The sequence below is a fragment of the Hordeum vulgare genome, chromosome 1H (assembly GCF_904849725.1).
Source record: "Hordeum vulgare subsp. vulgare chromosome 1H, MorexV3_pseudomolecules_assembly, whole genome shotgun sequence".
Taxonomy (NCBI): domain Eukaryota; kingdom Viridiplantae; phylum Streptophyta; class Magnoliopsida; order Poales; family Poaceae; genus Hordeum; species Hordeum vulgare.
Window position 1 is genome coordinate 504,609,316 of NC_058518.1, and position 71,365 is coordinate 504,680,680.

General features: G+C 46.3%; 4 protein-coding genes and 1 pseudogene across 4 annotated transcripts; 2 read left to right on the plus strand and 3 right to left on the minus strand.

Moving 5' to 3' along the window:
- Positions 1-11,672: 11,672 nt before the first annotated feature.
- On the plus strand, positions 11,673-13,771 carry LOC123450941 (putative F-box/FBD/LRR-repeat protein At5g56810). Its single transcript, XM_045127963.1, has 3 exons — positions 11,673-12,696; positions 12,885-13,019; positions 13,133-13,771. The coding sequence occupies exons 1-3, from the start codon at positions 11,752-11,754 to the stop codon at positions 13,481-13,483; spliced, it is 1,431 nt and encodes a 476-aa protein (XP_044983898.1). The 5' UTR covers positions 11,673-11,751; the 3' UTR covers positions 13,484-13,771.
- Positions 13,772-16,239: 2,468 nt separating this feature from the next.
- Positions 16,240-24,847, minus strand: LOC123450951 (annotated as a pseudogene).
- Positions 24,848-28,227: 3,380 nt separating this feature from the next.
- LOC123420154 (disease resistance protein RGA5-like) lies at positions 28,228-39,133 on the minus strand. Its single transcript, XM_045107288.1, has 4 exons — positions 38,557-39,133; positions 38,063-38,464; positions 28,775-30,803; positions 28,228-28,656 (listed from the first exon to the last, which is right to left on the minus strand). The coding sequence occupies exons 1-3, from the start codon at positions 38,958-38,960 to the stop codon at positions 28,787-28,789; spliced, it is 2,823 nt and encodes a 940-aa protein (XP_044963223.1). The 5' UTR covers positions 38,961-39,133; the 3' UTR covers positions 28,228-28,656; positions 28,775-28,786.
- Positions 39,134-47,025: 7,892 nt separating this feature from the next.
- LOC123402481 (putative FBD-associated F-box protein At5g22720) lies at positions 47,026-49,056 on the plus strand. Its single transcript, XM_045096406.1, has 4 exons — positions 47,026-47,982; positions 48,073-48,207; positions 48,331-48,702; positions 48,806-49,056. The coding sequence occupies exons 1-3, from the start codon at positions 47,026-47,028 to the stop codon at positions 48,679-48,681; spliced, it is 1,443 nt and encodes a 480-aa protein (XP_044952341.1). The 3' UTR covers positions 48,682-48,702; positions 48,806-49,056.
- Positions 49,057-54,143: 5,087 nt separating this feature from the next.
- On the minus strand, positions 54,144-59,337 carry LOC123450963 (disease resistance protein Pik-2-like). The gene is made up of 3 exons (XM_045127978.1): positions 58,813-59,337; positions 58,321-58,722; positions 54,144-56,699 (listed from the first exon to the last, which is right to left on the minus strand). The coding sequence occupies exons 1-3, from the start codon at positions 59,214-59,216 to the stop codon at positions 54,701-54,703; spliced, it is 2,805 nt and encodes a 934-aa protein (XP_044983913.1). The 5' UTR covers positions 59,217-59,337; the 3' UTR covers positions 54,144-54,700.
- Positions 59,338-71,365: the final 12,028 nt, after the last annotated feature.

Genomic DNA, 71,365 nt, shown 5'->3' on the forward strand with positions numbered 1-71,365 from the left:
CAACGTAACTGGGTGACTATAAAGATGCTCTACCGGTATCTCCGAAGGTGTTCGTTGAGTTAGTATGGATCAAGACTGGGATTTGTCACTCCGTATGACGGAGAGGTATCTCGGGGCCCACTCGGTAATACAACATCACACACAAGCCTTGCAAGCAATGTGACTTAGTGTAAGTTGCGGGATCTTGTATTACGGAATGAGAAAAGAGACTTGCCGGTAAACGAGATTGAAATAGGTATGCGGATACTGACGATCGAATCTCAGGCAAGTAACATACCGAAGGACAAAGGGAATGACATATGGGATTATATGAATCCTTAGCACTGAGGTTCAAAGGATAAGATCTTCGTAGAATATGTAGGATCCAATATGGGCATCCAGGTCCCGCTATTGGATATTGACCGAGGAGTCTCTCGGGTCATGTCTACATAGTTCTCGAACCCGCAGGGTCTGCACACTTAAGGTTCGACGTTGTTTTATGCGTATTTGAGTTATATGGTTGGTTACCGAATGTTGTTCGGAGTCTCGAATGAGATCACGGACGTCACGAGGGTTTCCGGAATGGTCCGGAAACGAAGATTGATATATAGGATGACCTATTTGGTTACCGGAAGGTTTTCGTGCATTACCGGAAAAGTTTCGGGCTCATCGGTAGTGTACTGGGAGTGCCGGGAGGGGTGCCGGGGACCATCAGGAGGGGTGTCACGCCCCAAGGGGTCTCATGGGCTATGGGAAGAGATAAACCAGCCCCTAGTGGGCTGGAATAAGTTCCCACTAAGGCCCATAAGGTTTGAGAAGGAAAAAACACAAGGTGGAAAGAGTTTCCAAGTGGGAAGGTGGAATCCTACTCCAAGTAGGATTGGAGTAGGACTCCTCCACCTCCAATTTCGGCCAAACCTTTAGGTTTTGAGGCTGCCTCCTCCCCTCCCTCCCTCCTATATATAGTGGGGTTTTAGGGCTGATTTGAGACAACTTTTGCCACGACAGCCCGACCACATACCTCCACGGTTTTTCCTCTAGATCGCGTTTCTGCGGAGCTCGGGCGGAGCCCTGCTGAGATTAGATCACCAGCAACCTCCGGAGCGCCGTCACGCTGCCGGAGAACTCATCTACCTCTCCGTCTCTCTTGCTGGATCAAGAAGGCCGAGATCATCGTCGAGCTGTACGTGTGCTGAACGCGGAGGTGTCGTCCGTTCGACACTAGATCGGAGCGGATCGTGGGACGGATCGCGGGACGGTTCGTGGGATGGTTCGCGAGGCGGATCGAGGGACGTGAGGACGTTCCACTACATCAACCGCGTTTCTTAACGCTTATGCTGTGCGATCTACAAGGGTACGTAGATCTGAAATCCCCTCTCGTAGATGGACATCACCATGATAGGTCTTCGTGCGCGTAGGAAAATTTTGTTTCCCATGCGACGTTCCCCATCAGTGGCATCATGAGCTAGGTTCATGCGTAGATGTATTCTCGAGTAGAACACAAAAGTTTTTGTGGGCGGTGATGTGTGTTTTGCTGCCTTCCTTAGTCTTTTCTTGATTCCGCGGTATTGTTGGATCGAAGCGGCTCGGACCGACATTACTCGTACGCTTACGAGAGACTGGTTTCATCGCTACGAGTAACTCCGTTGCTCAAAGATGACCGGCGAGTGTCTGTTTCTCCAACTTTAGTTGAATCGGATTTGACCGAGGAGGTCCTTGGATGAGGTTAAATAGCAATTCATATATCTCCGTTGTGGTGTTTGCGTAAGTAAGATGCAATCCTACTAAATGCCCATGGTCACCACGTAAAACATGCAACAACAATTAGAGGACGTCTAACTTGTTTTTGCAGGGTATGCTTGTGATGTGAAATGGCCAACGATGTTGTGATATATTGGATGTATGAGATGATCATGTTGTAATAGGAAATATCGACTTGCACGTCGATGGTACGGCAACCGGCAGGAGCCATAGGGTTGTCTTTAAACTAACGTTTGTGCTTGCAGATGCGTTTACTATATTGCTAGGACGTAGCTTTAGTAGTAATAGCATGAGTAGCACGACAACCCCGATGGCGACACGTTGATGGAGATCATGATGATGGAGATCATGGTGTGACGCCGGTGACAAGAAGATCGTGCCGGTGCTTTGGTGATGAAGATCAAGAAGCACATGATGATGGCCATATCATGTCACTTATGAATTGCATGTGATGTTAATCCTTTATGCACCTTATCTTGCTTAGGACGACGGTAGCATTATGAGGTGATCTCTCACTAAAATTTCAAGACGAAATTGTGTTCTCCCCGACTGTGCACCGTTGCAACAGTTCTTCGTTTCGAGACACCACGTGATGATCGGGTGTGATAGACTCAACATTCACATACAACGGGTGCAGAACAGTTGCACACGCGGAACACTCGGGTTAAGCTTGACGAGCCTAGCATGTGCAGACATGGCCTCGGAACACATGAGACCGAAAGGTCGAGCATGAATCGTATAGTTGATATGATTAGCATAGAGATGCTTACCACTGAAACTATTCTCGACTCACGTGATGATCGGACTTGAGATAGTGGATTTGGATCATGTACCACTCAAATGACTAGAGAGATGTACTTTTTGAGTGGGAGTTCTTAAGTATTATGATTAATTGAACTAATTGTCATGAACATAGTCTAATGGTCTTTGCGAATTACGATGTAGCTTGCGCTATAGCTCTACTGTTTTTATATGTTCCTAGAGAAATTTTAGTTGAAAGTTGATAGTAGCAAACTTTGCACACTGAGTCTGTAAAACCGAGGATTGTCCTTGTTGCTGCGCAGAAGGCTTATGTCCTTAATGCACCACTCGGTGTGCTGCACCTCGAGCGTCGTCTGTAAATGTTGTGAACATCCGACATACACGTTTCTGATGACTACACGATAGTTCAGTGCAAAATACTTAATGGCTTAGAAGCAAGGCGCCGAAGACGTTTTGAAACGTCACGGAACATAAGAGATGTTCTAAAGAGATGAAATTGTGATTTCATGCTTGTGCCCTTGTTAAGAGGTATGAGACCTCCGACAAGACTCTTTGTCCACAAAGTAAAGGAGAAAATATCAATCGTTGAGCGTGTGCTCAGATTATTTGAGTACGACAATCGCTTGAATCAAGTGGGAGTTGATCTTCCAGATAAGATAGTGATGGTTCTCCAAAGTCACTGCCACCAAGCTGTGAGAGCTTCGTGATGAACTATAACATATCAAGGATAGATACAATGATCCTTGAGCGATTCACGATGTTTGACATTGCGAAAGTAGAAATCAAGAAGGAGCATCAATAGTTGATGGTTAGTAAAACCACTAAGTTTCGATAAAGGCAAGGGCTAGAAGGGATACTTCGTGAAACGGCAAAACAGTTGCTACACTAATGAAGAGACCCCAGATTAAACCCAAGCCCAGGACTAAGTGCTTCTGTTATGAGGGGAACGGTCACTGAGGCGGAGAAACTCTAGATACTGGGTAAGATAAGAAGGCTGGCAAAAGTCAAAAGAAGTATATTTGATATACATGATGTTGATGTGTACTTTACTAGTACTCCTAGTAGCACGAGGGTATTGGATACCGGTTCGGTTGCTAAGTGATTAGTAACACGAAATGAAAGCTACGGCATAAACGGAGACTAGCTAAAGGCGAGGTGACGATACGTGTTGGAAGTGTTTCCAAGGTTGATATGATCAAATGTCGCACACTCCCTCTACCATCGGGATTGGTCTTAAACCTAAATAATTGTTATTTGGTGCTTGCGTTAAGCATGAACATGATTGGATCGTGTTTATTGCAATACGATTATTCATTTAAAGAGAATAATGGTTACTCTATTTGCTTGAAAAATCACCTTCAATGGTTTATTGAATCTCGATCGTAGTGTTACACATGTTCATGATATTGGTGCCAAAAGATACGAGGTAATGATGATAGTACCACTTACTTGTGGCACTGCCGCTTGAGTCATGTTGGTATAAATTGCATGAAGAGGCTCCATGCTGATGGATCTTTATACTCACTTGATTTTGAATCACTAGTGACATGCAAATCATACCACATGAGCAAGGCCTTGTTTTCATTGAGATGAAACAAGACAGCAACTTGTTGGAAGTGATACATTATGATGTATGCAGTCCAATGGGTGCTGAGGCACGCAATGGATATCATTATGTTCTTACTTCAATGACGATTTGAGTAGATACAAGAGTATTTACTTAATGAATTACAAGTCTGAAATATTGAAAAGTTCAATTCTGTTTCGGAGTGAAGTTCGTCGTAACAAGAGGATAAACGGTCTACGATATGATCATAGAAATGAATATCTCAGTTACGAGTTTTGGTACGCAGTTAAGACAATGTGGAAATTATTTCGCAGTTAATGCCACCTGGAACATCATAGTGTGATGATGTGTCTGAACGTCATAGCCACGCACTATTTGGTATGGTGCATGCTATGATGTCTCTTATCGAATTACCACTATCGTTTATGGGTTATGCATTAGAGACAACCGCATTCACTTTAAATAGGGCACCGCGTATTTCCGTTGAGATGACACAGTATAGACTGAGGTTTAGAGAAATCTAAACTGTCGTTTCTTGAAAGTTTGGGGCTTCGACACTTATGTGAAAAAGTTTCAGTCTGATAAGTTCGAACCCAAAGCGGATAAATGCATCTTCATAGGATATCCAAAACAGTTGGGTACATCTCCTATCTCAGATCCGAAAGCAAAGTGTTTGTTTCTAGAAACGGATCCTTTCTCGAGGAAAGGTTTCTCTCGAAAGAATTGAGTGGGAGGGTGGTAGAACTTGATGAGGTTATTGAACCATCACTTCAACCAGTGTGTAGCAGGGCGCAGGAAGGTGTTCCTGTGGCGCCTACACCAATTGAAGTGAAAGCTGATGATGGTGATCATCGAGCATCGGATCAAGTTACTAACAAACCTCGTAGGTTGACAAGGTCGCGTACTACTGCAGAGTGGTACGGTAACCCTGTCTTGGAGGTCATGTTGTTGAGCAACAGTGAACCTACGAGTTATGAAGAAAGCAATGGTGGGCCCGGATTCCGACAAATGGCTGGAGGCCATGAAATCCGAGAGAGGATCCATGTATGAAAACAAAGTGTAGACTTTGGAAGAACTACTTGATGGTCATAGGACTATTGAGTAAAGATGGATCTTTAAAAGGAAGACAGACGATGATGGTGATAAGTCACTATTAAGAAAAGCTCGACTTGTCGCGAAGATGTTTCCGACAAGATCAAACAGTTGACTATGATGAGACTTTCTCACTCGTAGCGATGCTAAAAGTCTGTTAGAATTATGTTAGTAGTTGCTGCATTATTTATGAAATATTGCACATAAGATGTCAAAACATTGTTTCCTCGACGGTTTCCTTGAGCAAACATTGTATGTGATACAACCAGAAGGTTTTGTCGATCCTAAAGATACTAAAAAGTATGCAAGCTCCAGCGATCCTTCAATGGACTGGTGCAAGCATCTCGGAGTTGGAATATACACTTTGATGAGATGATCAAAGATTTTGGGTTTGTACAAGGTTTATGAGAAACTTGTATTTCCAAAGAAGTGAGTGGGAGCACTATAGAATTTCTGATAAGTATATGTGGTTGACATATTGTGGATCAGAAGTAATGTAGAATTTCTGTAAAGCATACAAGGTTGTTTGAAAGGAGTTTTTCAAAGGAATACCTGGATTGCGCTACTTGAACGTTGAGCATCAAAGATCTATGGAGATAGATCGAAAGCGCTTAATAGAAGTTTCAACAAGATGCATGCCTTGACAAGTTTTTGAAGGAGTTCAAAATAGATCAGCAAAGAAGGAGTTCTTGGTTGCGTTTTAAGGTGTGAATTTGAGTAAGACTCAAAACCCGACCACGGCAGAATAAAGAGAATAGACAAAGGTCGTCTTCTATGCCTTAGCCGTAGACTCTAAAGTATGCCATGCTGAGTACCGCACCTGATGTGTGCCTTGCAGCAAGTCTGTTAAGAGGTACACAGAGTGATCCAGGATTGAATCACTGATCAGCGGTCAAAGTTATCCTTAGTAACTAAATAGACTAAGGAATTTTTCTCGATTATGGAGGTGGTTAAAGAGTTCATCGTAAAGGGTTACGTCGATGCAAGCTTTGACACTAATCCGAATAACTATGAGTAGTGAAACGGATTCGTATAGTAGAGTAGATATTTGGAGCATTTCCGAATATCACATAGTAGCAGCATCTATAAGATGACATAAAGATTTGTAAAGAACGCACGGATCTGAAAGTTTCAGAACCGTTGACTAAAACCTCTCTCACGAGCAAGACGTGATCAGACCCCAGAACTATATGGGTGTTGGATTCGTTGAAATCACATGGTGACGTGAACTAGATTATTGACTCTAGTGCAAGTGGGAGACTGTTGGAAATATTCCCTAGAGGCAATAATAATTAGTTATTATTATATTTCTTTGTTCATGATAATCATTTATTATCCATGCTATAATTGTATTGTTTGGAAACACAATACTTGTGTGGATACATAGACAAAACACTGTCCCTAGTAAGCCTCTAGTTGACTAGCTCGTTGATCAAAGATGGTCAAGGTTTCCTGGCCATAGGCAAGTGTTGTTACTTGATAACGGGATCACATCATTAGGAGAATCATGTGATGGACTAGACCCAAACTAATAGACGTAGCATGTTGATCGTGTCATTTTGTTGCTACTGTTTTCTGCGTGTCAAGTATTTGTTCCTATGACCATGAGATCATATAACTCACTGACACCGGAGGAATGCTTTGTGTGTATCAAACGTCACAACGTAACTGGGTGACTATAAAGATGCTCTACCGGTATCTCCGAAGGTGTTCGTTGAGTTAGTATGGATCAAGACTGGGATTTGTCACTCCGTATGACGGAGAGGTATCTCGGGGCCCACTCGGTAATACAACATCACACACAAGCCTTGCAAGCAATGTGACTTAGTGTAAGTTGCGGGATCTTGTATTACGGAATGAGTAAAGAGACTTGCCGGTAAACGAGATTGAAATAGGTATGCGGATACTGACGATCGAATCTCAGGCAAGTAACATACCGAAGGACAAAGGGAATGACATATGGGATTATATGAATCCTTGGCACTGAGGTTCAAAGGATAAGATCTTCGTAGAATATGTAGGATCCAATATGGGCATCCAGGTCCCGCTATTGGATATTGACCGAGGAGTCTCTCGGGTCATGTCTACATAGTTCTCGAACCCGCAGGGTCTGCACACTTAAGGTTCGACGTTGTTTTATGCGTATTTGAGTTATATGGTTGGTTACCGAATGTTGTTCGGAGTCTCGAATGAGATCACAGACGTCACGAGGGTTTCCGGAATGGTCCGGAAACGAAGATTGATATATAGGATGACCTATTTGATTACCGGAAGGTTTTCGTGCATTACCGGAAAAGTTTCGGGCTCATCGGTAGTGTACTGGGAGTGCCGGGAGGGGTGCCGGGGACCATCAGGAGGGGTGTCACGCCCCAAGGGGTCTCATGGGCTATGGGAAGAGATAAACCAGCCCCTAGTAGGCTGGAATAAGTTCCCACTAAGGCCCATAAGGTTTGAGAAGGAAAAAACACAAGGTGGAAAGAGTTTCCAAGTGGGAAGGTGGAATCCTACTCCAAGTAGGATTGGAGTAGGACTCCTCCACCTCCAATTTCGGCCAAACCTTTAGGTTTTGAGGCTGCCTCCTCCCCTCCCTCCCTCCTATATATAGTGGGGTTTTAGGGCTGATTTGAGACAACTTTTGCCACGACAGCCCGACCACATACCTCCACGGTTTTTCCTCTAGATCGCGTTTCTGCGGAGCTCGGGCGGAGCCCTGCTGAGATTAGATCACCAGCAACCTCCGGAGCGCCGTCACGCTGCCGGAGAACTCATCTACCTCTCCGTCTCTCTTGCTGGATCAAGAAGGCCGAGATCATCGTCGAGCTGTACGTGTGCTGAACGCGGAGGTGTCGTCCGTTCGACACTAGATCGGAGCGGATCGTGGGACGGATCGTGGGACGGTTCGTGGGACGGTTCGCGGGGCGGATCGAGGGACGTGAGGACGTTCCACTACATCAACCGCGTTTCTTAACGCTTCTGCTGTGCGATCTACAAGGGTACGTAGATCTGAAATCCCCTCTCGTAGATGGACATCACCATGATAGGTCTTCGTGCGCGTAGGAAAATTTTGTTTATAAAGACGTTCCCCAACAATTATTTTATTTTTGTTACTTATAATCTTGTCTGTCAATAAAAAGTTCCAAGAATTGCCTTTAGAATGCTTGAATTGCATGTGTGAGGTGTGCTGTATAAGAGTTGAAACTTTTGTTGTAGTATTTGAATTATGAGATTTTACGGGAACGTGGAATGTTTATGAAATTTTTATAAAGTAATTTCATACAAATTCTTTAGCTTGTCCTAAATTTTAAGAATTTCTGGAGATACAAAATTAAACTGTTTAAATGAATTGCTACAAATTGTTCTCTTTGGATAGATTGTTGTCATAGTTTTGTTATCTAGTTATCCTAAATTTTCATGGCTTATATTGGTAGATATAAATTATGGAAATGATAGTATACAGTACCTAATTTTTAAAATTACCATGCAACTTGTCTTGGAAGTACATGAAGCTAGTGTAGATTTATTCTTATGTGTACTAACCTATCTCACGAGTTCTTTTCAAGTTTTGTGTGGATGAAGTTTTTGACACTTAGATGAAACCAGGATATGAGAGGATTGAACGGGATACAAAAGCTCAAGCTTGGGGATGCCCAAGGCTCCCCAAATAAACATTACAAGAAGTATCAAGCATCTAAGATTGGGGATGCCACACATCCCACCTCTCTTCCTCAACAATTATTACTTAGCCAATGTTAATCCTAAGTTTTCATTCGTTCACATGTACTATTCTTGGAACATATTTTGTGTTTATTATTCCCTTTTATTTTATGCACCATCTAATCCTTGTTTGATTTATAGAATGCTTCATGTGCTTTACTTAAATCTTTTTAGTATGGATTTATAGAATGCTTTGTGTGTTTTACTTATTTTTTTGAGCTTGGATATTGGTCTCTCTATATTCATTGATTAATGCTCTATGAACTTCACTTATATCTTGTTGAGAGTAGTTTGATAATCACTCTTGTGCTCCACTTATATCATAAGAGAAAATGTTGAATGAATTGAAGGACATAAAATGTGAAATTATATAAGCTTCATATGTGTGTCCCATGGGGAGTAGTGACTTCACATACTAAGAGTATAAGCAGTAAAATTTATTAGAGGTTAACAAAAATAACACTGGTCACTTGAACATTTCATGAAAGAATATTGAAGGAAGAGAGATTTCACATATAAATATACTATATTTGACATCTTCTATGATTGTGAGCCCCCACTAATTATTTTCAAACTTGATCAAGTAGTTATCGTTGGCCAAGGAAGACAACGTAATGGTTATGTTTGCTTATATTCACATAGAAGTTATATTGTCATGGATCCTCTAACATGTGGTGCTTGCTTTAGATCTTTTACTAGCCCAAAAATTTGCACTAAGTAGAGATACTACTTGTGCACCCTTAAACCCAGTTTCTTGTCATGAGAGTCCATCATACCTATCTATCGATTGAACAAGATCCTTCAAGTAAGTTGTCATCGGTGAAAAAAAACAATAAAAATTGCTCCTAAATATGTATGATCTTTTATTGGAAGGGAAAATAAGTTTTATATGAACTTGAGATGGTGAAGCAATAAAACAGACAGACTGCATAATAAAGTTTGCCATCACAAGGGGCAATATAAAGTGACGATCTTTTTCATTAAGAAATTGCACATCCAAAAATAAATAGTGCATGACAACCTCTCCTTCCCTCTGCGAAGGACCTATATTTTACTTTTATGCAAGAGTAAATAATGTTCATCCCTATTCCAATCTATTAATTCTTTAGTTGGCAAGCACCATGTGGTGGGGAAAGATCCATGCACATATATTCAGTTGGATATAGGTAATCATGATTCATTATTGTTGACATTATCTTTGAGATGAATAAGTTGGAGGAAAAACATTAAGCCCCTATCTTCCTATATGTTTGATTAAAACTTCTTGTTCTAAAAATATGTCTTGAGTGTCAGCAATCATGGAAAGACTAAATGATAGTTGAGTATGTGGAATTTGCTAAATCAAAGCTCTTACATAGACCCTTCCTAAAAAAGATGAATTATAGTTGTTTGGTGACTGGGAACATACTTTTCTAGTTTCCAAGAAATTTTATGGTCTGTAATTTAACATGTGAATAGCTTGTCATGTAATCATGAGAAGCTCTATGAGAAAAGAGTTGCTATTTTATGATGCTAGAAAAAGTGATTAGTAGTAACATTGATCAAACTTATATACTATGCTAGCATTCACACTTCATATTTTTTTTTTATCATTTACCTACTCAGGACGAGCAAGAATTGAACTTGGGGATGCTGATACATCTGCAACGTATTGATAATTTATGAAGTATTCATGTCAATATTCTACAACTTTTATATACTTTTGGCAACACTCTATATTACTTTTGCGAACATTTTTTAGAAATGGGCACATTTTTTTATTTCGTGAACATTTTTTAAATTCGAGAACATTTCAAATTTTTCAAGAAATATCGGATTCTGGTATATATTTTTGGATTTGTGAACATTTTTGGAATCCCCGGACATTTCTTGACAGTCATGAACAGTTTCTTATTTTGCAAACATTTTTTGAATTCGGGCCTTTTGCAAATTTTAGAATTAGTATTCTTTAATTTGTGAATATTCTTAAATTTGAACTTCTATTGTTTTCACTAACATTTGCTTGAATCCACAAAATTTATATAGTTCTCTACATTTCTTTGAAATCGTCAATATTTATTGAATTACAAAACAATTTTCAAAATCGCGATTTTTTGAATTCACGAACTTTTATTTTTTATTTTTTTGAACATATGACCATTTTTTGAATCCGTAAATATTTCTAATTACCATATTTTTTATGTTTCCAGATAAATTAGTCAACACAAACAAAATAAAAGAAACTGCCAAAAGGCAACCAAAGTAAATATTTCCCTAGTGCAATACATATGGTAGGGCTATATCTCAGTTTTTTTTAGCTTTGGGTTATATCTCAGTTGTTTGGAAATATAGGGCCTACACTATAGCATGCCTGGCTATATATTTGATGTTTACATCTTCACTATACGCATGGATTATTATTCAAATATGTGATGTTAATATTTTAAATACACATTTTAAACTTTTTTGTATAGATGGAAAATATTTTTCAAATACACGTTGCGAACATTTGTTTACATTGTATTTGGAAACGAATATTTATTGATAATACCACATACATTTTTCCGATGGTATACAATGTCTTTTATACTGGAAGAACATTTTTTTTGAAATTACTATATAAAAGAATAATCCTTTCTACATTGGTGTATAAACAATTTTTTCCTACAAACGCTGGCACAGGGTCAAAGGCTTTGGCTGGGCTGGGCTGGGCTGGGCTGGGTCTACCGCCCTCTCCTTCTCCGTCGCATGGAGAAGAATAAGAAAAAAACACGTTCCGCATATCTCATTGACTCGTTCTCCCCAGAAGAAAAAAAACACACGTTCCCAAATCCTGGAATCCCCCACACTCCCTTCAGCGACCACCAACAAACCCTCGTGCGCGCCAACCGCCGGCCATGGATGACGCGGCGTCGGCGGCGTCGGCGGCCACGACCGGAGAGCACGAGTCGGCGAGCTACCGATCCGAAGACCGGCAGGTGCCGCCGTGGATTCCCGGCCACCGGGAGCAACAGGGAGGCCTCGACGACTTCATCAGCCACCTCCCCGACGACGTCCTCGGCGCCGTCGTCTCCCTCCTCCCCACCAAGGACGGCGCGCGCACGCAGCTCCTCTCGCGCCGCTGGCGCCCCCTCTGGCTCTCGTCCGCGGCGCCGCTCAACCTGTTGATCGACCGCCGCTTCTGCGCCGCGGGCGACGCCCGCAAGCACATCGCTTTCGTCTCCAGGATCCTCGCCGACCATCCCGGCCCCGCCCGCCGGTTCTCGCTCCGCCAGGCCTTCCCGCCGGCCCAGACCGACCGCTGGCTCCGCGCCGGATCGCTCGCCCGCCTGCAGGATCTCGAAATCGACTACACCAAAGCGCACGGGAACGGACGCCACCTGCTGCCGCCGTCCGCGCTCTGCTTTGCGCCCACGCTCCGCGCCGCCAAATTCGGCAGCTGCGACTTCCCCGAGTTGACCGCGCCGCCCCTGAAATTTCCGCGCCTCAAGCAGCTCACCCTGTGCCGCGTCAGCATCTCGGAGGACTCCCTCCACGGCATGCTCTCTGGCTGCATTGCCTTGGAAAGCCTTTCGCTGGACCGAAACATCGGCATCGGTCGCCTCTGCATCAGCTCCCCGACGGTTAGGCGCTTCAGCTTCTCGCCTCATCGGGACAAACAAGGTATCGTCACTTGCCAAGAGCTGCTCGTCCAGGAAGTCCCATGCCTTGAGAGGTTAATACTGCATGATTCACACATTGGTCCGGCGACCATCCGGATAACGGGGGCACCTAAACTGGAGCTATTGGGCTTGTTGTCTCATGGTATATCTACACTAAAGCCTGGAACCACAGTTCTCCAGGTAGGCCAATCACACATTCAACATTCCCTCAGTCCTGAATTACTTGTCTTACATTTGTCTAGATACGGATGTATCTACGACACATTTTAGTGTTAGATACATTTGTATGACAAATCTAAGACAAGTATTTTGGGATGGAGGTAATACAAGCTATTATTCTTATCCACACTTGCTTTATTCTTCTCCAGAAAACGATTGATGTCAGCTTGAAAACCATAATGCGTAAAGTGAAGATTTTGGTTGTTGACTCTATTGGTCCGAATCTAGATGCAATTGTTGGCCTGCTCAAGTGCTTCCCTTACTTAGAGAAGCTGTACGTCATTGTGAGTATACATCTTTCTTGTCTTAAATATGAAAATCAACATTGGGTTAGACTGTTATGTGTTGCTAATTTGTCAGTGACTGCCTTTATATTATTTCATTCTTCTATCTGCAGTCGCACCCACAGGAGGATATGAATAATGTGCCCAAGTATGACCCACTGGATCCAATTGAATGCCTAGAACTCCATTTAAAAAAAGTGGTATTGAAGAATTACGATGGTAACCGGGGGCAAGTTATTCACTTTGCCCAGTTCTTTGTTCTGAATGCAAAAGTGCTTAAGGAAATGGAAATTGGAGTTGTCAACCGCTGCAACAGCAAATGGATGCGTTTTCAACGTAAACGGCTACAAGTGGAGAATAGAGCTTCTCGAGATGCACATATTGAACTAAAATGGGATACAAAGAAGAGCTTCAAATACCATGGTTTTTCTGAAGCTGATCCCTTTGACATGTCCTTATGTTGACACTTGATGTCACAGCCGGCTTCCCTTGCTTACCTGTCTATTGCTATCGTACTCTGGATCATACTAGGATTTAGGAGGTCGTGCTTGAGCTCAAGATTCAAGTCCAAACTTGCGATGTACAAGATGATAGAGGGTACTAGGATTCGTGTGTCCTGTTTAGTCACAGCTAGTTTTTCTCTCCTGATTGGTGTCATATTTTAAGCTGGTAGCACCTATAAGCTCCAGCTAATATATTTGTGTAATTACCTCTTGCCTTAATGAAATTCCAAATACACTTATATTATTTTACAGCCAGCTGGTTTCAAATTCGTCATCAGTCAGTTATCCTGTCTGCCCGGTCACCTAACCCTGCACTGGGAGCTGCGGTTCAAACGAACCGGATCTCCTCAGGTGGGTTAGGCTGGTACCTGGTAATTTTTTGTGGGGTCCCGTTTGTGTTTCCATGCCTTGAAGAGTTATGTTTTTTTTCCCTGAATTTTTCAAGCGAGTCTGCGCGGGTTTCATTTTTCTGTTTCTGAGTGTCTCGTTTTCCTGGAGATAGAAGTAGGGTGGACACAAGTGGCAACTCCTTCAGGATGTGCATGGAGAGGGCGATGTACCAACGATGCGTAAGCAGTTGTTGCCACTGGCGGACAGGGTACGTCTTCACTCTGGTTGTGCTCCCCCCCCCCCCCCCCCCCCCCTTTTTTTTATTTTTGCCCTTCTTCAGTTCTGTTTTTCCGTTCCGGCTAGTGTTTCATCTCTGTGCCATCCTTCAAGGTGTGTTTACATGCGTCACCGAGCATCTGATGAAGCGTTTTTTTTTGCCCTTCTTCAGTTCTGTTTTTTCCGTTCCGGCTAGTGTTTCATCTCTGTGCCATCCTTCAAGGTGTGTTTACATGCGTCACCGACCATCTGATGAAGCGTACGGTAATCAGATGCATGAGGCCTTGTTCAGTTAATCCTTTCCCTACGGGGATTGGAATGGATTTGCATGGAATTTGGCTAGTAGGGGATTTAATCCCCCTCAATCCACCTCAACCGGAAGCCCTGAGAGGGAGGGAGGGAGGTGGATTGGTGTTGGCTGTTGCAGTTGTGTTCTTAGTCCAGTGAGTCAACCAACATCCACACACGCAATGTAACAGGACTCTGTTTTGAACGATCCCCTTTTTTCTACAAATTAATCTTAAAATTACTGTGCCTAAATGTAGGGAGGGGAGGGGAGCACTATTATTTTTAGTTTCTCGGAGGTACTCATGGACAAAGGGGGACAGGACATGCATTGATTTGTATGCCATTTCTGTTTGTTTTTTCTGAGTTTTATCTGTTCAATATATGATCCTTTAGGAGTGTGGCTCAACCAATACTACTGTTGGTATTGTCGAGTGGAGACGACTCATTTTTTTTAGTCATCTCCCTGAATGCGGGCCATTTCTTAGTGGTAGATTGCAGCAGCTGTTAACCCAGAGTGAACAAATGATTTTTTTGCTTCTTGTGTTTGCAGGCTTCGCATCGTCAGGAGGACCTCTGGCATCGGTTTTGAAGTTTGTACTCCCTGCCGTCAGAGTTAAGAGTCCTGCGGTCAGTGCAAGATGTGGCAACTTCAGAGAAGCGGAATTTATAGGAGTCAGTCGGAGTCGTGCTGTGCCGATAGCTATGTGCCTACCTGAGGAGTTTGTTTCAACTGTGCCTGCCTGCCTGCTTGCTGTGTTCCACTGATGTGAGTATCCATTCATGCGTCTCTGAAGCTGTCAAGGCCATACCCCTGCATGCAGTTTCTATAGCAGATGTACGGCAAGTTTCTCTATTCAAGCAATAACGGCAACAGCAAGCGTAGTCACAGTTTCAGACTTGCTGCAGTCCAGTCACTTGTGTGACACTACCTTGGCCCTAAATATCCCCTGAACAAGCAAGCGGGGTCCAATACACACATGACAAATCTCACAGCTCCATAAACAGTGGCACAGAACTGGAAGATATCACAGGAGGTATATAGCTCAATTCAGTTTGTTTAAATCTTATGCAGACAGTGACAGGAGCTGTGGCACAATGATAGTTGAATAAAATTCAGAGATGATTCCGGCTGTGGATTATTAGACGGTTAAGTTTACAAAGAAAGCAGCCCAGAGATGTTATCATCAGCGGTGCCAATCAACGTCGTTGGTCGTCAATTATGTGTCCATACTCCCTGCCGTCATCATTAGAGTCCTACTGGAACGGAGATGGAGGGGAAGCAAGATGTGCCAGGTTCAGAGAAGCAGAATTTATAGCAATCAGCCGGAGCCGTGCTGTGCCAATGGTAGCTGTGTGCCTGCCTGCGGTGTTCTGGTGATTTGAAGTTTTCGTGTTGAGCTTGAGCATGCGGCCGTGAGGCAAAGCTTGCTAGTGATGGTGCACTGTCCTGAACTTCTCCAAAACCAAATGATACATAGCCCTGAACTTTTGCCAACCAGCACATATACTACACACGATACATAACATAACTGAGTTCTAGCCTGCGTAAATCACACGCAAACACTTACAGAGTTTTGCTATGAAGAGAGTTAAATAGGATTCAGGGCTGCTGCAGCAGCGACGAACTAAAAAGTACTCCCTCCGTTCCTAAATATAAGTCTTTTAAGATGTTTCACTAAAATGACTACATACGGATGTATATAGACATACTTTAGAGCATAGATTCATTCATATTGCTCCGTATTTAGCCCTCTAGTGAAATGTCTAAAAAGACTTATATTTAGGAACGGAGGGAGTATAAACACATCTCGACGGCAAATAGATTTAGGGAAGAAAATACTAGCTCGGACAGTATTACAGATAGAGCACCTTGATTACATCATCTATTCAACAAATTCGCTTCACCCGGTAAGAAAAAGATGGCTTCTGGGATTACCTCTCTAAGACTAGGAGTACATAGTGAATCAAATGCTGGTGGCCAGCCAGTTTAGTGGCAGACTCTCAGCGAGTGGCAGGAATGGATTGGGTGGCCGTGTAGCTGTCCAGATGCATGACTTGACTCAGCACAATGTATATAGAACATATTCTTATTGTTTCAGAATGACGGATGCTAGTTTTGGGTGGTCGGTCTCTCCGACACAGGCAAACCCCTTCTTCTTTGAACTAGATGTGCTTTTCATCTTTGAGATGTACTCTTCCCACTCCTTTTCATCCTTAAACATGTGATCTTCCAAGACTCTGATGACACGGATTTCATGGTCAGGGTTCAATTTGATTGCTTTCGCAACAGAACACTCAAGAGCCTTCACCCAGCCAGGAACTACGCTGATACAATTAATTACAACCTCAAGGTGTGCAACGACTGAAAGATGCTCGACACCGAAGTCTGCAAAAAAGTCTGACGCCACCCGCATGGGGCTCAAGTTAAGACGGAGCAGTCGGAGTGCTGGCACAGCACCTGGTGCGAATGTTAGCCGCACCTGGTGTGATGTTGGTTCCTCTTCCAAAACAAAATGGAAGTAAGACAAATGTTGAAACTCAAAAAACTTTAGCAGTCTGAATCCATCACTACCGATGGTCAGCTTTTCTTTGACGCCCCTTATTACGTGTAGCTGAAGATGGGCCAGAGAAGGCAGGCCCATGAGGACTTGGAGACCCTCGTTATCAAATTCCATGACCGCCATGTCCAGCTTCACGACATTCTTGAGGGAGGCCATTCCCCTGGGAACCATTCCAACGGCTTGCTGAATTTGAAGATCTTGGAGGCACGTGTATGTGCAGCATGGGTTACAGAACAGACGCTCGGCTATCTCTCCACCAGTACAAAGATAGCGAAGGTTGCATTTGCCCAACTCATTTACTTCCTCCGCAAATCTCACTGGGTCGTCAGTTTCCTGAAAGCTTAACTCCTCCAAGGCCTGCAGACTCCGGAACCCAGCTGCAGCCAATTGTGTGTCATTGCTGACAAATAGGCGCACCAATTTCCGCAACCGCGCCACGGTTGATGGCAGTCTTGGAAGTGAAGAGCAGTCTCTCAAATCCAGAGTCTCTAAGTGTTGCAGCTTTCCGATTTGAAGCTCCGTCATCCGAAAACTGTCAATTCTCAAATACCTCAGCTGGCATGAACTTCCAATGTGTTTTACATGCTTGTTTTCCAAAAAATAACGTCCTGCAAGATCCAGCACCCGCAAAGCATGGAAGTCCACGAGCTGGGGTATCTGATTATGCAGCCCAAACACAGTCAGTGAGCGAACATGTGTCTTGGTTTCTGTAATTGCACCAACTGCGCCTTTATCCTCTTTGCCACTAGATTGAATGGACAGACGACGTATATTATTTGGGAATGAATTGCATATACGCCCATTTAAAACAGTGGCAAAATTCTCTTCATCTGATAAGGATATGATAAGGTCAAGCACCATATCATGGACCCTACAATATTTCACCGAACTGTAATCATTACCATAAACTGGCTGAATCATATTTCTATTAACGAGTTCATTAAAACAGTTCTCTGCTACTTGATCCAAACTTCCCCATTGTGAAGCAATGAATCCTTCTGCTATCCATTTCCATTTCAGCAGTTTAGTATCGATCATGGAGTCCTCTGGATATATACACAAATATAATAAACAAGTCTTCAGGTGGTGTGGAAGATCCCAGTAACTAAGTAACAGTATATCTTTCATCCCTTTTAAGTTCCCATCACTATCAAACGAAGGACCAGTACCAATGGATTCTTGCAGTCTCTCCCATTCTTCCTTCTTATGCGTTTTATTGGCAAGCAAACTTGCAAATGTAATTATAGCTAGTGGAAGACCACCACATTTTTGTAAGATCTTAGTTGAAATTTCTTCCAGTTCAACAGGGCAGGGATCATCCATCCGGAATATTCTCTTAAAGAACAATCTTCGAGAATCAACATCATCTAGAGGTTCCATTTGATAGGGTTGACTGACGGAGTTGGAACAACACTGATTAGCTACACCGGTAATGCGTGTCGTAGCAATTATTCTGCTACCATTATTATTCTCAGGAAATGCTGCCTTGACCAATTTCCAGTCTTGTTCTTTCCATACATCATCGATAACAATGAAGTACCTGCACTCAAGATTGTGTATTGTTAAGCACGAACATTATTGAGATGACTTTTGCTAGAACTTGATTTGATATATGCAAATAGATACATAAATATTTCCTATTTAAATTTTGGTACTCCATCCGATCCATATTAATTGTCGCTGATTTAGTATTAACTTTGTACTAAATCAATGACAATTAATATGGATGGGAGGGAGGAACTTTCTTGCATCAATCAAACTAATAGAGGTACTAACTCATTGCTTCCCCAGTGTAAATGAAAACAAAAGTATATGAAGCACATCGAGGGATTATATAACTTGTTATTCATAGAAGAAAGAAATTAAGTTTACTTTACCCCCCGCTAGACTAGTGTTAGGCTTGAGTTTCAATCTGAAACCACAATACTACCACTAAAAACACAAACATCAACTATTGACAACCATAATGTTTCATGCGATGTCATGGCTACATGTCATCTATTTTTTTTGTGGGACCCGTATTTTCTCCACGTATCCTATGTTCTCTATCCTACGTGTACATGGAGCCCTGCAGCTTTGCTCACTCATGTGTTGTCGCACACAGTGCCGAATGTTGGAAGAAAATGAAGGGAAGGTTCAAAGTCAAATATGTATCTAAAAAGTAAAAAACCCTTGATTTTTTTTTGTCTAAATAAGGTCAACAAAATTTATAGTACAGTAGTAAATTTTCTTTTCCAATTTTTGAAGGGGGGCTCGAACCTGTCGAAGCCCCCCTACTAGATTCGCCACTGATCGCACACGCAGCTATCCAGACGAGAGAAAACTGCCTGATTTGAATCTGATGTTGACGTTAAGGTCTGAATTCTAATCGATTGGTTGCATCACCTTGAGGACATGTTTAGAATAAAAAACCTTTGTCCATAGAAAGGAGTGACGTTCATAAAACAGTTGTGGTTTGGGTCGGGGTAAAATGAAGTACTATTTCAGCAGTCGGGACTGTCTTTTCTGGTATAGTCTGAGATTAGAACCTAAACTGAGCCAATTTTAGGAGTTAAAACTTCTCTATGGAAGAAACAAATGGTAACGCATAAAAAAGAGAGGACCACAATGGCGTTGTGTTTTAACTATCAGCAATCAAGCTATTAGTACATACATTTTCGATTGAGAAAGAGTATGGTCCAAATAGGAAAGTAAATCAGACTGTTCGAGTATTGGTCAAGTCTGTAGGAATACTATGTCCCCCAGCCCCCCCCCCCCCCCCCTTTTCTTATCTATTTGCTCTATCAGTAGTTCATTACATGGAGGGTTGAACTGAAGTGAACTTTTGTATGTGTGCATGTTTATATGAAGCTAAGATGAGTGAGGGTTTGTCATCAACAGTTAGGGGGTCTATCCGATGGGAGACGGTACCGCGGGATATCTTCAACCAGTTTGGATGGCAGTCCAGTAATAGGATAGACTAGATCATGATTAGCGCGCGTTGCTGCGCCCGTCTATTTTGTCAATAGATTGATAGTAATTTTTACAAATATATAGACATGGAAGAACTAAATTCCTCTTTCCAATGAAAGAACTTTTGAACCATCGTGTAGGCAACCCAAATATTTAGCATTTTATGTAACTATCATCTTCTATAGTTTTCAGGTCATATTGTCCATTCTCTTAGTTCCATGTCTGATGTGAGTCCTTTAGTTGGGTCCATGACTGATATCATCATGTTCATGATGACTGGTAAGAATATTTTTTGTATTTCTGCACACACCAGTTTTCTAATCCAAATATGCAGATAGTTAGAGTTTTTTTTGTCATGGTATACAATTTCCCTAGAGAGAGAGAGAGAGATGGGGGGGAGGGAGGGAGGGAGAGAAGAGGGTTGATGTAGCAACTGTACATGATGCGTGTGCCTCCGCCAAACCTCGTAAGTTTGTTCCTGCTCCCATTCACTTCTCTTTGTTAATTTCTATACCAGTGGACGTGTCAATATGGTGGGAGTGGCTTTAGAAAGAATTTAAGTGAATAGAATCGATGCAGAGATGTAATGGGGTGCGTTGTCGTGTCCATTTGTTTTACCAACGGGGTGAAAGGAACATATGCAAATATATGGAGGCACAAAGTACTAAAGTTGCTAGATGTTTACCTTCCCAAATTAGAAAAAAACTTGTTTGAAACGAACTATTTTACTATACTAATACATGACATGGATGTGTTAGGCATGTAAACGGAAGTGTTGAAGACCCCATAAAGAAACATGAGTTTTGGAGGACAAGGTGGGAAATGCAGGCTAGCAAAGCCATTGATATTCTTCTTTCTACAACGACCTCATCAGCACCAAGATATGTAATCTAACCCATGCCGAAAATAGACCAATTACACAAAGAAGTAAATATTAAAATGATAATGAAAGTAGTAATTTGAAGTACAGATAAATGATCATGGCAATGCATCAACCTAAGAAAGTGGTAGTTTTACTGATTTCAAGTTGCAATTGTATTGTACCTACCCCATATGATCTTGGTGCCATATGATCTTGGTGGGGGAACTCCCTTCACTTTGGCTAACTAAATAATACTCCCTCCGTAAACTAATATAAGATCATTTAGATCAGTACTTTAGTAATCTAAACGCTCTTATATTAGTTTACACAGGAAGTATCACCTAATTTAATAAAGAATGGATGCCATGGCATGAGATGACATGCACTACACTTGGAGCTAGCTTAACGAAATAGAGGAGCCAATTATTTGTTTTTTCATATTCTGAAAGCGAGTCATCTCACATGTTTTTCAGAAAATCTATTACCATGTAACTAACCATGTTGAACTCCTCCACAGTTGGCTAATCATTAGGACAAACGATGGAATCAATTATATGATGTTAAGTGCGGAATGGACCACATCTACCAGAAAAAAGTGTCCCCTACCAAAAAATAGATAAAAAAGATGCAACTAAATACTCCATGTTTCGGTAATCAAATTATTATCACGCGGAAAATTGAATATATCCGAAAAGGTGATTATGCATACCATTATTTGCAGTAGAGGTACATGTCTGGGTGGCAATGAGTGGATCCTAGTTATGGAGAACGTCGACACGAGATGGCCTTGAGCCGGCGAAACATCAATCGCTACTGTCCTAGCCCAGCCCTACCTGCACTCCTCCCGCCTCTTCATCGACTCCACTGCAGACGATTTTGTCACTGCATTTGGTAATGGAGCCTAGCATGCACGGAGACAAAACATTTAAAGAAGAGCAACTCATTGATTTGGAGGCTGAAAAGGGAATGAACTGAAGTAAATAGTGTGTCCCTTCTTCAACTTGCCTATTCCTAGTGGAAGTAATAATCTTTTGTATTGATTTTGTATGATTTGATAACATTGATCTTAGACCAGCAGGAACCTTTTTTTAAAACCAATCAGAAGTTCAGAACCAAAAACTGATTATAAAACATATACTATTTATGAAAAGAATTGATGTTGATATGTGTAGTGAGGTCTTACCTCGCACTGGGTCAATGCTTCCTCATGCATCTTCACTCTCTAGGGATGCCTCCTGCATCTTCAGTCCTACAGGTTATTGCTCCGTACTGACAACAACAAAAACAAAGCATAAATGATACACGTATATTATGCAGCATAATATCTAAGCAATAGCCATACCAAATTATAAGGAAGATAATTCCTGAAAAAATATATTAGAACCACAACCTCCAAGAATTTTCCCAAGAAATGAACCAAATCTGGATAGAAATTGTGTACGTGCTAAAAAGAGGGATGCATGAGTCGTAATGTACGTGTGACTGTCTACCACAGAACTTCCTTGTATGTTCCAATTTGTCTCCGGACAACTTGAAATTTGATCAGCGATTGCAACACAGAGTGGCATTGAGGAAGGTCTCGCACTTGCACAACAGAATAGGTCCAGAGCAACAACGGTTGAGAGGCGAGGAATTACGTGTCGACTTGATGCCAGCGGCCGATGTCCGCGACATTCCTTTGTCAAGATCCAAAATGAAATCAATCGACGAGCACAAATAGCACAAATATCACGAGTACGAACAATTTTTGGTATGAGAGGACATATAATTGCTTCGTGTAAAAACCAATCATAGATGACTGAAAGGAAATACAGGGAACCGAACCTGACCATGATGCTCAAAGATGTGCTGCCGGTGTGAAGTTAGGGGAGGAAGAATATTAGACAGTCCCACTGAGCGATGGAAAGATTGGCACATTAACGCCATTAATCTGCGCTTAGAAATTGAAGTTTTAGTGCGAGCAGTTTCTAGCAGATGAAGGGGCGGCCATCATCACCCGCATCCCCCTTTCCACTTCGTAGGGTTGGACCGGCCGCTCGCGCGTCCGCTGGATCCCCTTGTCGGATGGGTCGGCTGATCGGCTCCCATCGCGCGCATCGGCTGAACCGTGTGGGGCTGGATCCACTCGCGAGATTCCTCGCACGCCTCGGCTCTCTTGCTTGCCTGGCTAGCGGTCGATCCCCTTGTGCGCCTCCTCTGCTCCGGTCCCCCGCATCATGTCGACCGCACTAGCCTTTTCTACAGTATTTTATTACGTTTTTTGAGGCAAGTTTTTTTTACGTACATCGAAACAGTTAAATGGGCTGCCTCAAAAGGCCCAGTTAACCAGAGGCCTTGGTTTTTTCTTCCACAGTAGCAGCCCCCTAGGACAGCTGGGCCAGGATGCTACAAGAATTTGGTCCAGGACGCTACAGTATGCTACATCAAATAGATCTGACGCCCAGGAGTGATTTTATCAACAAAACGGACGGCCATAAATCCAGATAGCGTGAGAGAGCTACGTTTAGGTGTAGTTTTACTGTCCTAAATGAGTAGACATCTAGGCCTATTTTGCCGGTTGTGGCACTTTTATATTTACCTTTCTTTCTGATTTATTTTGCCGGAGACTATGTTGAACCGTAATTTATTTGCCTTATTATTAATAAAGTGGCCGTATGCATCGTGCTGATGCAGAGGCCGGAGGTAATCCTCCTTTTCTAAAAAAAATCAACAGTTAGTGGGTAGGCTAGTTTGAGGTTATCAAAAAAGAGTTAGAGGTAATGCAAAACAATCTAGATGTTTTTTTTTTGCAAAAGAACAATCTAGATTTTCAATTAACTAAACGTACTCAATACGGCTAGAGATGACCATTTGATCTAGCCTGGTAACTTAAAATAATAATAATTGTTCATACCGTCCAAATATATGTATCAATTAATGCTAGGTGCTTGAATATAGAGGGGATAGTAAAACAAAACAAATCATCTATATACTCCGCACCTTTTTCCTGTCAAGATCTGTTTGGTTTCACGGATTAGTTGTTCCATTTCCCAACTCTGACATCCTTTGTATGCATCTTTATCGACCTGAGACAAGATATCTTTCAGGAGCTTCACCAGATCAAGTGTGCGCGACACTGACACACAAGCTTGGCACTGGAAATCCCCTCCTGATCCAATCTTGCGATAGACCTCCATGGCTAGGGTTGTCTTCCCCAACCCTCCTGATCCGACAATTGGCACTACTTTCAAGTCCTTACTCCCATCCATCAGCAAGGCAGTCAGGTGCTTCATTGGGCCGTCCATTGCCACCAAGCCCTTGACCTCCTCGTGGATCGCAGTTATCCGCGGGTCGATCTGCACCGGCTTCGTTGCACTGTAGTAGCTCTCATCAAGCTTGTACCTAGTATCATGTTTTTATATAATTAGAACATTATTAATCTCGATGTAGCATCGAGGGATAGATCATACAACCAAAAGAGTACCTGTCACGTCGCTCGCTTTCCTCCATGACGCGAGCTTTGAGCTCTTTGATCTGGGTCGCGATGTCATGGCGCGCCCACAGGGTCTTGAGCATTCGCGCCGTCCTCTTCATGAACTTTGGTCTGGGATCTCCGCTTCCAAGGCGGTCCATGAAGCGGTCGATGCAGTCTTCTATGTCAAAGCTAAGATCACGCACTCTGTCTCTCCATCCCTTCGCCAGGCCATCGAGTTTCTTCTCCATGTCCGCTAATCTCTCCAGCAAGACTCGCATGGCGCCGAGCTCGCGCTCAAGGAACTGGATCTCCTTGCGGACGCTCTTGAGGAGATTGTACTCGTCGCTGAGCAAGGCCGTGAGCTTGCCGAGGAGGGAGTTCATCGCCCCCGTCCCAACGCTCACCCCTGCCATATCCTTTGATGAATGAAGGTGGAGAAGTTGTTTGGAAGAGAAGAAGCTGCTGAACAAGTGCTGTGGATGGCCTTGTTTGGTGGAGAAGCAATGGCGCTGGGCACTAAGCTAAGGCTCAGATGCGACCTTGGGAGTTGGGAATGGGAGGAGAGAAAATTAGTCTCAGATGCGGCTTAGAGTAACGTGTCTGTGTCGGGTTTAATTAACATTTGGAGTACTAAAGCAATGCAAGAAAGCATGGGGCGGTGCATTAGTTTACTTCCACTGACAGTCCGGCACGCGCAGCTGTCAGGATCATTCGACTATTAATCACACGTAAGGTGTTACCGTTGGATCAAGAACTCATAAGTTTCGGCCAGCTCCGGTAAAAGAACAATCTGTTTGCGCGCGCTGCATAAAAGCCACTGGTTTGATTAAGTTAGTGGTCTGATTAATTTTTACTTTCTTATCTTTCATGTGAAAAGAAGGGTTGAGAGGTAGCGTGTTAAATCATTGGATAATTAAACACAGCTTCTAAGTTAGAAAAAAAAAGAACATCGTCTAATGTGTGCCTTGCATAAACACTCTGCCTGACAACAACAGGTGCTCTTATTAGCTCTTACACATTTATTTATTTTTTTCTAGGGAAAAGAGACTTTATTTCTTAAAGGATGAGAGTCTGGCATACACCGTAGCGCGAGGAGTACATTTACCATTAGCAGTAAGGGCATGAACAACCCTGTTTTGTGAACAACTTGCATGGGTGCCAACTATTTCCATCAAAATTCCAACAATGAATACTGAATATTTCGAATTTCCTGAATATCAGAAAAACTCGACAGAAGTCGTTTCCCACTCAACATAGAGTTTGTCGAGTGTAGTTTTCAGCTAAGGGTGTTCGGCATGAACCCTTGGCAAAGCCAACTTTATCGAGGATCATTCAATCGAGTACTCGTTTGCCGAGCACTAGATAGGGTACTGGGCAAAACAAAAAGCACTTGACGGACGAACGGAGACAACGGTTGCCACGTGGCTTCCACCTTTGTCGAGAACCTTGATCTGAAACTCAGCGAACTTGAAAGCCCAGGAGCGAGGCACATGACATCCATCGTTTGTCGAGTGTACTTCTGCATGACATCGGCAACAAACACCCTCTTTACCGAGTAGGTTGTTTGCTGAGTACGTCCAGTCGGTGATTCCATGTCGAGGCAAGTCCTAGCGGCCTAGGTTTGCCGAGATCCTTTCAGGTGTTTTCAGCAAAGTTCGGATTAGGGGTGCTGGTCACTAGAGCTGGACACAGCCGAGTCCGCAAGTTTCGTCATTGCGTTTGGTACAGCAGACTATAGAGTTTGTTTTGTTAACGGCACGCAATGCAATGATACCAACAGGAGGGTAGAGTACATCCCGTTGCTTGCCTGAACAGCTCACATGTTTATTAAGCTAGCCGACACTACATCCTCGACATGCTGTTCTACAATAATACATCGCCTATCGACATGACAGGAATATGCAACCACAGATCCGCATTGAATGTCTGAATTTTGACGGGCCAACTTGCCATAGGACCCATAGAGTTAATTGTAAAAGACTACCACAATTCAGGCCGTATTCATAAGTTGGTGTCATCTTTCAAATTTTTTGCAAATACGTACTAAGATACATGCCATATTTTATAGATTCTGTATTTCTACGTATAGATGCTTTTTCTGACGCATATGACCCACCGGTCAATCTTTTACAGGAAAAACCGGTTCGGACTGCTGCGATCCGGGAAAAACCGACTCTCTCTCTCCATCCGGACCCGACAAGCAAAAAGAAAACCCTTCTTCTGGAGGAAGGGTCCGGGCCGGTGATAACTCTCCCCGGGCGCGGCGTCGCCATCCATGGCGAGCTGCAGCGGCGGCGCGATGTACTGGAGGCGGACGCGCATCCATCCCGCGTAGGCGGCGGCGGCGAGCCCGTCGACGACGAGGAGGCCGTCCATGGCGAGCTGGCCTAGCATCTCCGGCATCTCAAGGTGCCAGCCCTGGAGGTAGGCGGCGACCTCGACGGCGAGCAGCAGCATGAAGAGCACGACGAAGAGACTGAGGCAGCCGTAGAAGCGCGCGCGCAGTGCCGTGCTCTCCACGGGCGCGGTGTCGCCGTTCGTCCGACCCGCCGCCACCCGCCTGCGCGCGGCGGCGGCGACGTCGAGCGCCCGTGAGGCGACCCGCCGTGCGGTGCGCCTTGAGGAGCAGCACCCAGGTGATCTGGTGCGCGTTCTTGCCGCGCCCGGCCTTGCCGGCGGCCAGCCCCGCCGGGACCCAGGCACCGCCTCCTGCTCCACCTCGGAGATGGACAAGTTGGGGTTCTCCATCTTGACCACCACGGGCGTGCCGCCGCCTCCGCCCCCGTCGCTGAGCCTCGCCTCCCTTCCCCAGAATGACGGCGCCATTGTCACCCGACTGACCTCGCCGGCCTCCGACAGAGCCAAGAAGTCTCTGGGTCAACGGAGAATGGCTCTTCCTTAGCTCCTCGGCGCCGCTTTACCCACTCATAGAGGACAGCAGCTGGACGCCCTTAATAGCCCCCTTGGAATGGAGGAGACACCCACCGACGGCGTGCTTGGGTCCAGGCCGCCGGGCACGGTGCGCATCGGCCTGGACATCGGCGGCGGGATCGGCACCTTCGCGGCGCGGATGCGCGAGCGCAACGTGACCGCGATGACCACGACGCTGGACCTGGACGCGCCCTTCAACCGGTTCGTGGCGTCCCGCGGGCTGGTGCCGCTGCACATCAGCCTCGTGCAGCGGCTCCCCTTCGCCGACGGCGTGCTGGACATCGTGCACTCCATCACTCCATGCACATGCTCACCCTAGGTGGAGGAGCAGGGAAGATGGTGAGGAGGCGGAGACGGAGGAGGAAGGGGCGGTGCTGGTGGTTGCGGTGGGGTAGAGGGAGTGGCCGGCGGGGTGTGGCGGTGGTGGCGATGAGGGGGAGGCGGGGTAGAGGAGCAGGGTGGGCTCGGTCTGGAGGAGAAGAAGTTTTTTTTTTTGCCTGTCCGATCCGGATGGAGAGAAAGTCGGTTTTTCCCGGATCGAAGCGGTCCGGGCCGGTTTTCCTTGTAAAAGACTGACCGGTGGGTCATATGTGTCAGAAATAGCATCGATACGTAGAAATACAGAATCTGCAAAATACGGCATGTATCTTGGTCCATATTTGCAAAAAAATAAAAGATGACACCAACTTATGAATACGGCCCGAATTATGGTAGTCTTTTGCAATTAACTCGACCCCATAAGGTTGGACATAAGAGGCATACAACCGTCTAATGAAGATCCAATGGTCAAATTTTTTGACTTACACCGGAAAAAAGAACAGTTAGACTTACAAATAGCCATGTTCAATTTTATTATGTCTCACCGTGCTGCGATCTACGTAGGAACCAACCTGACGGCTGAATATGCATGTCAAGATTTTTTTATTATTATTATTTTAATTTAAAAGAAGGACAACCCCCGGATGCCAAGATGCTTCGACTCGAGAGAGAAATCGAAATCGCTTCTGAAACTTTTGCCAACCAGCACGTATGCTACACACGACAACCCCAATTAAATGCAGAGAAATCGCTATACATAGCTCAGTTTGGCCTGCGTAAACCATACGCAAATAATAACAAAGTTTTACGCAAATAATAACAGAGTTTTGCTACGACGAGAGTTGAATAAAATTCAGGGTTGATACAAATCCCAAGCTTCCCCAGCAGCGAATTAAAAACACATCTACTAATGTTCGTTCTACTCATTAATCAAGAAATCCAACAAGACGGGCGAGGCTGGTGAATAGATTTAGGAAATAAATCATCTAGTCAAACAAATTCGCTTCCGGAATATCTGGTATCTCCATAGGAATAGATACTGAATCAAATGCTGGTGGCCGGCCAGTTGAGGTGCAGACTGGCAGTAAGTAGCAAGACGTACGGGATTGAACAACCTTGTACCCCTCTCCAGATGCATTACTTGACTTGGATCCACGGACCGCTGTTCAAGATGGATACAGGGTCAGCACAATGTATATGGAACATGTCCTTATCGTTTCAGAACGAAGAATGTGTGAAATATTATAGAGTAGAACTAGAACCCGGATCATATGAATTACCAGGTTAATCTCTCATTCTTCTTCTTCTTCCGGTCTCCTTTCTTCGTGCGAGCTTCCACAATGTGACTTGAGTTCTTCCAACTCCTTTCTTTTCTTTGAGACGGACTCTTCCCACTCCTTGTCAGACTTAAGCATGTAGTTTTCCAGGACTCTGCTGACATGGATTTTGCGGTTCGGGTGCAACTTGATTGCTTCTCCAACGGAAGACTCCAGAGCCTCCACCCTGCCAGGAGCTGCACTGTAACAATTAATTGCGACCTCGAGGTGTGCAAGGACTGAAAGATGCTCGACACCCAAGCCTGCAAAAAAGTCTGACGCCACCATCATGGGGTTCAACTCAAGACGGAACCGTCGGAGTGCTGGCACAGCACCTGGTGCGAATGTTAGCCACACCAGGCATGACGTTCGTTCCTCTTCCAAAAAAGAACGGAAGTAAGACAAATATTTGAAGTGGAAGAACTTTAGCAGTTTGAATACATCACTACCGATGGTCAGCTTTTCTTTGATGTTCCTTGTTACCCATAGCTGAAGATGGGCCAGAGAAGGCATGCCCATGAGGACTTGGAGACCCTCCTTATCAAATTCCATGACCGCCATGTCCAGCTTCACGACATTCTTGAGGGAGGCCATTCCCCTGGGAACCATTCCAACGGCTGGCTGAATTTTAAGAACTTGGAGGCACGTGTATGTGCAGCATGGGTTATTACAGAACACACGCTTGGCCATATTTCCATCAATATGAAGACAACGAAGGTTGTGTTTCCCCAACTCATTTACTTCCTCCGCAAATCTTACAGGGTCGTCGGTTTCCCAGAAGCGTAACACCTCCAAGGCCTGCAGACTCCGGAACCCAGCTGCAGCCAATTGTGTGTCATCGCTGACAAATAGGCGCACCAATTTCCGCAACTGCATGACGGTTGATGGCAGTCTTGGAAGTGAAGAGCAGCCTGTCAAATCCAGAGTCTCTAAGTGCTGCAGCTTTCCGATTTCACCAGGTAGCTCCGTAATATGAAAACTGTCAATTCTCAAATATCTCAGCTGACGTGAACTTCCTATGTGCTTTACATGCTTGTTTTCCAACCAATCACATCCTGCAAGATCCAACACCCGCAGAGCATGGAAGCCCACGAGACAGGGTATCTGATTATTATAATGCAGCCCAAACACAGTCAGTGAGCGAACATGTATCTTGGTTTCTGTAATTGCACCAACTGCCCCTTTATTCTCTTTGCCACTAGATTGCATGGACAGACGACGTATCTTATTTGGGAATGAATTGCATACACGCCCATTTAAAACAGTGGCAAAATTCTCTTCATCGGATAAAGATATGACAAGGTCAAGCACCATATCATGAACCCTACAATATTTCACCGAACTGTCATGATTACCATAAACTGGCTGAATCATATTTCTATTAACGAGTTCATTAAAACAGTTCTCTGCTACTTGATCCAAACTTCCCCATTGTGTAGCAATGAATCCTTCTGCTATCCATTTCCATTTCAGCAGTTTAATCTTGATCATGGAGTCCTCTGGATATATACACAAGTATAATAAACAAGTCTTCAGGTGGTGTGGAAGATCCCAGTAACTAAGTAACAATATATCTTTCATCCCTTTTAAGTTCCCATCACTATCAAACGAAGGACCAGTACCAATGGATTCTTGCAGTCTCTCCCATTCTTCCTTCTTATGCGTTTTATTGGCAAGCAAACTTGCAAATGTAATTATAGCTAGTGGAAGACCACCACATTTTTGTAAGATCTTAGTTGAAATTTCTTCCAGTTCAACAGGGCAGGGATCATCCATCCGGAATATTCTCTTAAAGAACAATCTTCGAGAATCAACATCATCTAGAGGTTCCATTTGATAGGGTTGACTGACGGAGTTGGAACAACACTGATTAGCTACACCGGTAATGCGTGTCGTAGCAATTATTCTGCTACCATTATTATTCTCAGGAAATGCTGCCTTGACCAATTTCCAGTCTTGTTCTTTCCATACATCATCGATAACAATGAAGTACCTGCACTCAAGATTGTGTATTGTTAAGCACGAACATTATTGAGATGACTTTTGCTAGAACTTGATTTGATATATGCAAATAGATACATAAATACTTCCTATTTACATTTTGGTACTCCATCCGATCCATATTAATTTCCTATTTAAGCTAGTGTGAGGCTTGAGTTTCAATCTTCAACCCCAATACTACCACTAAAAACACAAACATCAACTATTGACAATCATAATGTTTCATGTGATGTCATGGCTACATGTCATCTTTTTTTTTTGTGGGACCCATATTTTGTCCATGTATCCTTTATTTTCTATTGTCCTATGTGTACACGGAGCCCTGCCGCCTTGCCCACTCATGTATTGTCGCACACGCAGCTATCCAGACAAGAGAAAATTGCCCTGATTTGAATCTGATGTATCCCCCAGCCACCCCCCCCCCCCCCCTTATTTATTTGCTCTATCATTAGTTCATTACATGGAGGGTTGAACTGAAGTGAACTTTTTTTATGTTTGCATGTTTATATGAAGCTAAGATGAGTGAGGGTTTGTCATCAACATTTAGTGGGTATGCTAGTTTGAGGTTATAGAAAAAAGAGTGTGACGTAATTAATGCGAAAAAATCCAGATTTTTATTTTACAAAAAAAATATATATCTAGCACCCTCCCGCCTCCCCTACCCACCCTGGCCCCCACCCTCCCCGGAGTCATGGCCCCCGTCGACGCCGGCTGCGGCACGAGCCGCCACCACCGCGAGAAACGCTGGAGAGACTCGGATAGCTCCTCCTCGGACTCGCGCTCCTACTGCGACGTGGTGCGCACTACTCCGCCTCCGCCGCCGGCACGCCAGCCTCTGGCCGCCCCCGCGCCGCCCCCGCGCGCCCCTGCGTCGACCCGCCTGGGGCCCCGCTCGGAGGTCCACCGCATGGCTGATGCGGCCGTGGACGCGGCAGATGCCGGCGGTGCCTGGGAGCTGCCGAGGAACAAGCGACGCCGCCGCTCCCGCCGCGCAGACGCCCCCGCGCCGCGCCTCCGTCGCAGCCCCACGCCGGAGGAGTCAGCCGGCCTCTGCTTCCGCTGCGTCGACCCCAACCACACCGTCCGCAACTGCACGAACCAGGTCCGGTGCCGGCGCTGCCTCCTCAACGGCCACGAGTCAAGGGAATGCACGCCGGAGCGTCGGGCTAGGGACCGCGCTCTGCTGCCGGCGACCACTCCGCCCAGCAGCGCTAAACCCCGCCGCGGCCCAGCCAGCCCCTGCGCGCCACGACGCTCGCCGTCAGCCCTGTGGTGCCGCCACGTGTCTTCGTCCCGCGCTCCATCGAGATCGAGGAGGCGGAGGCTGTGCTGCAGCGCGGGATGGTGGCCACCATCACTGGGTCCAGACCGCCAGTTACAGCCGACGAGGTCGCGGACACACTCTTCGCCAACCTCGAGCTGCACCCCGGCGACTTCTCGGTCCACATCCACCACCCGGAAGACTTCCTCATCATCTGCACCTCCCAGGCCATCAAGGACCGTATCTACGGCGACCACCACATCGAAGGCCCCTCCTTCACGCTGTCCCTCCGCCCCTGGAGCAAGCTCGCCCACTCCAGCTGCGAAAGCCTGGACCACCGCGTGGAGCTCGAGCTCCGTGGCATTCCTGCGCACGCCTGGAACCTGGACACCGTCGAGCGCCTCCTTGGCGACTCCTGCTGGGTCGAGCGCCTCCACCCAGGGACGCGTTCTAGGACGGACCTCGCCACCTTCCGGCTCTCCGGGCGCGCCCGTGACCCGGCATCCATCTGCCGCCATGCCATCCTCGAGATCGTGGAGATCATCCCATCACGCGTCCCCTCCCAGGCGCCCGTGGTGCGCACCCTCACGTACCGGATCTCCATTCGGGTGGTCCAGGCGGAGCTGGATAGGCCGGCGCCTCCGCCGGAGGACCATGCTGGCGGCCGCGGTGGCGCCGGTGGGGCGCCCCCTCCTCGGCGCACCGATGGTCGCGGCCCGGATCATCGCTGTGGGCGCAAGCGTCGCCGCCGAAACGCGTGGCCACGCCCGCTGGCCGGGCCGGTGACGCGACCCTCGACGCCCTGACCTGGTCGGCCGCAGGGGGCTCGCGTCGCGCCGACGGGGTCACCATGGAGGCTGACTGGCGCACCGCCGATTCCCGCACTCGTGCGGCACCGCCACCACCCCCAACGGGTGCCGCCACCAACGCGAGGGTGATGTCACCGTGGCCTGGCCAGGCCGGGGCCCGCCGTCCTCGTCGTCGAGCCAAAAGAGGAAAGTGGGTCTGGCAAAAAAAGGCCCGACAACTTGATCCTGCAGAAGCTGACCCCCCCACGGTCCAAGCTGCGACCGAACCGCCTTTGGCCGGGACAGCTGGCGCCTCCCAGTCCACAAGCCGCCCACCTCGCCAGATTCGGGGCCCTCAACTCCTGTGCACCATTTGTCGCCTTCCACGCACGAGCAGGAGCTGTCCTGCGGCTCGCCAGGAACGCCCGACTCGCGGACCCGCTCGCCACCAGATCCCACGATTGGCAGCTGCGACATGGTCCCGGATTCGCAACCAGACAACGGGGGGCCCCTGGCTCGCAGCCTCTGCCGCCTACGGTCCCCGAAGACGATACTTTGTCGGGGCAAAGTGCCACTTTGGCGGCGTCACCCACTGCCCCCGAGGGCGATCCCATGTCGGGGCCTTGCGACGCTTTGGCAGCGTCACCCCCTAGCGCAACCCACCGTCCCGTGGACCCGCCTGCCAGCGCTACTGTCCAGCCAGCCCGCGACCCTGCCTCCGCGGATTCAAATCGCACCGTCAATGGGCTGGGCCCCGAGGTGAGCCCACCACAAATGCCCTTAGCGCCGCCCAGCCCCCTCGGGCTGGGCCGAGGCGGCATCTCGGTTGGGCTGGGCTGTGACGCCACCGTCGAGCCTTGCTCTGGGCTGAGGATGTCCAGCCCCCTCCCTGCGGAAACGGCCCGCCCCACCCCTGACCATTTTGCCTCGCCACCGATCACGATGAGGAGGTCGCGCCGGAGACCGGAGTCACACCCAGCTCCCTGGGCGCTGGGAGACTTCCTCACGGCGGCCACCGGCCAGCTTCGGGCCGCCCTGCCTACACCCGGGAAACGCCCGCGTCGCCAGTCCCTCAACTTCGCGCCGCGACGCGGCCGTTCTGCGACGACGAAGAGTGCGGCCTCGACACCCGCCACCGCGGAGCGGCGTGCTCGCGTGCAGGTCCTGCGCACCCTGGGGATCGTCGGTGCCGACCAGGCTATCACGGCCGAAGCTATGAAGTCTTACGACAGTGTGTTCGCGACTGAAATCTCGGCTGATGTGATCGCTGCCATTGCCAAGCTGGTTGACCGCGAGCTGCCGGCGAACCTGGCCGCGAGTCCCCGCATGCCTGTGCCTGCTGGCTGTCTCGTGGAGGTTTAGCCTGCCGTTGTTTCCCATCGTCGAACCTGTTATTTATGGCTTACAACCTAAAGTTCGTGATCTGGAATGTCCGTGGCCTCAACGCGCGCGCGACGCCTAGCGATCCGCTCGCTTATCGCTACGTCCGACGCGTCGGTCGTCTGCCTACACGAGACCAAGATGGAACTTATTTGTTCCTCGATCGTCCTAGAGGTGCTCGGGCCCGAGTTCGACGGCTACTTATATCTGCCCGCGGAAGGTACACGAGGAGGAATCCTCCTAGCGTGGAAGAGCCGGGTCGTGATCATCTCCGACCCAATGCTCACCACCAACATCCTTACCGCCAGGGTCGCTGCACCTGAGAGTACTCCGTGGTGGATCTCCGTGGTCTATGGCCCCCAGGATGACAACGACAAGATCGCATTCCTCCATGAGATCCGGGAAGTACGTCATGACTGCCCGGGCCCGTGGATGATCTGCGGTGACTTCAACCTGATCCTGCACGACGAGGACAAAAATAACGGGCTCTTAGATAGGCAGATGATGGGCCGCTTCCGGCGCTGCGTCAATGACCTCGCGCTGAAAGATGTACCTCCACGGCCGCCGCTACACGTGGTCTAACGCTCAATCCCCGCCCACACTGGTTCACCTCGACCGCGTGCTCTGCGCGTCGGACTGGGAGGATGTCGTCGGCATAGGCCATCTGCACTGCCTCGCATCTGTGGTTTCCGACCACAGCCCCCTCTTGCTGGAGTGCTCCCCCACGCCTCTCGTCCACCGTCATTTCCGTTTCGAGGAGTTCTGGTTGCGCCTTGACGGATTCCAGGAGACAGTTGCGCATGCTTGGGCGTCAGTGGATGATGCCGACCCTTTCCGGCGCCTTCTGCTACGCATGCAGGCCACCGCGAAGTCGCTCACCAGCTGGTCTGCGAGGTCAGTGGGTAGCGTCAGGCACAAGCTCGCGCTATGCAGGGTGCTCATTCTCAGCTTCGACAAGGCCCAAGAGGAGCGTACACTATCGCCACATGAAGTGTGGCTGCACAAAGACCTGAAGCTGGCCTACCTGGGCTTCGCCTTGCTGGAGCGGACCATCGCACGGCAACGGGCGCGCATCGTCTCGCTGCGAGATGGGGACGCCAACACTGCATTCTTTCACCAGCAACGCTCCTACCGCCGCCAGAAGAACACGATCTTCAGCCTTGCCACTGCAGACCGGCCTCTCACCGAGCAGAGCGAGATGGTCGAGGCCGCATTCATGCACTTTGACGCCCTCATCGGCACCGCCCCCGCCCGCGAGTGCACGCTCAACCTAGAGCACCTGATCGACCCTGCCGATGATCTCCAAGACCTCGACGCTCCATTCACGGAGGAGGAGATCTGGGACACGATCAAGCGCTTGCCCGCGCGCAAAGCGCCGGGGCCGGACGGCTTCACCGCGGAATTTCTCCGCGCCTGCTAGGGCTCCATCAAGCACGACATCATCGCCGTCTTCCATCAGCTCTTCCAGCTACGGAGCAGAGGATTCCACCGCCTCAACCAGGCAATACTCGCGCTCTTGCCAAAGTGCCCGGACGCCCAGGCCATCGGTGACTATAGACCCATCAGCCTCATCCACCTGGTCGCCAAGATATTCGCCAAAACGTTGTCCCTTCGCTTGGCGCCGAAGCTGGATAGGTTGGTCAGCAGGAACCAGAACGCCTTCATCGCAGGTCGCTCCCTACACGACAACTTTGTCCTCGTCCGGCAGTCGACGCGTCTCCTACACCGATTACGCGCGCCCCGGGTCTTGCTCAAACTCGACCTCGCGCGCGCCTTCGACACCGTCTCGTGGCCCTCCTGTTCGAGGTCCTCCGTCAGTACGGCTTTGGAGACAGATTCCTCGACTGGCTAGCCCTCTTGCTGTCGTTCGCATGCACGCGAGTGCTGATCAACGGCGAGCCAGGCCCCCCTATTTGGCATCGCCAGGGGCTGCGGCAGGGTGACCCTCTGTCGCCTCAACTGTTCGTCCTCGTCGTGGACACGCTGGGATGCCTCGTCAAACGGGCCGTGTCGCTGGGCATCTTGGAGCAGCTGCACCCGCACCGCCCCGTCCCGGAGATCTCGCTCTACGCTGACGACATGGTGCTCTTCTGCCACCCCTCCCGGAGTGACATTGCTGCGATCAAGGCGATCCTGGAGCTGTTCGGTCGAGCCTCGGGACTGCGCGTCAACTACAACAAAAGCTCTGCCACCATGCTCAACTGCGATCCGGGAGATACAGACCTGAGCACGGAGCTCCTTGGGTGCAAGATCACGGTCCTACCGCTCACATACCTCGGGATCCCCCTCACCATCCGGCGACCCTCTAGCGCCCAACTGCAGCCACTGGTCGATAAGGTGGGTGGCATGCTCCCCGGCTGGAAATCTCGGCTCATGAACAAATCGGGCCGCCTCGCCCTTGTCAAGTCAGTACTCTGCGCCATCCACATCCACCAACTCCTCGTCTTCGCCCCACCGAAGAAAACCACCAAGCTCATTGAAAAAAATGAGAGAGGATTCCTATGGGAGGGCCGCGCCGCCGCAAACGGTGGCAGCTGCCACGTCAACTGGCGACGCATCTGCCGGCCGCTTTCCCTCGGCAGCCTCGGCGTCCAGGACAAGGAGCGCGCGGGGCTCGCCCTCCGGCTGTGGTGGCTCTGGTTCAGCCGAACCGACGAGGACCGGGCTTGGCGCGGCCTCGATCTCCAATTCTCCAAGGATGAGCAGGCCCTGTTCTTCGCCTCCACCACACTGGCCATGGGGGATGGAAGAACGGGGAGGTTCTGGGAGGACCGTTGGATCGGTGGCCGCTCCGTCAGCGAGATCGCGCCAAAGCTATACGCTTGCATCCCCAAGCAACGGCGCAAGGAGCGCACCATTGCAGAAGGCCTCCTCAACCACACTTGGGCAAGAGACATCCACGGCCACCTAGGCATCCATGAAATAGGCCAATACTTGCTGCTGTGGCGTGAAACCGAAAGCTTTGCTCTCACTGAGGGACCGGACCAGCTAATCTGGAAGTGGACTCCGAATGGCTCCTACTCTGCGCACAGTGCGTACCTCGCCACCTTCCACGGCTCCACTAGCTGCGATGCATGGAAGCTGACCTGGAAGAGCTGGGCGCCGCCTCGCGTCAAGTTCTTCCAATGGCTTGCCAATCTAGACAGGTGTTGGACTGCGGACCGTCTGCACCGTCGCGGCCTTCAACACCATCCACGCTGCTGCGTCCTTTGCGACCAAGAGCATGAAACGATGCGCCACTTGCTAGTCACCTGCCCCTTCTCGCGGCAGGTGTGGCATGACACGCTCTCCTGGCTACGTTTGACATGCCGGCCACCAGACCAAGAGGCCTCCCTAAATGACTGGTGGATGCAAATCAAGTTAGACACGCCTAAAGCTATGCGCAAGGGCCTCGCCACGGCAACCCTCCTCACAGCATGGATGCTTTGGAAGCACCGCAACTCCTGTGTGTTTGACGGTGAACGGCCCTCCAGTGCCATGCTTTCGGCAAAGATCAGAGAGGAAGCCTCCCTTTGGGTTCGGGCTGGGGCCACTGGTCTTGGGACGATTATGCCGCTAACCTGGAATGTTCACTAGTCTTGTGTAGTCCTTTTTTCCTTTTCCTCTTTCTTTTGAGCCCCTGTAGCCTCCTTCTCAAAGGCGTGTACTGTCCATATTCTCTCCCTTTTCAATGAAAAGAAACGCAAACATTTGCGTTTTCCCGAAAAAAAATGCTAGGTGCTTGTATACAGACCAGGGGTAGTAAAACATAACAAATCATCTATAAACTTATATACAGAAGAGGGATAGCAAAACAAAACAAATCATCTATAAACTCCGCACCTCTTTCCTGTCAAGATCTGTTTGATTTCACGGATTAGCTGTTCCTTTTCCCAACTTTGACACTTTTCGTAGACATCTTTATCGATCTGAGACAAGATATCTTTCAGGAGCTTCACCAGATCAAGTGTGCGCGACACTGACACACAAGCTTGGCACTGGAAGTCCCCTCCTGATCCAATCTTGCGATAAACCTCCATGGCCAGGGTTGTCTTCCCCAACCCTCCTGATCCGACAATCGACACCACTTTCAAGTCCTTACTCTCATCCATCAGCAAGGCAGTGACGTGCTTCATTGGGCCTTCCATTGCCACCAAGCCCTTGACCTCCTCATGGATCGCAATTATCCGCGGGTCGATCTGCACCGGCTTTGTTGCACTGTAGTAACTCTCATCAAGCGTGTACCTAGTAATAATTTTTTTACAATTAGAACTTTATTAATCTCGATGTAGCATCGAGAAATAGATCATACAACCACAAGAGTAGGAAGCTTGTACCTGTCACGCCGCTCGCTTTCCTCCATGACGCGAGCCTTGAGCTCCTTGATCTGGGTCGCGATGTCATGGCGCACCCACAGAGTCTTGAGCCGTCGCGCCGTCCTCTTCATGAACTTGGGTTTGGCATCTCCGCTTCCAAGACGGTCCATGAAGCGGTCGATGCAGTCTTCTATGTCGTAGCTAAGATCGCGCACTCTGTCTCTCCAGCCCTTGGCCATGATGTCGAGTCTCTCCTCCATGTCAGCTAATCTCTCCAGCAAGACACGCATGCCGCTGAGCTCGCGCTCAAGGAACTGGATCTCCTTGCGGACCCTCTTGAGGAGATTGTACTCGTCGCTGAGCAAGGCCGTGAGCTTGCCGAGGAGGGAGTTCATCGCCCCGGTCCCAACGCTCACCCCTGCCATATCCTTTGATGAATGAATGAAGGTGGAGAAGTTGTTTGGAAGAGAAGAAGGTGCTGAACAAGTGCTATGGATGGCCTTGTTTGGTGGAGAAGCAATGGCGCTGGGCACTAAGCTAAGGCTCAGATGCGACCTTGGGAGTTGGGAATGGGAGGAGAGAAAATTAGTCTCAGATGCGGCTTGGAGTAACGTGCCTGTGTCGGGTTTAATTAACATTGGGAGTATTAAAGCACTGCAAGAAAGCATGGGGCGGTGCCAAGGACAAAATTAGCGCGCTAAAACGTCACTATAGCGCGCTAATAGCGTATTTTAAAACTAAATGCTACGCTATGCGTATTTCAATCGCTATGGCGCTATTCACGCTAAATACGGTAATTTCGCGCTATAGCGCATATCGACGCTATTTTTTCGACGCGGCGTTATTTTTTTCAGACGAATTTTTCATCAGCCCACTATTCTTTTGGGCTTTCCGATCCAGTAACCCTAACCAGCGGCGACCAAACCTATAGCGACGACCATACCTAGCGAGCAAACCCTAAATCCTTAACCAAACCTACCGAGCGACGACGGCAACGACGGCCACCGATGCTTCTCCCGTCTCCTCCAGCCACGGCCGACCGCCTCTTGCCGCCTCTTCCGCCCGCAGCCTCCTCTCCTCTTGCCGCCTCTGCTGAAATCTGTTATTTGTGTTGCTATATGCTGAAATCTGAACAATGTTTTGTGACACGTTATTTTGCAAAATAGCGCGCTATTAGCACGCTATTTCGTTCATAGCGTTTTTTTGAAGGCTGCGCTATTTCAAATAGCGCGCTATTTTTTCCTTGATTGGGCGGTGCATTAGTTTACTTCCACTGAGTCCAGCACGCGTAGCTGTCAGGATCATTCGACTATTAATCACACGTACGCTGTTAGAGCATCTCCAACAGCCATGTATGTTCAATTGTTGGTACTACCTCCGTCACAGTTTATAAGGCACGCACGTGTACCTAGGTCGTTCATTTGACTTATATAAAATCTATTGTTTAATATAAAAATTATATCATTAAAAAATAGAACATCTAAAGTTTTTAATGATATATTTTTTGTAATATATGCTTATCATTAAGTTGGTCAAATTGACGAACTAGATACACGTGCCGGGCTTATAAACTGAGATGGAGGGAGTATAAGTGTTCACATCAACAACCAACAGCACATCATACAAGCTCTTCAATGGAGTGTACGTTAATCGTATTTAAAAATAACTAAGCGGGTCCACTAAATATTGAAGAAATAACCATGCCTCGGAGCTTGTGCGTGAACCGTTGCTTCAAGTTCATACGATTTCATTCTCTCTCTTTTTTTATTATGCGCCATGTCATCAAGATCATCTATGTGGCAATTTTTACCAATGATGATCATATGACCATTGGAGATACCCTTACCATTGGATCAGGAACTCATAAACTTCGGCCAGCTCCGTTAAAAAAAACAATCTGTTTTCGCGTGCTGCAGCTAACAATATGTTTTTTTTCCTACATAAAAGATAAAAGTACATAATAATAGATCTAAAGCCACTGGTGTGATTAAGTTAGTGGTCTGATTAATTCTTACTTTCTTATCTTTCATGTATAAAGAAGAGTTTCATTATCGGTGCTTGACTATAGCTGAATGAAAGTATGTGGAAAAAAGACTAGAGAAACGGTTAGCTAGCTGGAAGGCCAAATTGTTGTCATATGGGGGCCGATTAACATTGATCAATTCGGTACTCACCAATATGGTTTTATATATGTTATCTTCCTTCCATCTAGCTAAAGGCGTTCTTCAACGTCTCGATTACTTTAGATCCCGATTTTTCTGACAGAGTGGTAACGAGCCAAAGAAGTATAGACTGGCTAGATGGAATGTATTATGTCGACCTAAGAGCCAAAGAGGGCTTGGAATCCAAGACCTTGAGATAAAAAATATGTCCCTTCTCAGTAAATGGGTGTACAAACTACTCACTGAGGATGGCGTATGGGAGGAAATCATCCGTAATAAATATGTGGGATCCAAAGCTATTTCCGGGTCTACTTGGAAACTTGACGATTCACATTTTTGGAGTGGGGTTATGAAGACCAAAGAGTTCTTCTTTCAATTTGGAAACTTCTCGGTCAAAAATGGCTCCCAGGTCAGATTTTGGGAAGATATCTGGAGCAACCCCCTAAGTGTGCAATACCCCAATTTATACAGGATTGTCACACACAAGTTTGTCATGGTCAAACAAGCTTTGTGCCAAGCAAATCCTGCTATCTCTTTTCGTAGGACTTTACTTGGACCTCGACTGGCAGCATGGGCTAAACTAGTCACTCGTTTGGAGACTGTTCAACTGTCAGACTGACAACAGAAAATTATGGAAGCTTAGAATCCCTCTGGAAAGTTTTCAGTTAATCCATGTATGATGCACTGGCTCATAACAAGGTACCGACTGACAACAGAAAATTATGGAAGCTTAGAATCCCTCTAAAAGTAAAGATATTTCTCTGGTTTTTTATTGAAGGGGTCATCTTAACTAGGGATAATTTGGCACCGCGCAACTGGCAAGGATGCAAAAAATATGTCTTCTGTCATCATGACGAGTCTATCAAACATTTATTTTTTGAATGTAAGTTTGGTAGATCTACGTGGGCCATTGTCCAAATAGCTTCAAATCTATACCCACCACGTAGTGCACGGAACATATTTGGCAACTAGTTGACGGGTATTCACAAAAAAATATCTGTTCACATTCTTGTGGGGGCGGCTGCCTTAGTTTGGACAATATGGCTTACAAAGAATGGCATAGTCTTTAACAAAAAAAATGTGTTCCATCTACTGTGCAGGTTATTCATATATGTTCGCGATGGCTCCATACTTGGTCTATCCTGCAGAAGCCGAAAGACAGTGACCTTTTATGATGATGTCTACATGGCTGGAGCATACATTCACGGAGATTTTCTACACCCATGGATGACGGTGTGACCTTCGGATAGGATCGGCTACATCCTAGGTTGATAGACCATATTTTTAGTTACCTTTTGTGTTTGTACTTTTTACTTCTTTGTGGACTGTGTTGGCTGCGTGCATCCTGTTATGCAGAGGTCGGATTTTCTAACGATGCGATTGTATCAACTCGATATTCAAATCAACGAAATGCCTTTTATCAAAAAAATGTGAAAAGAAGGGTTGAGTGGTAGCGTGTTAAAATCATTGGGTAAACACAGCTTCTAAGTTAGAAAAAAAAAAGAACGTCGTCTAATGTGTGCCTTGCATAAACACTCTGCCTGACAACAACAGGTGCTCTTATTAGCTCTTACACATTTTTTTTTTCTAGGGGGAAGAGACTTTATTTCTTAAAGGAGGAGAGTGTCATACACCGTAGCGCGAGGAGTACATTTACCATTAGCAGCAAGGGCATGAGCAACCCTGTTTTGTGAACAACTTGCATGGGCATCAAATATTTCCATCAAACTTCCAACAATGACTATTGAAAATTTCGAATTTCCTGAATATCAGAAAAACTCGACAGAAGTCGTTTCCCACTCAACATAGAGTTTGTCGAGTGTAGTTCTCAGCTAAGGGTGTTCGGCATGAACCCTTGGCAAAGCTAACTTTATCGAGGGTCATTCAATCGATTACTCAGCAAAATGTTTGCCGAGCACTAGATAGGGTACTCGGCAAAACAAAAGGCACTGGTCGGACCGAACGGAGACATCGGCCGCCATGTGGCTTCCACCTTTGCCGAGAACCTTGATCTGGAACTCAGCGAACTTGGAAGCCCAGGAGCGAGGCACATGGCATCCGCCGTTTGTCGAGTGTAGTTCTGTAGGACATCGGCAACAAACACCCTCTTTACCGAGTAGGTTGTTTGCCGAGTACGCCCACTCGGTGATTCCGTGCCGAGGCAAGTCCTAGCAGCCTAGGCTTGCCGAGATCCTTTCAGGTGTTTTCAGCAAAGTTCGGATTAGGCTACTAGTCACTAGAGCTGGACACAGCTGGGTCCGCAAGTTTCTTCATGGCGTTTGGCTAGAGTTTGTTTTGTTAACGGCACGCAATGCAATGATACCAACAGGAGGGTAGAGTACAGCCATTGCTTGCCTGAACAGATCACATGTTTATTAAGCTAGCCAACACTAAATCCTTTAGATGTTGTCCTACAATAATACATCGCCTATATTTTGGTCGACATGACAGGAATATGCGACCACATATCGGCATTGAATGTGATTGAATGTCAGAATTTTGATGGACCAACTTACCATAGGACCCCATAAGGTTGCAGATAAGAGGCATACAACCGTCTAATGAAGATCGAATGGCCAAAAAATCGACTTACACCGGAAAAAAGATAGTTAAACTTACAAATAGTGAAGCACTCGCCTCCGCACCGCTGGTCGCCCTCACCGTCGGTCGCCGCCCTCACCTATGTCGCCTTCGTGCGTTTCTAACCTCCATGAATGCAGCAGCATGCGCTCATGGTTGCAACCCTTGTAAAAAACAATACGGTTACAACAAAACAGAACGACGGATGTAGCAAATTTGTATAATGGTTGCAACATTTTTTCATCATGGTTGCAACTAGCCCATGTCAACGGTTATAGCAAAAAAACAATATGGTTGCAACAAATCAAAATTACGGATGTAGCAAATTTGTATAATGGTTGTAGCATTTTCCCATCATGGTTGCAGCTCGCCATGCCAACGCTTGTAGCAAAGAACAAAACGGTTTACAACAAAACAAAATTACGGATGTAGCAAATTTTTATAATGGTTGTAGCATTTTTTCATCATGGTTGCAGCTCGCCATGCCAACGCTTGTAGTAAAATTTCCGTCAACGCTTGAAGCTTTTTTTTCATGTCGGTTGATGCTTTTTTCATGTCGTTTGAAGCTTTTTGCACACAGCTTGTAAACAACAAGGCCGGAGAGATTGACAACCTCTCTGAACTCGTTGGGAGCAAAGTTATTTGTTGTGTGTGCAGGTCCACGTCTTCTGCTAGCGCCATAGCTGCGGACACCTACTTGTTGATCCTTGGAGTCCTCCTGGTTCGATAAACCTTACAGTCCCCGTGTAAGGGAAATCTGCTTCTGGCTACATCTCCACCTTCCACTTGGGGTAACCAACGAGGGGCGAGAAGTATACCCATCAACTCGTCATCAAGCAAATTTCTGGGGTCGTTGCCGGGGACTCCAATCTTCAAGATAGGGGAGCTGCTCGCTATCTTTTACCATTGTTTTTTAGTCTTGTTAGTTTGCTTTCTAGTTTTTGCTTTAGAGTCTTATACCAAAAACCACAAAAAAATCAGTTGATTTGCTTTTAGTTGTCCTTTCTGCTTAGTCCAACATGGTAGGGTTTGATGCTTTGAGGGAATCTGAGGTCCTAGATTTCCATCAAAGGAATGGAGAAAATATGAAGAAGGCTTGGGATAGAATTTCTGAAGCACATAAAAGAATTATGCCTTGGATGCCTATCAAAATTGTGCTTATAAATTTTTATCATGGTCTTTTTATATGGTGTAAACACTCTCTTGATATTATATTTGCTTAGAACTTTTCTCTAAGGCTATGACTAACAGAGTTGCCCCTATTGGCCATAGGCTGATCTCCTCTAACCAAACAACGTTTATTAAGGGGAGGTATATTTTAGAGAGTGTGGTTATGGATCATGAGGTCATCCACGAGGGTAAGAAATCTGGATCACATGGCTTAGTTTTAAAACTTGATTATGAGAAAGCTTATGATAGGGTGAGCTAGGAATTTCTGTATGAAATGCTTCATTCGAGAGGCTTTGTGGCTAGATGGATTTCTTGGATTAAAAGTATTTTGATGAATAGAACTTTTAGTGTGAAAATTAACGATTCGATTGGTCCTCATTTTGTTGGGGGTAAAGGGCTTAAACAGGGGGCCCATCCTCACCTATCCTCTTTAACTTGGTTGCTGATGTCTTTTCCAAAATGCTTCAGAAAGGTACTAATCAGGGTTTGATTGCGGGGCTTTTGCCTCATATCATTCCGGGAGGGTGGTGAGTTTGCAGTATGCAGATGATACTATTCTATTTTTGGAGAATTCTGTAGATAAATCTAGCCACTTCAAATGGCCATTGGCCTGTTTTGAAAACCTATCTGGTCTGAAAATCAACTTCCACAAGAGTTATCTTATGACCATTAATGTGAAGAGGGTCTGGCTATGGAGTTTGCTCGGATTTTCTGTTGTAAACTGGGTGCCTTCCCTATTAAATACCTAGGTGTACCTCTTCATTATGATAATCTTAGACGCGAAGATATTCAGCCAATTATAGATAGAATCATTAAGAATATTTTTGGCTGGATGGGGAGGTTCTTAACCTATAAAGGTAAAATTGTTCTACTTTGTGCCTGCATTGTTAGCATTCTGGCTTACCTCATGTCTATGATTAGGTTTCCTAAGTGGGCTATTAATGCTATCAATTCCCAAATGGCTCATTCGGGGGGGGGGGGGGGATTTGGATGACAAACACAAATATCACTTGGCCAGGTGGGGGCAAATCTTAGAAAGAAAGAATTTGGAGGGTTACAGCTTCCTAACGTCAAGGAGTTTAATATGGCTTTGTTGGCCTCATGGGGGAAACGATTCATGGACGAGTCGGCTAGAGATTGGAAAAAAATGTCAGTCATAAATACAATGTTAATTCTTCAAATATTCTTTGGTGTGGTGGTGGGAATGCATGGCTCAACCTTTTGGAAGAGCATCACCTCGACTCTATCTGGAGCAGAAGTATTTTATAAGTGGAAGATGGGGAATGGGGAATAGATTACTTTTTGGCATGATGTGTGGGCTCGAGAATGTTCCTTTAAGATACAATTTTGGAAATTAATCAAAATCTGTAATCAGACAGATTGTACAGTGGATCAAGTTTGGGATGGGATGGTCCTCAGACTGACATTCCAAAGATGTCTGGATTAGGGAAGGTTAACACTTTGGGATCAACTTGTTGAGGTGGTGAAACAAACCCCTCTCTCAAGAGAACCTGATTCTCCTGTCTAAAAACTGGAGTCGAATGGCATTTACTCGGTTAAGTCTTTCTATAAGCAAATTAATTTTGGGGGTGTGGTATCTACCATTAGTGATAGTCTTTGGAAGGTGGTCTGTCCACAAAAAATACATATTTTTGATGGTTGTGTGTATATAATAAAGTTTTAACTAGAGATAACGTTGAAAAACGTAGACCGATGGAAGATCCTACTTGTATCTTTTGTAGCTGTAAAGAATCAATGCAACACCTGTTCTTTGACTGTTGGGTTGCTAAACAACCTTGGGGATTTATCACTGAGGTGTTTAACAAGCCAGAAATTTCAAGCTTTGATGATGTTATTTTGTTGTGGGGTAGTCCTAAGACTAATGTTGTACTAAACATGATGATTGTTGCCTCCTTGTGGAGCATTTGGAAACTGAGGAATGAATTTTGCTTTCAGGGCCGATCTTGGAGAAGTGTAAAATGCATTCTTGCCAAGCTGGACGTTTACCTGAATCAATGGAAAATACTATTCACTGATGCTGAGGCAGTTCTTCTGCGAGACTATATCAGGCTGCAAAACAAGAGGCGTGGAGAGTTGCTTCAGATCGCGTGGAGATGATGCTGGGAGACCATCGGGGAGCCGAGTAGTCATCTCTCGTTTTTCCTTCTTTGGTCTGTAATAAAAGCATTATAAGGCTCCTTATGTGTCGGTGCTCCATAGTTTCTTACCAGTTTGTGGTTTGTTTGTTTTTAACCTTTCAAGTGCTGGCCTTTTGAAAGGCTATGATTTGTTTAGTTCTTCTTTAGTGGCTTTTAAGGGTATGTAAGACAATGTTGCTTCATTTTAACAAAATGGGGCAGGGAGAAAACTCCTTTCATTCAAAGAAAAAATTCTGAACTACACAAACCAAAAAAGAAAAAACAAGTATGGGCCAACACCACAGTGGCTGGGCCATGGTGAAAATGGCTCGTCCATTGCGAATGAGAGGAATGGGCTGGGCCTTCCCTTTTATGCCCTCCGTCTCCCTCGACGTTCGCAATCCCCCACACTGCCCTACCGCTGCTGCCTGTTGCAAGCCATGGCGGCGGCGGCGGCGGCGGCGGCGGCGACCCCTGGAACGCACGCGGCCGGGAGACGCCTATCCGCCCGAGTCGCCGGCCGACGAGCGCTGCGGGGGAGTAGCGTCTGCCGGGAGCAGCAGAGGAACCTCGACGATCTCATCAGCCGCCTTCCCGACGACCTCCTCGGCGCCGTCATCTCCCTCCTCCCCACCAAGGACGGCGCGCGCACGCAGATCCTCTCACGCCGGTGGCGTCCTCTGTGGCGCTCGTCCGCGGCGCCGCTCAATCTATCGACCGACCACCGGCTCTGCGCGGACATCCGCGAGCTCGTCGCCTTCGTCCGCAAGATCCTCTCCGACCATCCGGGCCCCACCCGCCGACTATCGCTCCGCCACCTCTGCCCTCTAGTCCGCTTTGGCGTAATCGAGGGCTGGCTCCGCTCCGAATCGCTCGCCAACCTGCAGGAGCTCGAGTTCGCGTACGCCTGGAGCGCATGCGCATGCTACCCGCTGCCGCCGTCCGCTCTCCCCTTCGCGCCGACGCTCCGCGTGGCCAAATTCGGAAGTTGTCGATTCCCTGAATTCACCGCAGAAACGCCGTCCCCAAAATTTCCGCACCTCAAGCAGCTCACCATGCGCCTCGTCAGGATCTCGGAGGACTCTCTCCACAGCATGCTCTCTAGCTGCACTGTCTTGGAAAGCCTTTCTCTCGACCGAAATAGCGGCATTGCTCGCCTCTGCATCAACTCCCCGACGCTTAGGTGCTTCAGCTTCTCTGCTCCCTGGGACAAACAAGATATAATCACTTGCCAAGAGCTGCTCATCCAGGACGTCCCCTGCCTTGAGAGATTACTACTGCATGATTCACGCAATGGTCCGGCGACCATCAGGATAATCAGGGCACCTAAAATGGAGATTTTGGGGTTATTGTCTCAGGGCACACCTACATTCCACCCTGGAACCACACTTCTTCAGGTAGCATTATTAAGGCTAATCGTGCATTTCACATTTCTGTAGGGAGTATATGCTATCATTCTTATTTGCTCTTGTTTTGTTTTTCTCCAGAAAATGATTCATGTCAGCCTGACAACCAAAATGCATAAAATGAAGATTTTGGTTCTTGACACTATTGGTCCTAATCTGGATGCAGTTGTTGATCTCCTCAATTGCTTCCCTTACCTGGAGAAGTTGTATGTTATTGTGAGTATGCATACTTCTTGTATTAAACATGAAATCAACTTTGGATTATACTTACGACCTCTTTATATTATTGCTTATTCGGCTTGTGAGTGCTTTTATATTATTTCGTTTTTCTATCTGCAGTTGCACCCACATGAGGATATGTATTATGTGCGGAAGTATGTCCCACTGGATCCAGTTGAATGCCTAGAACTCCGTCTCAAAAAAGTGGTATTGAGGAATTACGATGGTAACCAGAGGCCAGTTATTAACTTTGCAAAGTTCTTTGTTTTGAATGCAAAAGTGCTTAAGGAAATGGAAATTGGAGTTGTCAACTCCTGCAATAACAAATGGATGTGTTTTCAACGCAAACGGCTGCGAGTGGAGCATAGAGCTTCTCGAGATGCACAAATTGAACTAAAAAGGGATACAAAAAAGAGCTTCAAATGCCATGGTTTTTCTAAGGCTGATCCCTTTGACATGTCCTCGTATTGAAACTTGCTACAGTTGTGTTAGGTAGGCTTTCCAGAGATTGTGTCGCTGGCTTCCCTTGCTTGTTACTTACAGTATAATGTTATCTCACTGTTGTGACCTCTACAAAATGATCTACATTATGCAGCAATGGAGTGCTTTGTTACCCAATCTGAAGCATACCAGGATTCATGAGATTGTGCATAAGCCCAAGATTCAAGTCCAAACTTGTGATGTACAAGATGCTAGAGTGTTACTAGGATTTCTGTGTCCTGTTTACTTGCTGCTGGATTCTCTCTTGTTTGGTGTCATTGGAAGCTGGTAGCACCTACAAGCTCCAGCTAATATATTTGTGTGATTACCACTTGCTTTAATGAAATTCCAAACACGCTTTTATTATTTTTTAGCCAGCTGATTTTGAATTCGTCATCAGTCAGTTATCCTGGACCGCCCAGTCATGTAACCAAGCACGGGGGGCTGCGGTTCAGACGAACCGGATCTCCTCGGGTGGGTTGGGTGGGTACCTGCAGGTCATTTTTTGCATGGTCCCGTTTGTTTATCCATCCCTGGAACAGTTGTGTTGTTTTTTGCTTGAATTTTTCAAAACTGTCTGCGCCGCGTTTCATTTTTGTCTGTTTCAGAGTGTCTCACTTTCCTGGAGATAGAAGCAGGGTCGAGAGACCAGTGGTGACTCCTCCAGGATGTGCACGGAGAGGGCGATGTTCCGAGGATGCGAAAGCAGAGGTTGCAACTGGCGGACATCGTATGTCTTCACTCTTCACTCTTTGGTTGTGCTCCCTCGTTTTTCATTTAATTTTTGCCTTCTTCAGTTCTGTTTTTCCGTTGCCATCCTTCAAGGTGTGTTTACATGAGGCATTGAGCATGTGAAGAAGTGTATGGGAACCAGATGCATGAGAGGGGGGAGGGAGGTGGATTGGTGTTGGGTGTTTCAGTTGTGTTCTTAGCCAGTGAAAAACACACCTTGAAGAGTGATGTTGCACTACACTTGCACTACACCGTATTAACTAACTAATTAATTAATTGGTGGAGAAATTAGTGGGCACGTAACGGTGGGTGACTGGTTGTCCTTCCACCCGCACCAACACTTGCAAGCTTTTCTTGCCCAACGTTTCAACGGAAGAAGGATATGACTGACCAACGCGCAACAGCTAGCGCAGAGGGTGGCCATTCTTGTGGTGAGACAAGTGCATTAAGAAATCTCCCTGTATATATGCTCCCCACAAACAAGTAAAGTGTCGTATACACTGTAAGATGGAAGCGTTCCTACTCCCTCGAGAGGGAGCCGCGTGTGTTTATATTGTTTGCGGCAAAACCCTTGCCGTGGCTTACAAGAAAGAGGAGACTGATCCTGGTAGGATTCGGTTGTTTAGAGAGAACATGATAGCTACGAGAGGGAGAGAGAAGTCGGTTGAGATTACCAACATATCTCTAAGTTTAACAATTTGGCTTATGACTGGCATTGATCTGTCAAGCAATTCACTTTCTGGTGAGATCCCCGCAGAAGTACTTAGTCTTCAAGAAATCCGGTTCCTCAACTTGTCTAGAAACAACTTATCCGGTGGTATCCCAAACAACATTGACACCATATATGGAGTCCCTTGATTTCTCCTGGAATAAGCTCTCAGGTCCCATTCCATCAAGCATAGCAAACTTGATGTACTTGATGTCACTTAATTTCTTCAACAACCTTCTTTCAGGAAAGATACCTGATGGTAATCAGCTTCAAACGCTCAATGACCCGTCGATTTATGGCAACAACCAGGGAATCTGTGGCGGCCCTCTGAGCATTGCATGTAACATTGGTCCGAGTGGTACACCAACACTATATGGGGTAAAGGAAAATCATCACCAAGAACTTGATGCCGTCTGGCTATACTACTCGGTGGTCACGGGGATTGTCTTTGGTTTCTGGCTATGGTTTGGAATGTTAGGAAGTATTAGTATTAGTCTAGAAGTCCTTATTAGTCTATGTTTACTTTCCTTGCACCTCAAGTCATGTGTAATATATATATATGCCTCTTGGGCCTTCAATACAGATAAGTTACTTTCCTAACATGGTATTAGAGCTTAGGTTATTTTTTTCGGGCGCCGCAACTCGCCCTCCCGATCCAATCTTCGATTGCGCCGCTTTCTCTCGCTGGCCGCTTTCTCTATTGCGCCTCATCAAAAGACTCACGGCCGCGAACCTCTCCGATCTCCATCCACGCCGTCCTAGCGCTCCTGGCCGCTGGCGCCGGTGGGAAGGCCCTGGAAGAGATCCTCCGCATCCTAGGCGTGCGGTCCAGCCTCGAGCTACAGGACTCCGGCCTTCCGTGACGCCGTCACCCTCCAGATCTCCCGCGGCCCCTGCCACTGCGTCTCCAGCCGCCGCCGCTCCCGTCCTCCCCTGCGTCTCCAGCCGCCGCCGCTCCCGTCCTCCCCTGCGTCTCCAGCCGCCGCCGCCCACAGCCGCCGCCAGATCAGATCTCGATCCCGTCTGCGGATCGATCTCATGCTCTGCTATTGGATGCTGGCGCCCCGTCACTTCCCTCTCCAAATCTCCAGGATCCGTTGTCCATGGGGTGCCTGCCCGTCGGTCTGCTGCGTTCACCCGTCAGCCAAGTCTCCTGCAAGCCGGTCCCTGCTGTCAGCCTCCAGATCGAGCCACGACAGCTTTTCCAGCAACCGCAGCCTCTCATATCGGTCTGCACGGACATCTTGCCACATCGAAGCTCACCTCAGGCCGTTGCCTGTAAGTCCCCTCGTGGGATCCAGCCGCCGCCCATGCAAGCTACTTGCTTGGTAGTTTCTGATGGGCTACTTCCTTGGTAGTTTCTGGTGGTCCGCGTGCCTGCTGCTGTGTTGGTACAAGCTCTACATGGATTTGTTACGCATGGCTGCATGTTGTTCCATGTGCAGCTTTCCTTCTGTTATCGTGTGTTGCATGCTTGTTGGCGCTTTTCTATAAGCTACTAGCGCTGCTCACATGCTGATGCTTGCTATCGCTTCTAGTTTCGTATATGCTTTTCAGGGGGGTTTTTCGCTACGTCCACCAAATCCGTTGCTATTTTGTGTTTTCTCACGTCGTGCGAGTCCACCATACCTTAGTCCGTCAACCTTTCTCCGGTCCTGATCCTTTCTATACAACTTTTGTGGCTTATTTGTCCTTGTTGTTTTCTGTAGGATTTTCTGGACTTCTTTTGCATTGTCGATCTACGTCCATCGTGCCTTATCCGTCGAGCTTCTTTTGTCGTCGGTTGTCGTGGACTATGATTTTCTGCACAATGCTTTATTCTCTTGATGTGCCATCTTATTTTGACAATCCATCTTCTCCTGAAACTTATGTTGTATCTTCAAGTGATGCGGTGTCTTTCTTTGATGTGCCATCTTCTTTTGACAACCCATCTTCTCTTGATACTTATCTTGTATCTTCAAGTGATGCGGTGTCTACCTCTGATGTGCCATCTCTTCGTTCTCTCCTTCGGCGACTCGACAAATTTTGAAGACTCTTCATGCTACGACGACACTCTCAAGACGCGGATTTGGATTATCATTGTTTTTTAGTATTACACTTCTTCAAATGCAATGCTATTGCATGCGCTTTGCATTTGAGGGGGGTGTTAGAAAGTATTAGTATTAGTCTAGGAGTCCTTATTAGTCTATGTTTACTTTCCTTGCACCTCAAGTCATGTATAATATATATATGCCCCTTGAGCCTTGAATACAGATAAGTTGCTTTCTTAACATGGAACATTTTTTTTCTGCAAGCGTTGGAGGTTCTCTTTCTTCCATTCCACCGACGCCGTGCAGCAAAAAGTTACGAAGAAGATGAAGCATACCTGATGGAAGCACTATCAGGGACTTTTGCTCCCACGCAGTTGCAATTATCTGCAATGGACTTGCATGTATTATTACTGACGGGCCTCCTTGATTATTTCACCAATAAAGTACAATTATCTAATCATGTGTGCACGGGATTGGCTTATACTTTTCTTATGGTACAGTACTAGATCTTATGATGAAGCCAGTTTCACATGTACTGGTATCGTGATGAGCAGAAGTTTTATTCTCTAATATTTGTGTCTTACTAGTATTCGGATGAGCAAAAGATTAAAATCAAACTTGCGTATGTAGAAGGCAGGCGCTTGATTGTTGCTTGTATCTGTGTGGTTTCTTGGTTTACATGTTGACTCTCTCCTGCTCAATGTCATTGTAAGCTGGGACCATCTTAGGCTACAGCTGATATATTTTTGTTTTTTGCTATAATGAAAAAACACGGCCGTGTATTTTTTTGTTTGAGAATATATAGTATGAAATTTATTTCTTTGCGTGCGATTGATTACGGCTTCTCAGCAGGTCATTAAGCTCGCTCAAGTCAGACTGACAAGCGTAACATCTTCAGCCATGTTTTATTTATTTAATTAAGAAGGTTTGGTTGCTTTAGTAAATTCATTTCTTTCACCCATTTGAAATTTGATATCTTGCACATTTGCATTTACTGTTACTTCATTTATTCTCGTGAAAGGGAAAGTAAGCAAAGTTTAAATTCTATTTTCCTGTGTACATTTAGGTGACGTTAAAAGGTATACTCTGTTTTTATTGATTGATGTCCATTTGTTTAATGGACACATAAAGATTGCACATATATACTACCTCTGTAAAGTAATATAAGATGTTTTAGATCACTAAATATATTACTTTACGGAGGGAGTACTATTATTGAGTCCTTTGCACAAACATTTGGCCTGGATTTTTACACATTCCGTAACTAGTCACAGGGAACGGCAGTGGGTAGCATCGGCAGTCACAGTCACAGGGGTGCTGCATCATGTTCAGTCGCGGTGCATTGTTGTGCTGACTGTTGTGCGCCTCCTCCATTGTCGCCCTGGGATTATTCCAACTCTTACGAACAGCGAGGGACCTGGTAAATACTGAGCAAGTAACCAATCCAATCAATGGGACAATGTGCTGCGCTGAGCAACTAACCAATCCAATCTAGGGACAAATGCCAAGAAGCTCATGCGGCTCTGATCGATTGGATGGCAGCCTACCCGCTCTCGGTGCAGGGGCAGAGTTCGACGAAATTCAGCTGAGATCACATCTTGATGCTGCTCTCTACAAGAGTACATCACCTAGATTTTGGTCGAGACCACAAGAATGTGCAGCCACAGATCGGCACCAATGTTTGATTATGTCAACTTACCACAAGATTGCATTGATCGATTTCCCTGAGTGAATAACCCAAGTTTGTCAGTCACAGGCGGCGCAACGGCATGATGACTCTGAACTTTTCCAAAACCAAATGATACATAGCACTGAACTTTTGCCAACCAACACGTATACTACACACGATGGGCACCAATGTCTGAATTTTGACGGGGTCAACTTACCACAAGATTCCATTGATCGATTTCCCTGACTGAATAACCCAAGATCCCATGTATCGACGCAACTAAATGATGACAGAGAACTAGATAACTCTGAACTTTTCCAAAACCAAATGATACATAGCCCTGAACTTCTGCCAACCAACACGTATACTACACATGATACATAACCGAGTTCAAGCCTGCGTAAATCGCACGCAAACACTTACAGAGTTTTGCTATGAAGAGAGTTAAATAAAATTCAGGGGTGCTGCACCAGCGACGAATTAAAAAGTAAAAACACATCTCGACGGCAAATAGATTTAGGGAAGAAAATACTAGCCCGTACAGTATTACAGATAAAGCACCTTGATTACATCATCTACTCAACAAATTCGCTTCTCCCCCTAAAAAAAACATCGCTTGTGGGATTACCTCTCTAGGAGTACATACTGAATCAAATGCTGGTGGCCGGCCAGTTGAGTGGCAGACTTGCAGCACAATGTATATCGAACATATTCTTATTGTGGCCGGCCAGTTGAGTGGCAGCAATGGATCGGGCGACCGTGTAGCTCTCCAGATGCATGACTTGATTCAGCACAATGTATATGGAACATATTCTTATTGTTTCAGAACGAGCGGATGAACAACACTAATTAGATAAGAAAACAAGGCAGCTAGTTTTGGGTGGTTGGTCTCTCCGTCAGAGGCAGACCCCTTTTTCTTTGCATGGGTTTTTTCAATTTTGAGACGTACTCTTCCCACTCCTTGTCAGACTTAAACATGTCATCCTCCATGTTTCTGCTGACACGGATCTCAAGGTCAGGGTTCAATTTGATTGCTTTCTCAACAGAACACTCCAGAATCTCCACCATTCCTGGAGCTACTTTGAAGCAATTAATTAAGACCTCGAGGTGTGCAAGGACTGAAAGATGCTCGACACCCAAGCCTGCAAAAAAGTCTGACGCCACCCATATGGGGGTCAACTCAAGACGGAGCCGTCGGAGTGATGGCACAGCACCTGGTGCGAATGTTAGCCGCCCCTGGTGTGACGTTGCTGGTTCCTTTTCCCAACCAGGACCGTAGTAAGACCAATATTGGAAGTCAAAGAACTTTAGCAGTTTGAATCCATCGCTACCTATGCTCAGCTTTTCTTTGATGGCCCCATCTACGCAGAGCTGAAGATGGGCCAGAGAAGGCATGCCCATGAGGACACTGAGACCCTCCTTATCAAATTCCATGACCGTCACGCACAACTTCACGAGATTATCGAGAGAGGCCATTCCCCTGGGAACCATTCGGATAGGTGACTGGATTTTAAGAACTTGGAGGCACGTGTATGTGCAGCATGGGTTACAGAACAGACGCTTGACTATCTCCCAACCGGTAACAAGATAGCGAAGGTTGCATTTGCCCAACTCATTTACTTCCTCCGCAAATCTTACAGGGTCGTCAGTTTTCTTAAAGCTTAACTCCTCCAAGGCCTGCAGACTCCGAAACCCAGCTGCAGTCAATTGTGTGTGAGTGCTGACAAATAGGCGCACCAATTTCTGCAACTGCACCACGGATGATGGCAGTCTTAGAAGTGAATAACAGCCTGTCAAATCTAGAGTCTCTAAGTGCTGCAGCTTTCCAATTTCCCAAGGAAGCTCCTTAATGTTCACACTGTCAATTCGTAAATACCTTAGCTGGCACGAACTTCCTATGTGTTTTACATGCTTGTTTTCCAACGAATAACATCTAGCAACATCCAACACCCGCAGAGCATGGAAGCCCACGAGACAGGGTATCTGATTATTATGCAGCCCAAACACAGTCAGTGAGCGAACATGTATCTTGGTTTCTGTAATTGCACCAACTGCCCCTTTATTCTCTTTGCCACTAGATTGCATGGACAGACGACGTATCTTATTTGGGAATGAATTGCATATACGCCCATTTAAAACAGTGGCAAAATTCTCTTCATCTGATAAGGATATGATAAGGTCAAGCACCATATCATGGACCCTACAATATTTCACCGAACTGTCATCATTACCATAAACTGGCTGAATCATATTTCTATTAACGAGTTCATTAAAACAGTTCTCTGCTACTTGATCCAAACTTCCCCATTGTGTAGCAATGAATCCTTCTGCTATCCATTTCCATTTCAGCCGTTTAATATCGATCATGGAGTCCTCTGGATATATACACAAGTATAATAAACAAGTCTTCAGGTGGTGTGGAAGATCCCAGTAACTAAGTAACATTATATCTTTCATCCCTTTTAAGTTCCCATCACTATCAAACGAAGGACCAGTACCAATGGATTCTTGCAGTCTCTCCCATTCATCCTTCTTATGTGTTTTATTGGCAAGCAAACTTGCAAATGTAATTATAGCTAGTGGAAGACCACCACATTTTTTTAAGATCTTAGTTGAAACTTCTTCCAGTTCAACGGGACAGGGATCATCCATGCGGAATATTCTCTTGAAGAACAATCTTCGAGAATCAACATCATCTAGAGGTTCCATTTGATAGGGTTGACTGACGGAGTTGGAACAACACTGATTAGCTACACCGGTAATGCGTGTCGTAGCGATTATTCTGCTGCCATTGTTATTCTCAGGAAATGCTGACTTGATCAATTTCCAGTCTTGTTCTTTCCATACATCATCGATAACAATGAAGTACCTGCACTCAAGATTGTGTATTGTTAAGCACGAACATTATTGTGATGACTTTCACTAGAACTTGATTTGATATATGCAAATAGATACATCAATATTTCCTATTTAAATTTTGGTACTCCATCCGATCCATATTAATTGTCGCTGATTTAGTATAACTTTATTTGCTCTATCATTGGTTCATTACATGGAGGGTTGAACTGAAGTGAACTTTTTTTATGTGTGCATGTTTCTATTAAGCTAAGATAAGTGAGGATTTGTCATTAACAGCAGGAGAGGTCGAGATGGCGCGGTGCGTGTGCGCGGAGGCGCTGCTACGGCGGCTGCCGGCCGCTGCAGCGAGCGGTAGAGCTGGGGGCGCCCAGATCTGGGCCGTGCGGGCCCGCCTTGGCCCGAGTCAACCACTCTGCCCCCACCCACCCTTCTCCCTCCTCCCACCCCTCCCAGCCGCCGCCGGTGGTTGCCGCTGGGTTGTGCACGCGCACGGTGACCCTGACGGTTGCTGCGATGCTGTGCCACGGCGAATCCCGGCGGCGGAGGCTGCGGGCCGGCGCGGTGCAGGTGATTGTTGTCGCCTGCTGGACGCGCTCCCGGTGGTGGCCGGCCTGCTGGCGCTGCGCTGGCCGGTGCCCAAACCTGCGACTACCGACGTTCCTAGGCTTCCCGCTCCATGTGCTTCCATCTTCTCCAACGTTCTTCGTCATGTCCGGTCTGCATCTGCATCTGAGGTCCTTGCTCATGGGTCGGGGCGAAATCCCCGCGCAGCGTCGGCCTGCGCTGTCAACGGCGACACCCGAGGGTGCCGTCACCTCCTTGGAGGCGTTGGCATGACCCTTGACCGGACCTCCTCCTCGAGCACCGAGAGAAATCCTAGGTCCGGCCTCCTGGACCGGGCAGCGGCGGCGTCTCAACGCCGTTACCCTCTTGAGGGCGCTGCTTTGGCTGCAAGCGGAGTACTTGATGCGGCAGATGGTGGCTGGTGATGCACCGTTGGCGTAGACGGCTGAACAGGGAGCAGGTTGTTTGCCAGCGCCGGCCCTCCCCCAACGATTGCTACACCAGTTCCAATCAGGCCCTGCCTTTCACCCGCCGATCCTAGGCACATGGGTGTGAGGTACGTTGGCCTGGGCAGTCCTGGAGCTGCAATTGTTCCTAGAGGTGTCTTGCAATGGCGGCAGGGCGAGGCCTAATATCGTTGTGTGTCTGTAGCTGAGGGCACCTCCTTACCTAGTTGTAGTCGCTTGGTGAGGACGGTCGTGTGTGTGTGTGCGTGTGTGTGTCTGTGTGTGTCCTTCCTTTCTGGAGGTTGTATCCCCGATGTCTTCTTCCTGTTCAATGCAATGAAACGCAAATTCTTTTGCGTTTTCTCGAAAAAAGGTTATCAAAAAAATGTTTGAGGTAATGCGAAAAAATCTAGATGTTTTTTTTGTGTGTGAAAGAAAGCCTAGATGTTCAAGAAACTAAACATACTCAATACGGCTAGAGATAACCATTTGATCTAGCCTTGGTAACTTAAAATAATAATACTTGTTCCTGTCATCCAAATATATGAATCAGTTAATGCTAGGTGCTTGTATACAGAGGAGGCATAGTAAAACAAAATAAACCATCTATATACTCCGCACCTCTTTCCTGTCAAGATCTGTTTGATTTCACGGATTAGTTGTTCCTTTTCCCAACTCTGACATTCTTTGTACGCATCTTTATCAATTTGAGACAAGATATCTTTCAGGAGCTTCACCAGATCAAGTGTGCGTGACACTGACACACAAGCTTGGCATTGGAAGTTCCCTCCTGATTCAATCTTGCGATAGACCTCCATGGCTAGGGTTGTCTTCCCCAACCCTCCTGATCCGACAATCGGCACCACTTTCAACTCCTTACTCTCATCCATCAGCAAGGCAGCGAGGTGCTTCATTGGGCCGTCCATTGCCACCAAGCCCTTGACCTCCTCGTGGATCGCAGTTATCCGCGGGTCGATCTGCACCGGCCTCGTTGCACTATAGTAGCTCTCATCAAGCTTGTACCTAGTATCATTTTTTGGACAAACAAGACTTAATTAATCCCATGCTGCATCATCCAGAATACAGATGCAAGAATACGTAGGAAGCTTGTACCTGTCACGACGCTCGCTTTCCTCCATGACGCGAGCCTTGAGCTCCTTGATCTGGGTCGCGATGTCATGGCGCGCCCATAGAGTCTTGAGCCGGCGCGCCGTCCTCTTCATGAACTTTGGCTTGGCGTCGTCTCTGCCAAGCCGGTCCATGAAGCGGTCGATGCAGTCTTCCATGTCGTAGCTGAGGTCGCGCACGCTGTCCCCCCAGCTCTTGCCAAGGCCGTCGAGCCTCGCCTCCATGTCTGCCAGTTTCTCCAGCAGGACCTGCATCCTGCCGAGCTCGCGCTTGAGGAACTCGATCTCCTTGCGGACCCTCTTGAGCAGATTGTACTCGTCGCCGAGCAGGGCGGTGAGCTTGCCGAGGAGGGAATTCATCGCCCCCGTCCCAACGCTCACCCCCGCCATCTCTCTCCCCGCCGCCCGCTCTGCTCTCTCTGGATCTGCTCTGCTCTCCGGATCCGGTGAAGAAGCTAGCTAGGTTGGCTAAAGAGAAAAGCAGCTGAGCGATTGGTGTTTGGTGGCTGAGGAAAAGGAGCAATGGCGCTGGGCAGTGGGCAAACCAATAATGGATCGGCTCGGTGGACACCAACGTCCCTTTCCATGTTTGGGTCGGCGTATGCGTCTAACGCCGGCCAAACTTTTTTTTTTACCGGCGCATCAAAAAAGCATTTTTAAAAATAATAAACATTAATTAATTAAACATTAAAAGCCGGCCACGGAGGCCGGCGAGCGTCCACGCGTTCAAATTACATTATAATTAAACAAAAAATAAACACCCTAGCGTCCTCGTCGTTAGTGATGAGGTCGGGTTGCGTCGGCGCGGGCAGTGCTGATGGTGGCGGTGGCGCAGCACGGACGCTCCTCCAGGCGCAACATCCTCTTTTGCTGGAGGTGGCGACATCCTCCGAAAGCAGCACGCGGGCATAGACGACGGGGTTTACCGCTGTTTTGGGCGGAGCCGCCCATGGATGCTGGTGGCGACGATGGCACAGCGCGGGCGCGCTCCTCCATCTGACGCAACACCCTCTTATGTTGGTGTTGGAAATATGCCCTAGAGGCAATAATAAATTAGTTATTATTATATTTCTTAGTTCATGATAATCGTTTATTATCCATGCTATAATTGTATTGATTGGAAACACAATACTTGTGTGGATACATAGACAAAACACTGTCCCTAGTAAGCCTCTAGTTGACTAGCTCGTTGATCAAAGATGGTCAAGGTTTCCTGGCCATAGACAAGTGTTGTCACGTGATAACGGGATCACATCATTAGGAGAATCATGTGATGGACTAGACCCAAACTAATAGACGTAGCATGTTGATCGTGTCATTTTGTTGCTACTGTTTTCTGCGTGTCAAGTATTTATTCCTATGACCATGAGATCATATAACTCACTGACACCGGAGGAATGCTTTGTGTGTATCAAACGTCGCAACGTAACTGGGTGACTATAAAGATGCTCTACAGGTATCTCCGAAGGTGTTAGTTGAGTTAGTATGGATCAAGACTGGGATTTGTCACTCCGTGTGACGGAGAGGTATCTCGGGGCCCACTCGGTAATACAACATCACACACAAGAATTGCAAGCAATGTAACTTAGTGTAAGTTGCGGGATCTTGTATTACGGAACGAGTAAAGAGACTTGCCAGTAAACGAGATTGAAATAGGTATGCGGATACTGACGATCGAATCTCGGGCAAGTAACATACCGAAGGACAAAGGGAATGACATACAGGATTATATGAATCCTTGGCACTGAGGTTCAAACGATAAGATCTTCGTAGAATATGTAGGATCCAATATGGGCATCCAGGTCCCGCTATTGGATATTGACCGAGGAGTCTCTCGGGTCATGTCTACATAGTTCTCGAACCCGCAGGGTCTGCACACTTAAGGTTCGACATTGTTTTATGCGTATTTGAGTTATATGGTTGGTTACCGAATGTTGTTCGGAGTCCCGGATGAGATCACGGACGTCACGAGGGTTTCCGGAATGGTCCGGAAACGAAGATTGATATATAGGATGACCTCATTTGATTACCGGAAGGTTTTCGGAGTTACCGGGAATGTACCGGGAATGACGAATGGGTTCCGGGAGTTCACCGGGGGGGGGGGGGGGGAACCCACCCCGGGGAAGCCCATAGGCTTTGGGGAGACACACCAGCCCTTAGTGGGCTGGTGGGACAGCCCCAAGGGGGCCTATGCGCCAAGAGAAGGAAATCAAAGGAAAAGAAAAAAAAGAGGGAGGAAGTGGGAAGGGAGGGGGACTCCTCCCACCAAACCAAGTCCAACTCGGTTTGGGGGGGGGGAGTCCTCCCCCCCTTGGCTCGGCCGACCCCTTGAGGGTTCCTTGGACCCCAAGGCAAGGTCCCCCTCCCTCCTCCTATATATATGGGGCTTTTAGGGCAGATTTGAGACGACTTTCTCACGGCTGCCCGACCACATACCTCCATAGTTTTTCCTCTAGATCGCGTTTCTGCGGAGCTCGGGCGGAGCCCTGCTGAGACGAGATCATCACCAACCTCCGGAGCGCCGTCACGCTGCCGGAGAACTCTTCTACCTCTCCGTCTCTCTTGCTGGATCAAGAAGGCCGAGATCATCGTCGAACTGTACGTGTGCTGAACGCGGAGGTGCCGTCCGTTCGGTACTAGATCGTGGGACTGATCGCGGGATTGTTCGCGGGGCGGATCGAGGGACGTGAGGACGTTCCACTACATCAACCGCGTTCTCTAACGCTTCTGCTGTACGATCTACAAGGGTACGTAGATCACTCATCCCCTCTCGTAGATGGATATCACCATGATAGGTCTTCGTGCGCGTAGGAAAATTTTTGTTTCCCATGCGACGTTCCCCATCAGTGGCATCATGAGCTAGGTTCATGCGTAGATGTCTTCTCGAGTAGAACACAAAAGGTTTTGTGGGCGTTGATGTGCGTTTTGCTACCCTCCTTAGTCTTTTCTTGATTCCGCGGTATTGTTGGATTGAAGCGGCTTGGACAGACATTACTTGTACGCTTACGAGAGACTGGTTTCATCGTTACGAGTAACCCCCTTTGCTCAAAGATGACTGGCAAGTGACGGTTTCTCCAACTTTAGTTGAATCCGATTTGACCGAGGAGGTCCTTGGATGAGGTTAAATAGCAACTCATATATCTCCGTTGTGGTGTTTGCGTAAGTAAGATGCGATCCTACTAGATACCCTTGGTCACCACGTAAAACATGCAACAACAAAATTAGAGGACGTCTAACTTGTTTTTGCAGGGTATGATTGTGATGTGATATGGCCAACGATGTGATGTGATATATTGGATGTATGAGATGATCATGTTGTAATAGAAATATCGACTTGCATGTCGATGGTACGACAACCGGCAGGAGCCATAGGGTTGTCTTTATACTAACGTTTGTGCTTGCAGATGCGTTTACTATTTTGCTAGGATGTAGCTTTAATAGTAATAGCATAAGTAGCACGACAACCCCGATGGCAACACGTTGATGGATGATCATGGTGTGGCGCCGGTGACAAGAAGATCGTGTCGGTGCTTTGGTGATGGAGATCAAGAAGCACGTGATGATGGCCATATCATGTCACTTATGAATTGCATGTGATGTTAATCTTTTTTTGCACCTTATTTTGCTTAGAACGACGGTAGCATTATGAGGTGATCTCTCACTAAAATTTCAAGACGAAATTGTGTTCTCCCCGACTGTGCACCGTTGCTACAGTTCGTCGTTTCGAGACACCACGTGATGATCGGGTGTGATAGACTCAACGTTCACATACAACGGGTGCAAAACAGTTGCGCACGCAGAACACTCGGGTTAAGCTTGACGAGCCTAGCATGTGCAGACATGGCCTTGGAACACATGAGACCGAAAGGTCGATCATGAATCATATAGTTGATATGATTAGCATAGGGATGCTTACCACTGAAACTATACTCAACTCACGTGATGATCGGACTTGGGATAGTGTAAGTGGATCATGAACCACTCAAATGACTAGAGAGATGTACTTTTTGAGTGGGAGTTCTTAAGTAATATGATTAATTGAACTAATTGTCATGGACATAGTCTAATGGTCTTTGCGAATTACGATGTAGCTTGCGCTATAGCTCTACTGTTTTTATATGTTCCTAGAGAAAATTAGGTGAAAGTTGATAGTAGCAAACTTTGAAGAGGATTGTCCTCGTTGCTGCGCAGAAGGCTTATGTCCTTAATGCACCACTCGGTGTGCTGCACCTCGAGCGTCGTCTGTGGATGCTATGAACATCCGACATACACGTTTCTGATGACTACACGATAGTTCAGTGCAAAATACTTAATGGCTTAGAAGCAAGGCGCCGAAAACGTTGTAAAACGTCACGGAACATAAGTGATGTTCTAAAGAGATGAAATTATGATTTCATGCTTGTGCCCTTGTTAAGAGGTACGAGACCTCCAACAAGATTCTTTGTCCACGAAGTAAAGGAGAAAAGCTCAATCATTGAGCGTGTGCTCAGATTGTGTGAGTACGACAATCACTTGAATCAAGTGGGAGTTAATCTTCCAGATGAGATAGTGATGGTTCTCCAAAATCACTGCCACCAAGCTATGAGAGCTTCGTGATGAACTATAACATATCAAGGATAGATACAATGATCCTTGAGCGATTCGCGATGTTTGACACTGCGAAAGTAGAAATCAAGAAGGAACATCAATAGTTGATGGTTTGTAAAACCACTAAGTTTCAAGAAAGGCAAGGGCTAGAAGGGATACTTCGCGAAACGGCAAAACAGTTGCTGCACTAATGAAGAGACCCAAGATTAAACCCAAACCCGAGACTAAGTGCTTCTGTAATGAGGGGAACAGTCACTGAGGCGGAGCAACTCTAGATACTTGGTAGATAAGAAAGCTGGCAAAAATCAAAAGAAGTATATTTTATATACATGATGTTGATGTGTACTTTACTAGTACTCCTAGTAGCATGAGGGTATTGGATACCGGTTCGGTTGCTAAGTGATTAGTAACACGAAATGAAAGCTACGGCATAAACGGAGACTAGCTAAAGGCGAGGTGACGATACGTGTTGGAAGTGTTTCCAAGGTTGATATGATCAAACGTCGCACGCTCCCTCTACCATCGGGATTGGTGTTAAACCTAACTAATTGTTATTTGGTGCTTGCATTAAGCATGAACATGATTGGATCGTGTTTATTGCAATACGATTATTCATTTAAAGAGAATAATGGTTACTCTATTTTCTTGAATATTCACATTCAATGGTTTATTGAATCTCGATCGTAGTGTTACACATGTTCATGATATTGGTGCCAAAAGATACGAGTTAATGATGATAGTACCACTTACTTGTGGCACTGCCGCTTGAGTCATGTTAGTATAAATTGCATGAAGAGGCTCCATGCTGATGGATCTTTGTACTCACCTGATTTCGAATCACTAGTGACATGCAAATCATACCACATGAGCAAGGCCTTGTTTTCATTGAGATGAAACAAGATAGTAACTTGTTGGAAGTGATACATTTTGATGTATGCAGTCCAATGGGTGCTGAGGCACGCAGTGGATATCATTATGTTCTTACTTCAATGATGATTTGAGTAGATACTAGAGTATTTACTTAATGAATCACAAGTCTGAAATATTGAAAAGTTCAATTCTGTTTCGGAGTGAAGTTCGTCGTAACAAGAGGATAAACTGTCTACGATATGATCATAGAAATGAATATCTGAGTTACGAGTTTTGGTACGCAGTTAAGACAATGTGGAAATTGTTTCGCAGTTCATGCCACCTGGAACATCATAGTGTGATGATGTGTCTGAACGTCATAGCCACGCACTATTTGGTATGGTGCATACTATGATGTCTCTTATCGAATTACCACTATCGTTTATGGGTTATGCATTAGAGACAACCGCATTCACTTTAAATAGGGCACCACGTATTTCCGTTGAGATGACACAGTATAGACTGAGGTTTAGAAAAATCTAAACTGTCGTTTCTTGAAAGTTTGGGGCTTCGACACTTATGTGAAAAAGTTTCAGTCTGATAAGCTCGAACCCAAAGCGGATAAATGCATCTTCATAGGATATCCAAAACAGTTGGGTACATCTCCTATCTCAGATCCGAAAGCAAAGTGTTTGTTTCTAGAAACGGATCCTTTCTCGAGGAAAGGTTTCTCTCGAAAGAATTGAGTGGGAGGGTAGTAGAACTTGATGAGGTTATTGAACCATCACTTCAACCAGTGTGTAGCAGGGTGCAGGAAGTTGTTCCTGTGGCGCCTACACCAATTGAAGTGGAAGCTGATGATGGTGATCATCGAGCATCGGATCAAGTTACTACAAGTCTCGTAGGTTGACAAGGTCGCGTACTACTACAGAGTGGTACGGTAACCCTGTCTTGGAGGTCACGTTGTCGAGCAACAGTGAACCTACGAGTTATGGAGATAGCGATGGTGGGCCCGGATTCCGACAAATGGCTGGAAGCCATGAAATCCGAGAGAGAATCCATGTATGAAAACAAAGTGTAGACTTTGGAAGAACTACTTGATGGTCAGAGGACTATTGAGTAAAGATGAATCTTTAAAGGAAAACAGACGATGATGGTGATAAATCACTATTAAGAAAAGCTCGACTTGTCGCAAAGATGTTTTCGACAAGATCAAACAGTTGACTATGATGAGACTTTCTCACTCATAGCGATGCTAAAAGTCTGTTAGAATTATGTTAGTTGTTGATGCATTATTTATGAAATATTGCACGTAGGATGTCAAAACATTGTTTCCTCGACGGTTTCCTTGAGCAAACATTGTATGTGATACAACCAGAAGGTTTTGTCGATCCTAAAGATACTAGCAAGTATGCAAGCTCTAGTGATCCTTCAATGGACTGGTGCAAGCATCTCGGAGTTGGAATATACACTTTGATGAGATGATCAAAGATTTTGGGTGTGTACAAGGTTTATGAGAAACTTGTATTTCCAAAGAAGTGAGTGGGAGCACTATAGAATTTCTGATAAGTATATGTGGTTGACATATTGTGGATCAGAAGTGATGTAGAATCTCTGTAAAGCATATAAGGTTGTTTGAATGGAGTTTTCAAAGGAATACCTGGATTGCGCTACTTGAACGTTGAGCATCAAAGATCTATGGAGATAGATCAAAAGCGCTTAATGAAAGTTTCAATAAAATGCATGCCTTGACAAGTTTTTGAAGGAGTTCAAAATAGATCAGCGAAGAAAGAGTTCTTGGTTGCGTTGTGAGGTGTGAATTTGAGTAAGACTCAAAACCCGACCACGGCAGAATAAAGAGAATAGACGAAGGTCGTCTTCTATGCCTTAGCCGTAGAATCTAAAGTATGCCATGCTGTGTACCGCACCTGATGTGTGCCTTGACTCAAAGTCTGTTGAGAGGTACAGAGAGTGATCCATCATTGAATCACTAGCAGCGGTCAAAATTTATCCTTAGTAACTAATGGACTAAGGAATTTTTTCTCAATTATGGAGGTGGTTAAAGAGTTCGTCGTAAAGGGTTACGTTGATGCAAGCTTTGACACTAATCCGAATAACTATGAGTAGTGAAACGGATTCGTACAGTAGAGTAGATATTTGGAGCTTTTCCGAATAGCACGTAGTAGCAGCATCTATAAGATGACATAAAGATTTGTAAAGAACGCACGGATCTGAAAGTTTCAGAACCGTTGACTAAAACCTCTCTCACGAGCAAGACGTGATCAGACCCCATAACTATATGGGTGTTGGATTCGTTGGAATCACATGGTGATGTGAACTAGATTATTGACTCTAGTGCAAGTGGGAGACTGTTGGAAATATGCCCTAGAGGCAATAATAAATTAGTTATTATTATATTTCTTAGTTCATGATAATCGTTTATTATCCATGCTATAATTGTATTGATTGGAAACACAATACTTGTGTGGATACATAGACAAAACACTGTCCCTAGTAAGCCTCTAGTTGACTAGCTCGTTGATCAAAGATGGTCAAGGTTTCCTGGCCATAGGCAAGTGTTGTCACGTGATAACGGGATCACATCATTAGGAGAATCATGTGATGGACTAGACCCAAACTAATAGACGTAGCATGTTGATCGTGTCATTTTGTTGCTACTGTTTTGTTCCTATGACCATGAGATCATATAACTCACTGACACCGGAGGAATGCTTTGTGTGTATCAAACGTCGCAACGTAACTGGGTGACTATAAATATGCTCTACAGGTATCTCCGAAGGTGTTAGTTGAGTTAGTATGGATCAAGACTGGGATTTGTCACTCCGTGTGACGGAGAGGTATCTCGGGGCCCACTCGGTAATACAACATCACACACAAGCCTTGCAAGCAATGTAACTTAGTGTAAGTTGCGGGATCTTGTATTACGGAACGAGTAAAGAGACTTGCCAGTAAACGAGATTGAAATAGGTATGCGGATACTGACGATCGAATCTCGGGCAAGTAACATACCGAAGGACAAAGGGAATGACATACAGGATTATATGAATCCTTGACACTGAGGTTCAAACGATAAGATCTTCGTAGAATATGTAGGATCCAATATGGGCATCCAGGTCCCGCTATTGGATATTGACCGAGGAGTCTCTCGGGTCATGTCTACATAGTTCTCGAACCCGCAGGGTCTGCACACTTAAGGTTCGACGTTGTTTTATGCGTATTTGAGTTATATGGTTGGTTACCGAATGTTGTTCGGAGTCCCGGATGAGATCACGGACGTCACGAGGGTTTCCGGAATGGTCCGGAAACGAAGATTGATATATAGGATGACCTCATTTGATTACCGGAAGGTTTTCGGAGTTACCGGGAATGTACCGGGAATGACGAATGGGTTCCGGGAGTTCACCGGGGGGGGGGGGGGGCAACCCACCCCGGGGAAGCCCATAGGCTTCGGGGAGACACACCAGCCCTTAGTGGGCTGGTGGGACAGCCCCAAGGGGGCCTATGCGCCAAGAGAAGGAAATCAAAGGAAAAGAAAAAAAAGAGGGAGGAAGTGGGAAGGGAGGGGGACTCCTCCCACCAAACCAAGTCCAACTCGGTTTGGGGGGGGGGGAGTCCTCCCCCCCTTGGCTCGGCCGACCCCTTGAGGGTTCCTTGGACCCCAAGGCAAGGTCCCCCTCCCTCCTCCTATATATATGGGGCTTTTAGGGCAGATTTGAGATGACTTTCTCACGGCTGCCCGACCACATACCTCCATAGTTTTTCCTCTAGATCGCGTTTCTGCGGAGCTCGGGCGGAGCCCTGCTGAGACGAGATCATCACCAACCTCCGGAGCGCCGTCACGCTGCCGGAGAACTCTTCTACCTCTCCGTCTCTCTTGCTGGATCAAGAAGGCCGAGATCATCGTCGAACTGTACGTGTGCTGAACGCGGAGGTGCCGTCCGTTCGGTACTAGATCGTGGGACTGATCGCGGGATTGTTCGCGGGGCGGATCGAGGGACGTGAGGACGTTCCACTACATCAACCGCGTTCTCTAACGCTTCTGCTGTACGATCTACAAGGGTACGTAGATCACTCATCCCCTCTCGTAGATGGATATCACCATGATAGGTCTTCGTGCGCGTAGGAAAATTTTTGTTTCCCATGCGACGTTCCCCATCAGTTGGAGGTAGGCGAGCTCCTCAAAGCGCAGCGCGCGGGCATAGACGACGGGGATGTTTTCCATTGTTTTTGGACGGAGCTAGCCATGGCTGCTGGCTAGGGTCACAAAATCCGTGGAGGGTGGAGCTGGCCATGTGAAATGACCGAGAGGATAGAGAAAAAATTTGTAATGTGGCAGATTTGCTGAGATGGATAGGTCAGTGGGACTTTGAGGTGAACATTTTGTATTGAGAAAATTGGGACTAACTTTTTATGAATGTAAGATATGTTGTAACTTATGATGATTTATTGCATACACAGTAAAAAAAATGTGCGAACATGTTTTAGTGTTGCAGTGTTTTTTTGCAAAGTTTTAAAAAGGGAAAACGTTTCTCTCTTAGCCGCTGATAGTCTCATAGAATCCGTCGCGTGCTTTGCCATTCGATTCGTTCGATCACACGTGGTCGTACAGAATAATCCCCAACTGATTTTTGTGAAAATTTCCTACACGATCTGATCTCATATGTCTCCACACGATGGAGTTGCAAACTACGACAGCGATGGGAGAATGGCAGCGGTGCGTCATTTATGCAACATCATCTTCATTGTACAAAAGTTCTACAACATCACCTATGTTGCATAAAGTATCTTTCGCGACATTGCCTACTCGCTTATGTTACAAAATAATGAAATGAACATTTTTTTCCTGCAACAAGATTTTTTTTGTTAATTTTTTTTTCCACAACAAGACCTCTATTAAAAAAATTCCGTAATAAGATCTCTGTTGCAAAAGTTTCCGTAACAAGAACTTTGTTGTAAAAATTCTGCAACAATAACCCTGTTGCAGTGGCGGAGAGCACCGCTCAGCCGCATGATAACGCCATATCCAACGGCTCGTGACCCGGCTGATCTTTTAAAAAGATTAGCCGCGGACATGTAGCAGCCCCCTAAAAAGGGACACTGCTACGCGTCCTTCGACAGACGTCTAGTAAACATTCGTCACCTCAATAACCGTCGGGTCTCCACGCATGCAGTCATCTGATCTAACTCCTAGCACGCGACTCGGTCGCCTCCCCGACACATTAATTACTCAAACAACAAACCAGTTGCAAAAACAACAGTTGATCGATCTCTAGGCACGCCCCGCTTGTCCCCTCCTCACTCATTAATTCCTGAAATAACGACTGATTTGCAGAAACAATGGTTGTGTTGCAGAAACAATGGTCGTGTTGCAGAAACAATTCTTGAAACAATGGCCGCATTGTACAAACAACGACTGTGTTGCAGAAACTGAAGAAGGATAGATGCTGCGAGGTTAGAGGAGAGGGAGAGGGAGGAGAGGGGAAGAGCGATCCGGAGAGGGATAGATGGCTGTGAGGTTAAAGGAGAGAACACGTGACCAGCGTAGAAGAAGGCGGACAGAACACACCGATTTGCCGGTTGACGACCGCCATGGATGGGGCTGGAGCTCGGGGCTGAACCGACGCGGAGCCGCAGAGCCCCGGAGTTGAGGTCGCTAGCGTCGGCAACGAGAAGGCAGAAGTCGCTGCAATGGAGGAGGCGTTGGGGCAGCGGTGCGAGACTGGCCTCATCTGCAACCTCATCCCCTCATTTGTTGCCTTATCTAGTTGTGTGAAGAAAATTGAATAGAAAAAGGAAACTGCTCGAGGTTGGCTAGCCTCACACAGGACGCATCGGGTGGAAGACACAGCGGATGCGATCCTCAGAATTGATTGGCTGATTGAAAGAGTTTCCCTAAAAAAAGGAAACGATCTGGTTCAACCAACCAATTTTCATCCCGTCATCTGTCCCCTGTTCTACGCGACGCTTGTCTCGCATTGGGGCCGCCAACTACTATTGCAAGCGGTTCCTTATTTCCTGATCTCTGCAAGTGAATGAAGAAGAAGGTCACAAGTGCCTGGGCGTGTGCGTTGCTGTGTTCGAAGACGCAAGGTAGCCGTAGGCGAGGTCGACCATCACCAAAATTTTCCGCAACATTACTTCTGTTGCAATTTTTTTCGTGCAACATCACTTATTCTGGAAAAAAGAAATAACAATTTTTTTATAACATTACCTATGTTACAAATGTTTTTCCCCAGCATCATCTATGTTGCAAAAAAGCAAAGCCCAAAAATATTTCTGCAACATGACATATGTTATAAATGTTTTCCGCAACACAACTTCTACTACAAATATTTCTGCAATAATATCTATGTTGCAAATATTTTCCGCAACATCACCTATGATCTTTGTTGTAGAAAATATTCTATAACAAACTCTGTTGTAAATAAAATTCTATAGATGCTTCCACAACACGATCTTTGTAGCAGAAAATATTCTATAACAAACTATGTTGTAAAAAAATCTATAGACATTTCTGCAACTTGTTCTGTGTTACAGAAAATTCTACAACATAATCTATACTGCAAAAGTTAAAATGTCCTTCGAACGTTTGATGTCGTCGGTGTGACGGAGATTTGTTTTGTTTCTACAACAAGCCTCTTGTTGCCAAGGGAACGAACGCGCAACACTACGTTTGTTGCAACGGGGCAAAAGCAAATGTTTTTTTCTATAACAGAGATCTTGTTTGTGAAACATAGCCTTGTTTGAGAAAAAAAACTGGTTCTATAGGAGCGTAACAAGGCTAGTGTTGCTTTAACACGAGCCTTGTTGCAAAGGTTGATACACACTCACTATAAAAAGATCAAACGGTTAACGAGCTCACGATCTTACTGTTACCAAGGTGACACATTCTTTTTTTGAGGGGTGAAAACTGCTTTATTGATCACTATTACGGATTACAGGAATAATAGTAGTATCAAAGGGTTCGAGTAGCCACACATGGCGTCCCTCCCCTAAATGCAGAGCATATCTAGCTAAGTGGTGAGCTTCCATGTTGGATAATCTTCCTTCATGGGTAAACAAAATATGTTGAAACTCACTCC

Coding starts and splice junctions, on each gene's coding strand:
- LOC123420154 (XM_045107288.1), bottom strand. CDS start 38,960: ATGGCAGGGGTGAGCGTTGGGACCGGGGCGATGAACTCCCTCCTCGGC. Junction 38,465..38,556: donor GAAAGCGAGCGGCGTGACAG/GTACAAGCTTCC, acceptor AATTATTACTAG/GTACACGCTTGATGAGAGTT. Junction 30,804..38,062: donor CAGATCTTGACAGGAAAGAG/GTGCGGAGTTTA, acceptor TCTTGAGTGCAG/GTACTTCATTGTTATCGATG.
- LOC123450941 (XM_045127963.1), top strand. CDS start 11,752: ATGGATGACGCGGCGTCGGCGGCGTCGGCGGCCACGACCGGAGAGCAC. Junction 12,697..12,884: donor CTGGAACCACAGTTCTCCAG/GTAGGCCAATCA, acceptor ATTCTTCTCCAG/AAAACGATTGATGTCAGCTT. Junction 13,020..13,132: donor TAGAGAAGCTGTACGTCATT/GTGAGTATACAT, acceptor TTCTATCTGCAG/TCGCACCCACAGGAGGATAT.
- LOC123402481 (XM_045096406.1), top strand. CDS start 47,026: ATGGCGGCGGCGGCGGCGGCGGCGGCGGCGACCCCTGGAACGCACGCG. Junction 47,983..48,072: donor CTGGAACCACACTTCTTCAG/GTAGCATTATTA, acceptor GTTTTTCTCCAG/AAAATGATTCATGTCAGCCT. Junction 48,208..48,330: donor TGGAGAAGTTGTATGTTATT/GTGAGTATGCAT, acceptor TTCTATCTGCAG/TTGCACCCACATGAGGATAT.
- LOC123450963 (XM_045127978.1), bottom strand. CDS start 59,216: ATGGCGGGGGTGAGCGTTGGGACGGGGGCGATGAATTCCCTCCTCGGC. Junction 58,723..58,812: donor GAAAGCGAGCGTCGTGACAG/GTACAAGCTTCC, acceptor AAATGATACTAG/GTACAAGCTTGATGAGAGCT. Junction 56,700..58,320: donor CAGATCTTGACAGGAAAGAG/GTGCGGAGTATA, acceptor TCTTGAGTGCAG/GTACTTCATTGTTATCGATG.